This window comes from Cetorhinus maximus, chromosome 6, assembly GCF_964194155.1.
Source record: "Cetorhinus maximus chromosome 6, sCetMax3.hap1.1, whole genome shotgun sequence".
Classification (NCBI taxonomy): Eukaryota; Metazoa; Chordata; class Chondrichthyes; order Lamniformes; family Cetorhinidae; genus Cetorhinus; species Cetorhinus maximus.
Genome location: NC_135884.1, coordinates 65,910,179 through 65,982,267, shown reverse-complemented (window position 1 = coordinate 65,982,267; position 72,089 = coordinate 65,910,179). Strand labels below are relative to the sequence as shown.

The window sequence follows — 72,089 nt, the reverse complement described above, 5'->3', positions numbered from 1 at the left end:
AGACATGATGGTCATAATCATGAAAGACATTTCACGGTGAGAGACTTGACTTGTAAATAGTTATTCATTAAATAATTGGGAGGTTGTGATGTTTGTCAATTGTACTTTCAAGTAAAAGGGGAGGGATGTGGTAAAGTGGTGAAGATACAGAAAATTTGGATTTATTTTAAAATGCTAGCCAGGACCAGCAGCTAGGGTGCCAAAGCATACACGGACAATCGCAGCCTTACATGAGAGCTAAAAACTTGTACAAAGGGCTCAGCTGTAAATTTGCAATTAGGAAATGGGAGACACATGGGCTGGGACACGGGATAACTCAATTAAGAAATGGGGAAGGCCATTTCGCACCGTCTGATAGCCATCTTCAAAAAGGACAATGCTTAGTCTCTGCACTTCAATTACTGTACAAGGACACAATTATCAGCCCACCGAGGGGTTATTGTGCTGTGGCCTTTGTCTAACTAATACCATTAAGTTGTAACTGATAATAAAAGATATATAAACTCTGCTCATTTGAACCTCGGTGGAGAAGTGCCTGGATTGCCCAGCGTTTGCTCCCCGCATGCGGAATAAAGGAACCACTTGAATATTGCATCTGGACTCCGAGTGTTGAAATTTTGTACCAGAGTATTCCTCGGACCTTTCAATTGGCGCTGCGAGCAGGGTACAAAGGACGCAGGACACCGACCGGGGAACCAGGACGAGTCACAGTGTGAGTACATTTTTATTCATACTAAATCCAATTCCGTCCCGACCCAGGAAGTGTCAGCCGCCCCGCGTATCCGAAACCTAGGCTCCAGGCAATAATAGTTCAAGGGGTGGTAAGGGTGGGGTAGAAACGCTTGTATTATAGATTGTTATAATTGCATCCGGTATTAGTCGCAAGTAACGAGTTCGGTCAGAAAGGACCCAGGTAACAACCGTACCGCTGACGACAACTATACCTCGACCGTCTTACCCAAAGATGGCCAGTAGTGGCAAACTCGAGTAGGGACTAGAGGGATCCCTGACACAGCATTTAGCTGACAAAATAAGAAATTGATAGGCAAAATGATAAAGAACAATTGGAACTCATTGACTCACCCACTGATCAGAGAAAATCGTGGGATAATCCGAAAAAAGACAAAGATGATAAAGCATGGATCCTAATGTTAAGACAACACGTAGAGTTAAGTAAGAAAGTAAACAGAATGTTGACCAATAAATCCCAAAATGAAGAGCTAGTACAGGCAAAAAATCTCATGTCAGTTTCGCCAGCTTTAACACAGCCACCAGCAGCTCCACAATACGCAGATAATGTAGTTTGAAACGGGCTGGTGGAACAGACAGCAGGATATGAGGAACAACAGAAAGCGGGTTGGGAATCACCACCCCCATATCCCGTGGCCCCAATTAAGATAGAGTATGTGCCCCTGGTGCCCGGACAACCAGGCAGACCAGGCACAGCAGCAAGCCGATTTCCGAGCCTTTAGAGCAGAAATAGCACAAGTCTTAGGGCAAGCCCCAATTAATTGGAATATAGTGACTGGAGTAAAACAAGAAAAGGGCGAGGGTGCCCATGAATATGGCAATCGGAAGTTTGAGGCATATTGAGGCTGTGCCGAACCGAGGTGATGTACGGTTTATGCAATTGTACAAGGATGGCCTTAGCCCGGCCCACCAGGCAATCCTAGACATTGGGCTAGTAGACAAGAACACATATGATGAGCTAGAAAGATGGGTCACTGGGGTAGATAACCACATAGGGAAAACTAAGATAAAAGTGTCAGCAGTGGAGGTTACAGACCCCACTGAAACGGTGACCACTGTGACAGCCGTCCCTAAACCCGAGGTATGCTTTAATTGTATAAACCCGAACATAAAATATTTACAGTTTTAGATGTAGCCAATAGATTTTGGTTGATACCACTGGACCAGGAATCCCAAGATAAATTTGCTTTCACAGTGGGAGGGAGACAGTATACATGGACGAGGCTCCCACAGGGATTCCACAACAGCCTGAACATCTTCCATCGGGTCACGAGTGAGAAGTTGAGTCAGTGCGACGTAGTCTTACAACAGTACAATCTTACAATATGCAGATGATATCCTAATAGTGTCAGAATCAGAAAGGGGCCACATCAGAGCTCTCCTAATAGTCTTAAGGACACTGAAAAATGCTGGATTTAAGATAAACCCCTTTATGAATTGATGACCGGGAGGGCTATGCGCTTGCCAGAGGGCATAGCCACCAGACACGAGGATGTGGGACCCATCAGAAATAAAATTAAAAACTATATTAAGCAATTGGGTGGACAGCTAAAGGAATTACAACAGGAAGTGAAGGACCAACAGGCTATCAGGGATTTAGCAACGAGGACAAAAGGGGGGGGCCCCATCACCACCGGCTGAGGTCGGAGACATGGTGTTTGTTCAAATCACCCCTAACCAACCAGGCTTTGCCCCAAAATGGACTGGACCGTACAAAATTATTTTGACCAGCGATTCATGTACCTGCATTGATATGAAGGGAAAAGGTAGGTGGAAACACTGGTCGCAGCTGAAAAGGTATGATGTAAGTAAGAAAGACAGAATTACTAGGCAGTGGGGGGGAAATGGGTAATGAGCAATCCATACAGTGTTAGCCAAGTGGTTTAGGATTCATTCCCGATCTGGAGGACTGGCCATCTGAAAGACAAAGGGAGAGGGTCACCGTGGGCTGTGCACAAGGAGGGGTGAAAAGGAGAAAACTGCCTCTTATATACGACCTAACCCCTGGTGATCACCAGCAGTATGCTTCATTACAGAAATAACAATAACTGGGTAACCTCCACGCCAAGATGGAAAAAAGTTGGGTGTCAATAATCATTAACAGGGCCCTGGCTATCGCAGCCACTGTCATACAGAAATTAAACCGTGAAGCAGCGGCCGGTAGGGGCTTATACTACAAGAATGTTAGCGACAGATATTGCGTGAAAGGAGGTGTGAATGTCACAATGAAAAGGTCAATGCTCTTCAAGTGTGGCACCAGGCTTATGCAACTATCCGTTGGAATGATTGATGGAGAAAGCCCAGGGCAGAGCTCGCATATGGGAATGGAACTCCGATGGAAAAATGAGGGCCCAATATGCTTCCAGATCAGCGATGCTTCGGACGGACCCTGGACATGTGCGAAGGGGGCACAGGTCCAGATACAATGTGTGAGAGATTTTTTGCAATTTACCTTCACACCCCGGGACAACAACAACTGGGGTCACTGTCCCGGGGAGGAGGACTTGGGAATGACAGATACCTGGCATTGGATCTTGAGGCCCAAACATGCAGAGCTGACTACAACGGCGGACCCCTGGACTGACACCACCCCGCTATCACAGGACACAACAACACCACAGAGACTATCTTGCCCAGACATGACCCCTGGGCCACAGAATGGACTGGTACTGTATACGGACGGTGAACTGTTGTATGATAATGTTAAACATGAAATTGTACCGGTAATTGTGAACCTGGCAGGTATACAACAGCCTGAGCATTGCAGTAACCAAGCGCCCCTACGAAAACTATACAAATTACTGAGTAAGGCTGTGATTAGTCAGGCAGCCGACGCCACGGGCGCCACTAGATTCAGGGGACCTGCTGCTTTCCACCGCCAGAAGAGAGGGTTAGTTAACAATGTACTGACAGGGGTGAACACAGGGAATTCCCTGGTAAACTCTCTCGGCATTCAAGGAATCAACTCCGAGGTCACGAATCTTAAAGGGCTCATGAGGCAGCTGCTCATAAGAGCAGCGAAGGGCGGTGAAACAGCAGTGGCCCTAGGGGGCAGCAGTGTGTCATTTCTATTGGAAAGCGTACATGTTATAGAGACCCATGCTAAAACCACCAACCAATTAATAGAAAGGGAGGAACGACAAGAGGACAGCACCCAAAAAAAAAAGCCAGCTGTGCCACACTTACGGCCAGTGGATGATCGGGCAATTAAGATACAATTTGGCCCAGATCTAAAGGGTAGAGGTACCAGGCTGGATCAACAGTACCCGGTTGCGGGCGATGGCCAAGAACCCAGGCATCATTGGTACATTGAAAGGAATGACCAGGGTGTATCCGGTGATTCAGAAGTGTACCACAAACCAAATGAACGTGATAGGCATTGTACTAGCAATCCCCTCAGTCACAGCAGACATGGGCCCGCACCCTCAGTACCAACATTGGGTTAATCCGAGACAATGACTCCCTCCGGTACTACCCCATAGACATGCATGCCATACACAAGAATGAGGGCATACATGGGGTATCACTGAGCGGGTGCAGGAGGGAAGGTAGCCTCATGATTTGCCCCCATTCGAATGCGGATACAACCGAACAGAGGGTTGTATGTTAGAAATTACCCACAGAGAAAACCATCACACCCACTCAGGATACAAGGGAAAGTGGGAATACTGTACGACAACTACTGAGCAGTCATACATGTACGGGAGCCTACATTGCAACGTCACCACCCCCAACTTCTGCTTTAAACCCCGGCTCCCAGTTACTATTGGACACACACGAATGGTGTACATCTAACAAAGGGGTCAGGTCTCAGTCAACACCTCCGACACACTCCACGATACCCTGGAACAGTCTAAGGAACCTAAGCAGGCCCCAATTCCCCACCTTCCCGAAAATCTGACAAAGATTAAAGGTGAATTACGAAAGGTGATGAAACAGCATTACGTGTTATAGGCGGTGTTTAAAAGGCTAATCAATGATATGGAAGAGCAATTAAGAGATCTGACATGGTGGGAGCAAGTGTGGGACTAGGGGCTGAATGTGCATATACAGCCCTGGATAAGGATAATCTCTCATATACTCGTCGCAGTGCAGCTAGTGTTAGCATTGGCGTGGGGAATTGCAGCATGTTGCACCTGTAAGAAGAAAGCCCTTAGACATAGGACAAAAGTAATGTTAAAGGAGCAACAACGGCTGCTGGGACAGGACACAATATTAATGTAGTAGAGTCCCAGCCTGCTGTCTTGGTGGCCGCGCACCACCGGAGAGACAAGAGTCTCGGACATTAGGAAGCTTAAAAACTTGGGGAGAGGTCCGCGTGATGCCATGGCCCGTAGGACTTGCGTGGATCGGTACCACCGGAGCCATGACAGAACCATCAGATGCAGATTAATTGGCTAGCTTAACCTAACGGTTACGCACCCAAAAGAGGGGACTGAAGATGCAGAAAATTTGGATTTATTTTAAAGTGCTAGCCAGGACCAGCAGCTAGGGCACCAAAGCATACACAGATAATCGCAGCCTTACATGAGAGCTAAAAACTTGTACAAAGGGCTCAGCTGTAAATTTGCAATTAGGAAATGGGAGACACATGGGCTGGGACACGGGATAACTCAATTAAGAAATGGGGAAGGCCATTTCGCCCTGTCTGATAGCCATCTTCAAAAAGGACAATGCTTAGTCTCTGCACTTCAATTACTGTACAAGGACACAATTATCAGCCCACCGAGGGGTTATTGTGCTGTGGCCTTTGTCTAACTAATACCATTAAGTTGTAACTGATAATAAAAGATATATAAACTCTGCTCATTTGAACCTCGGTGGAGAAGCGCCTGGATTGCCCAGCGTTTGCTCCCCACATGCGGAATAAAGGAACTACTTGAATATTGCATCTGGACTCTGAGTGTTGAAATTTTGTACCAGAGTATTCCTCGGACCTTTCAGTAGAGTGCTATGTACCTTTTACAGAATGTAGTTAATTGACCATGGGACTGTATTGACCAATTGCTACACAGCATGGGCTACTTGGGTAACTGGGGAGTCTAGAGCTGGAAATGATTGAAGAAGCACACATGGTTCTAGTGCTCTGTTCTTAGTTCCAATAAACCACCAGTGTTTGTTCAGTTAATTGGTCTCTCTGCCTATATGGTTTCAAGCACCAACTAATGTGTTAATATCAAGAGCACAGCTAACCTTTGCCAGACAAAGCAAACCTGATAACCAAAAACATAAAACATATTTCCGGCAATACTATACTCACCCTCATTTTGACTTCTCTGACCTGCTGTCACACTCAATCTCACCCTGTGCATTAGCTCTCCAACCATACCAACACCTCCTCTCATTACTTAGGTTGCCACCAACTCAAAAGCTACTGTCACCGATGAGGTTCTTTCCAGCCACTGGTTCATTCTTGCCCCCATGCCCACCTCCAAACCCAATCACACTTGGGGAAAGGAGGCATATTCTAGTTCCCTCCCCAGCCTCGCCTAATCTTCTAGCTCCCGACATGCTAACCATTAACTTTTGACCCCACCCATCTGCATTACTCTCTCTTCACATGTCAGCACTGGCTTGACAGGAGTCCACAATCCCTGCTTTCTGTCCAGAGATCCATAGAACCATAGAAAAGTTATGGCCCAGACAAAGACCATTCAGCTCATTGTTTCTGTGCCAGCCAAAAAAAGAGAAAAGAAACTAGCCGCTCATTTTAATCCCACTTTACAGTGCCTGGTCTGTAGCCTTGCAGGTTACAGCGCTTCAGATGCAGATCCAAGTACCTTTTAAATGAGTTGAGTGTTTCAGTCTCAACTATCAATGAGGCAGTGACTTCCAGATGTCCACCACCCTCTGGGTGAAAAAGTTTTCCCTCATGTCCCCTCTAATCCTTCTACCAATCACCTTAAATCTATGCTCCCTGGTAATTGACCCCTCAGCTAGGGGAAACAGGTCTTTCCTGTCTATTCCATCTAGGCCGCTCATAATTTCGTACACCTCAATTAAGTCACCCCTCAGCCTCCTCTGTTCTAAGGGAAACAACCCTGGCCTATCCAATCTTTCCTCATAGCTGCAATTTTCAAGCCCTGGTAGCATTCTTGTAAATCTCCTCTGCACTCTCTCCAGAGAAATTATGTCCTTCCTGTAATGTGGTGACCAGAATTGTACAAAAAATTCAAGCTGTGGCCTAACCAGCGTCTTATACAGTTGCATCATTACATCCCTGGTTTTGTATTCTGTACCTTGTCCAATAAAGGAAAGCATTCCATATGTTTTCTTTATCACCTTATGCCACCTTCAGGGACCTGTGGACATGTACTCCATGGTCTCTCACTTCCTCAACCCCTCTCAAAGTCTCAGAGGCAAACGTCTCAGAGGCAAACATGTGGCCCGCTGTCAGTACTCAACAGCAGACTTATGGAAAGAAAGTTAACAGTTCTATGTGCTCTGCTTCATTAGTTTATACTGTTGTGTGCGTAGAGCATCCACAAACAGGGACTGAGTAATAGTCACACCAAACTTCAAAACACAAAGAAAAGTGAGTGTGAAGTTAGGACAGTACTTTTAATCATACAACAAAAATTGGCTGTCTTTATTTTGGATAATCTGATTTCAATGCAATTATTTTCTCCTTGAAAGTTGGGTAATTTTACATTACATTTACATTAGTAAATACCGGCAATTCTATGAAAACTGCCATAAGAAATATTGGAATTTCAGTGAGTTCAGGCAGTGCCTAATATGGTATTGAGTCATAGAGTTCATGAACCTGCTGTCGTTCTCTGAATTAGCTATTGATGTACAAAAGTCAAACTGAATTGTGGCTGGTAACTCATATTTTAAATACTTGTAACCCTTGCAAAATGATTAATTTTTGGAATCAAAGACAGAATCAGAGTGGACTGCAAAATGCATGTAAAAAATTGGTAAACATCAAAATTTCTGACCAGGATAGGACAAACCTTGAATTTTGTGTCCCAGGAAAGAAACCTGGGCCGGAGTGTCCAACTTTAGGGTGTAAATCTGCCAGTATTCAATCAGATGTACATCTACATCTCACCTGATTCATTTTTCTGTCAGTAGCAAGGGAAACCAGGCAGCCAATTGGATGGTGTCAAATTTTACGCTCCCCTGAGGTTGAAATTCCAGCCACTCATGTCTTTAGTGCTCAGGCACCCCCCCCCCCGACCCCCGCAGAATTTTCTAGATGCACCACCATTGTGAAATTGGTGGAATATCAAAACCGACTTCCAAGCTGGCGCAGCTGGTGGCGAGCCTGGCATGGCATGTCTGGAGCCTTGTGGGTGTATTGCCCATCGTCATCTGCCCATTAATTGTTATTAAAGTGTCATTAATTGAAAAATCTTAAGCAGTACGCCCAGAATGCTGTGATATTTGTGGCTGGCAGGAGAGACTCTCACCTGTAGCAGTTTGAACTTGGAAAATTGCCTCTACTGGTTACACTTGCGCTTTAACTTTACAACAAGCTCATGCCCTGCTGCCCTCTCAGTGGAATGGCTTATTTTCACCTCATAGATAATACTCTGTGTTTCATTTTCCACCGAAAAGTGGACCAAACTGCCAAATGCGATTCACAAAACACCGGTGAAAGTTCTGGGATCCTTTGCACCGAAAACTAAATTGATATGTTCAGTCACCCTCAAGTACTGATCTTCATCATAGGAAAATGGTCAGGGCTATTTTTGAATTTTTATTTGTGTTGCCAATTTTTTGTGGTTCTGACAGCTTTTCTAAAGCTGGTCACCGGTTTTTACAAGTCTACGAGCTTGACATGCCTGCAGCAACTTTCCCCCAGTCAACCATTTTGAGATCAGTGCCTCTGTTGACCAGCTTAATAATTGTATTGACTCCAGCTTTATAACCCTATTTTCCACCAGATCTAATATGTTCTCTCACTCTGCCCACTTCCTGTGCTAGAGTTAGCTTTGATCATAGGTTCATGTGCTAGTCTAACGGTCCAGCAGCCGATCTCATGCGATGGTTTGTTGTGGTATCTTCTTGCCCTCTCTCCTATTGCTCTGGGATTTTACTGGAGAACAGAAGCAGCCCCACCCGCCCTCCCTCATCTTCTTCATCTTGCCACCTAATGTGAAGAGCTCATAGATTCCTCTGCCTCTGGGGACTTTCCTAATCTTTTTATACTTCAGTGCTTCAGTTAGTTCCTGAACATGTCAGCAATCTTGGTTCATAAAAAGGAGAATCATACAGTGATGAGTAATCCTGAACTGTTAATGTTGCCACACAATTGACTGTTGTCAGCTTTACATACTTCTGATACGCTGGCTCAAGACAACCTGGGAGCAGACATTTTGTGCAAGGTCACAAGATATCCATATGGGGGAGGGGGAATCATAGAGGATAGCTATGGGAAAAAAAATTGCCCCTAGCAATTCATCATGATGGCAAGGAGTGACTGCAGAAGAAGCACAATAATGTGAGATTGAGGAATTTAGAGTAATTCAGTGAAACACGTTTACCCTTCAATCGCCACTAGACAATGAAGAAAGCTAGCGTGGGGATTAGTGTACAATCTTTCTTTAAATGTGAAGTTATTTGCATTCACATTGGTCAAGTAAAGTTTTGCTTTTCAAAGGACCTTGAAAAGTTTCTTTGGAGAAAATGGCTGATTCCTGTAGAGCCTGAAATGGACCATTTTCTAACGCTTGCAAGATCCTCCTGACCTGTAAATGACAGCACCCATACCCGAGTGTCAACATCCTGGGGGCCACCACTGACTTACCTGGACCTGTCATTCTAACAGAACACCTCAACAAGGGGTTCTCTGCAACACGTGGCTCCTCCCAACCTCTCAAAACCTGTCCAAAATCTACAGAGCCTCGGTCAGAGGTGTGATGGTGTTCATCAATAACCAAAAAAAGAAAAGACATGCACCTAAATGCATGACTTCAAGACATCCCAAAACGCTTTATAGCCAATAAAACACTTTCTGAAGTATAGTCATTATTGTAATGTATGAAACGCAGCAATGAATTTGTGCACTGCAAGGTCCCATTAAGTGCAATGACCCGATAAACTCTTTTAGTGATATTTTGTTGAAGGATACAATTGGCCAGAACTCCCCTGCTCTTCTTCAAAAGAGTGACATGGGAGTTTTTACATCCACCTGAGAAGGCAGACAGGGCTTCGAACAGTTTTATGTATCATCTGAAAGGTGTTATCCCGACAGTGCATTCGTCTCTCAGTACAGGCGCTGGAACGTCAGCCTAGTTTATGAAATCAAGTCTCTGGAGTGGGGCTCGAACTCACAGATCTCTGACCTGGAGACGAGAGAGCTGCCCACTGACCCTGCACAGCTGGCACCATTCAGGAGTGGGCAGTTCACCACAACAATAAATGTGTCCTTGCCAGTGTTGGTCACATCCCAGAACTTGTTTGAACAGCTTGCTGCCAACTTTAGGCTCACAGATGGAGAACCAGATGGCAGCCAGCACTTCAGGCCCAAAATTAGTCAACTTCCTGTGCTATTGTTCACAGAGGGTGGAATTCTCCGTGCCCATGGTGGCGGGTGTGTATGGTGGCGTGAGCGGACAATATGGCAAAAATCGGTTTCACGACGTCATGATATCAGTTTGCAAGCGGCTGCTCTGCTCGTCAATGGCGGGCCGTGTTTCCCACTGTTGGATATCGGGAACCTTGTTGTAATACAGCAGCATATCATTATAAGGCCAGCTCGCTGGAATCATCCCCCCATGATGGATCATCCGAGCACATCAGTGTGATTGCATGCTGACGTGTTTCACTACTGTACATAAGCGACGTGCACTTAGCAAGCTGCACTTCACTCAGGACTTTGAGGTTTGTTTGCCTACCTTGCTTCGGGCAGCACACGCAGTCATCAGTGCCAGGCTTCACAGGCAGCACCACATCACTATTAGGGGGCTCATCGGCAGGTCTCTACTTACTGTAAGTGGGGAGTGGATTTTCAATGGCTGCAGGGCTAGGATTTGCTTAGGGAACGGGGGGGAAGTGGCCTTAGGCACGGGAAGAGGCTGCAGGGACGAGGGCTGTACTGGGGAAGGGGGGTATCCCAGGATGTGTGGGGGAACAAGTTGATCTGCGCAAATGGCCTCAAGATGGTGAGGGATGAGGAGTCAGTCTCCAGAGGAGATGAGGCCAGATGGAGATGTGAGGGTGTGTGTGTGAGACAGCAAGTGGTGATGTCCTTTGAGCTGGCAGTGAGTGAGGTGCCAATGAATATGTGATGGGCTTGAGTGTGTGAGTTTAGTGTGATGTAATGGTTGCCTTACCCTGGCAGCACAGAAGGTTCATTCATCCTCTTTCTGCACTGGATGGCCAACCTCTTCTGTGCAGCAGTGGCATTGGCACTGACTACCTCTGCCACTACCTACCAAACCAGAGTGGTGAGATTTCTGGACCTCCTGTGGCTGGAGCGAGGGTTGAGGACATCGCGGCGGGCCTCCACAGCATCCAAGAGGCATTCCAGGGACACACCACTGAATCGGGGGACTGCAGTCTACTTGCCTTTCGGGGCCACTTCTTCCATGCAGCAGTCCTGGGCTGGGAGCACTGAGAGGTTTGCGTGCGGCTGCACTTTAAATAGAGCATCTGGCATGATGAAGCGGCGAGGTGATGGTGTGGCGGGTGAATGACAGCCCGCCCGCCATGGGAATGGTGTGTTTCCCGGGAATGCATAATTAATGAGGCAGGATTGGGACGATACGACGTGAAAAGCCACCATTGCGGCTGGCGGGTAAGATCTGGGATGATTCTGCCCAGCGGATCACAGAATACGTTTTTCTCAGGGTGCATTAAGATCCTAGAGTTATCAATGTGATGCCTTGTCTGCTGGCAGAGACCTAGGGTGGAATTGTCCCAGGTTTGCACTAAGTGTGGTAGCAGGCGGGAATGCCATATCGTCCCAAACCCACCGCACTAATTATGCATTCCTAGGAAACATGCCCGTTCTCATTCTCCTGCCAAGCCATCACCTCGCCACTTCATCACATTAGCCGCTACATTTAAAGTCCAGCTGCGCGCACACACCTCTCAGCACTTCCAGCCCACGACTACTGCGTGGAAGACATGGCTGCAAAAGGCAAGAAGACTGCAGTCCCCCGGTTTAATTATGTGCTCCTTGAGCGCCTCTTGGATGCAGTGGAGGCTCACCGTGATGTCCTCTATCCCCGCTCTGGCCGCAGGATGGGCAGCAGCATTACTAATCCGGCTTGGGAAGCATTGGCAGCAGTGGTCAGCGCCAACACCCTGCAAAAGGGGATAGCCACCCTATGCAGAAATAGGATGAATGATCTCCTCTGTTCTGCCAGGGTAAGACACTCTTCTCATCACTCTCAACTCTCACACTCACAAACCCATCACACACCCACAGGGCCCTCACTCACTGCCAGTACAAGGGGCATCACTGTTCACTCTCTCACACACACCATGGGACCACTCACCACTCACACATGCCAGGCATACTTATCATCTGGCCTGGCAGGCATCCTGTTTACACTCTCTCCATCTCTATCCATGCAGGACAAGCTGCTACACAACAAGAAGGAGAGGCCGCAGACTGGTGGAGGAATGCCTGAAATCAAGGTCCTCATGGACTTTGAAAACAGAGCCATCCAGCTGGCCGGTGATGACCCGGACCGGTCCTGTGCTGACGGTGAGGTCGGCGCTGCTATACCAAGTGAGGATCCAGCAGTGCAACATCCATCAGACAACCATGCTGTGAATGATGTGACCTCTTTCACAGGCCACGACCATGCATTAATTATCTCCCCTTGCTTTCGCAGGCACATTTGGGAAGCAGCCGATGGTGTCCATGACCCAGAGCCTCCAAGCAAACTCCAAAGAAACTTCTGAAGAGGAATCTGAAGGCACCCTCCTCGCATCACAGCGCTCACCCACACCCTCCACCAGCGCAGAGGCACACACCTCGGTGGGGCCTAGCTTTAGAGTAGCCTCGATAATCTGGTGAGCACATTGCACTGTCTGATCCGCAGCAGGTGGTGGCAGGAAATTCCCAGGTGTCCGGCACTCGGAGGACTGCTGGAGGGCAGAAATCTGCTGAGTCCAAGTCAGATGAGGAGCATCTGGACTCGGTCATACCTCAGTTGCTGGAGCTGCAAAGGCAAGCTTAAGAACATCAAGAAGGGATGTCTGCTACACTCCTCAGATTACAAGGCATGATGGAGGAGTCCATCTGCCTTCGGACTGAGGTGATAGCGCCGGCGTGCCAATACACTGAGGTCAACACTGGTAAAATGGCGGCTGCCATGGAGACCTTGGTCCAAGATTTTGCTCCTGCACTGCTGCGCGGGCTGAACTCCATCACTGATGACAAAGTTGGCCTCCAACAGTGTGTATGCGGGATAGCTCAATCTCACTGCAGGTACCCCTTCTCCTCAAGGTGTCAGCCAGGGACCCTTGGGCACCCATAGGGAGGATGATCAGCAGGTGTACCCCCTCTGGGGCCATCCATCCTGGTGACTCCGGGAGTGTCTGGCTCATTCGAATCTCCTCTTCCTGTGACCTCAGCAGCTCCAGCTCCACAGGCTGAGGAGGGTGCCACTGCCACACAGCAGGACCCCGAAAACAGGTCGCGGCCCTCCAAGTCTCAGCCCTCCAAAGGATGCCCACCAAGGTCATCACAGACAGGGCATAGCAGTCAGCAGGCTGCCTCCAACTCTGCTGTGGATGTCCAGGGAGCACCAAGACATAGCGGCAGGGTTAGGAAGGTTAAGAAGATATAGTTGCACAGCCTGGACATGGGTGTTAATTGCTTGTACATAATGTTCACTACTGTAAATAAACTCCTAAGAATGTCTCCCTGCCAATGGCTCCTTGTTCTGATGAGCAGTGCTCGTGTCACTCAGATGTGAAGCCTTGGTTCCTGCACAAGGTAAAGGCAGATGCTTCAGTCCAGGGCCTCTCCCCTGTGCCTTGTGCAGCCATCAGGTCAAAGTGATGGTCCAGCTTCATACTCCCTGGACACATTACTGATACCTGCATCTCAATGGTGCTGGTCATTGCTGCCAGAATGTCGTGGGCAGGTGTCACAGAGTTCCATCATTCTCTCTGTGTGCTCTCAGCACCTTTAAGGTGGGGCTGACCCCCCATCTCATCAGCATCTGTGACCAGTGACGCTGTGCTCCTGAAGGGCTCAGGTGCTGAAGGCGGACAAAGGATCAGATGCTTTTAAGGTTTCATGGCTGCATCTCCATGATATGGCCCTGATCACAGAGCATAAGTAAGCTGCCCTCAGCCAGACAGGAGTCAGACATTCTCAGAGGCTATATGAAGATCTATAGAGTGTCCTCACTGCATATCATTGTCATCCTCCTGCAATTGAGGGACTATTAGGGTCTCCACTGCATCTTCATGACAGGGGTATTCTCACAGAGGGTATGTGCGCTGCCATAAGCCAGACTGGAGTCAAAAGTTCACAGGTGTGATGTTGGGATCTATGGGGTCACCTCACTGTATGTTGTCATCATCCTCCACAAATCTAGCAGCTATGAGGTCTCCTGAGCGCACCTGCCTCGTCCGGCCAGTGCCGGGGCCTCATCGCCGACATTATTGCCTTCGATGGAAACCTCCAGCTCCTCCTCAGCCAGCTCCTCCTCAGCCAGCTCCTCCTCAGCCAGCTCCTCCTCAGCCAGCTCCTCCTCAGCCAGCTCCTCCTCAGCCAGCTCCTCCTCAGCCAGCTCCTCTCCCCGTTGCAGCGTCAGGTTGTAAAGGGCGCAGCAGACAACAACAATGCGTGACACCCTCTGTGACTATATTGCAGGGCTCCACCAGACCGGTCCAGACACTGGAACCTCATCTTCAGCATCCCGATGGTCTGCTCCACCAAGTTGTGGGTTGCAGCATGAGCCTCATTATAGCATCGCTCTGCTGCAGCATGAGCCTCATTATAGCATCGCTCTGCTGCAGCATGAGCCTCATTATAGCGTCGCTCTGCTGCAGCATGAGGCCACCGCAGGGATGTCATCAGCCACACCCTCTGCAGGTAGCCCTTGTCCCCAAGAAGCCATCCCTGCAGCCTCTGTGGATCCTGGAAGACATCAGGGATCTGTGATCAACTGAGAATGTAGGAGTCATGGACACTCCCCTGGGAACCGTGCCCAGACCTGCAGGATGTGTTTGTAGTGGTCGCACACCAGCTGCTTGTTCAGCGAATGGAATCCCTTGCTGTTGATGTAGTCCACCGAGTGTTGTGATGGAGGTCTGAGCGTCATGTGAGTGCAGTCAACGGCACCCTGCACCTGTGGGAAACCTGAGATCTGGGCAAATCCAATTGCTCTTGCATCCTGGCTTTCCTGGTCCCGGACAAAATGCACAAAGCTGTGTGCCCTCACGAAGATGGCATCCTTGACCTCATGGATACACTTGTGGGTGGAGGCTTGTGATATCCTACAGAGGTCACCCGTGGAGCCCTGAAAGGAGCCACTGGCATAGAAATTGAGCGCCGTGGTCACTTTCATGGCCACTGTCAGTGGATGACCTCCATTTCCCCATGGCACCAAATCTTGTAGCAGGTGGCAGATGTGACTGAACACTTCCCTAGACATACGCAATCTTCAGCGACACTGGTTGTCGATCATCTGCAGAAATGAAAGGCGACATCTATAGACCCTGGGTCTAGCTAGGTGCTGACCAATGCTGCTCACTGTGGCTCTTCAGTGGTGTATACGGGAGCCCCAGCTGCCCCTTCTTCCTGAGGGTGCTACTCCTCCCTCTGCCCAGCCAGGCACCTCAGTCGCTTTCTTCTCTGTCGTCTTCGCTCTCTGTGCGCCACAAGGCACATAGCTGGTTCTCCAGGCTCTATGCTCCTGATGTACTCTTCCTGCAGGATGAAAGAGAGAGACGCGTGAGTTAGCTTGGGTGTTCTAAGAACTTCTCTTGGTTAAGTCTGAAGGCCCCTTAATGCAACCTGGAGAGTGCTGGCCACCACTTGGATGGCCAGAGTTTAGTGCGCTGCATGGCTGCCTGAAACCTCAGCTATCTCTGCCCCACCCACCTCTGCCCCACTCCACCTGACCGATTGGCTGCAGTTTTACCCATTGGACTGCATGCTGTGCTCTCAGCTCAGGCACAGGCATTCTCCTAACCCACACTGCAAGGCTGCACTGTTAGCTTGAACCATGAGGGAGACTGGTCCAAACCGGGATGCTGACATTGTAAGGGGCTGTGAGCACCCCCACCAGTGACCACTCCATGGCCAGCTTTAGCAAGGAGATTGTACAACGTGTCCAGTCGCCCATCTGTTCTGCAGTCCACTAAAACGCTCATTAGTTTGCAGTCTGTGCCCGAGGGGTGAAAAGCTCTGGAGCATTTGGTAACACTTTCACACCTCTGCGTTGCTTGAGTGGGCAAATAAGCTAGAGGCCCAACTCCAATTATATCAGTGTGGCTGCACCTGAACCAGTTGCAGAGGAATGATCACTTTATACAAAGGTATCCCGAATGTGTGGCCACTTCCCTCCCTCCCGCCTCGCATGTGCTTGCACTACCTTCAATCGCAGTGCAGCCCTTGGCCCCCCCACCTCCAACATGCCTCAACCTTGAAGTCCAGCAGGTGACCCTCGCGAGTGCTACACAACGTTACTGTGCGTTTAGTGCCGAGTTCCCTTCAAAGTGCAGCCCGCCAAGTGCACGCCTTAGTAATGCTGTTGTGAAACACGTCGGCAATTGCGCCAACTTGAGCAGATGATCCAGCGAGTGGGGATGGTTCCACCGGGCTGGCCTTATAATGATATGCAGATGTGCTACAATGGGGTTCCTGGCGCCTGATGGTGGGAAACGCGGCCCGCCATCGATGGGCTGAGCGGACGATTGCAAACTGGTTTCACAACGTTGTGATGATTTCTGGCCTTCTCGCCATATTGTCCGCTCACGCCATCGAACATGTCCAACGCCAACAGGCACGGAAAATTCTGCCCATAGAAAGATTTATAGCAAAGAAGGAGGCCATTCAGTCCATCATGCTTATGCCGATCAAAAAGAGTGATCTAGTCTAATCCTACTTTCCAGCTCTTGGTCTCTAGCCCTGTAGGTTACAGAACCTCAAGTGCATATCCAAGTGTTTCTTTAAGTGTGATGAGGGTTTCTGCCTCTATCACTCTTTCAGGCAGTGAGTTCCAGAGCCCCACCACAGTCTGGGTGAAGAAAATACTCCTAAGCCCCCTTGAACCCTTTTATCGATTGCTTTAAATCTATGCTTGCTGATTACTGACCTCTTTGCTAAAGGAAATAGATCTTTCCCATCCACTCTTTTTGGCCCTTCAGGATTTTATACCTCACAATGAAAGTTCCCCTTAGCTCACTCTGTTCCAAAGAAAACAACCCCAGTCTATTGAATCTCCCCCCATTGCTAAAATTCATCATTCCTGGCAGCATCTCTTCTGTACTCTCTCGAGTGTGATCATATCCTTCCTGTAACATGGTGACCAGAACTGTATGTAGTACTTTAGCTGTGGTCTAACAGTGTTTTATTCAGTCCTAACATAACCTCCCTGCTCTTATATCCTATGCCTCATCCAAGGAAAGTATCCTATGTGCCTTCCTGACCATGTGACCTATCAGTCTTGCTACTTTAGGGAATCTGTGGACATCCACTTCAAGAACATTCAGTTCCTCTACGCTTCTGAGTAACTTACCATTTATTGTGTTTTCGTTGCCTTGTTTGTCCTCCCCAAATACATCACCTCACACTTTTCTGTCCACCAGTCCACAGTCCTGCAGGAGTTTCTCAGGGTAATGTCCTAGGCCCAACCATCTTAGCTGCCTCATCACAAAAGACCTTCCCTCCAACATAAGGTTAGACATGAGGATGTTCACTTATAATTGCACAATGTTCAGTACCTTTCACAATACCTCAGATATGAAGCAGTCCGTATCCGCATGCAGCAAGGTTTGGACAACATTCAGGCTTAGGCTGATAAGCAGCGAGTAACATTCACGTCATACAAGTGTCAGGCAATTTCCATCTCCAAAAAGAGAGAATCTAACCACCCCCTTGACATTCAACAACGTTATCATCCCTGAAGACCTCACCATCAACGTCCTGGGCATTAACGTTGGCCAGAAATTAACTGCCTAGCCATATAAATACTGTAGCTACAGTAATAGGTCAGAGGGACTCAGCTCCTGACTCCCCAAAGCCTGTCCGCCATCTACTAAGCACAAGTCAGGAGTGTGATGGAACACTCTCCACTTGCCTGGATGAGTGCAGCTCCCACAACACTCAAGAAGCTTGACACTATCCAAAGCAAAACAACCTGCTTGATTGGCACCACATCCACCACCTTAGACATTCTTAGAGATTGGCACTCTCCACCATTGGTGCAGAGTAGCAGCAGTGTGAACCAGAAACAGGATGCACTGCAGCAACTCAGCAAGGCTCCTTTGACAGCATCTTCCAAACCTGCAAACTTTACCACTTAGAAGGACAAGAGGAGCAGTGTCTTCTGCAGTATTGAGTTCTTGGTATCCAATGTAAGCCTCCCTTCATTGCCTTTTCCTATCCTGTATGCTCTTTGACATCCAGGGGATCTAGATTTGTAAATCCCACTCTTTAACTTGGTGGGAACATATTTGTTCTGAATCTTCTCCATCTCCCCCATGAATGCCTCCCACTATTCTGACACTGATTTACCTTCAAGTAGCTGTCTCCATTCTGTTTTTGCCAAATCACACCTCAGCTTAGTAAAAATGGCCTTCTCCCAATTTAAAACTTTTACTCCTGGTCTATCTTTACCCTTTTTCACAATGGCATTAAATCTAACTGAATTACAATTACTGCCACTATCCCACTGAAACCCCTTCCATCAGTCCAGATTTATTTTGTCGGGCTTGCTACTTCCTGGCTATATATTTTAAGAATTCTGCACCTTTTACAATGAATTTATCCCAGTTAATATTAGGGTAGTTGAAATCTCTTCCTATTGCCACCCTTAGGTTTCTGCACTTTGCCTACACATTTGTTTTTCTATTTGAGGGTGTATGGTACCCTCCCAGCAACATGATTCCCCTCTTTTTGTTCCTCAGTTTAATTCATATGGCTTCTTTAAATGATTCTTCTAGCAGACCAACCCTCCTCACAAGTCTGATTGTTTCTTTAACTCATGTTGCGACTCCCCCTATATTTTTAAATCCCCTTCTCCACCCCATCTGAAAACCAGGGATGTTGAGCTGAAATTCCATGCCTTCTTTAAGCCACCTTTTAGTAGTAGTTATGTAAGCATACTTCTAAGTATCTGTCTATGCTCTCAACTCAAATGCCTTATTCACTGACTCCTGGCATTGATGGATTTGTCACTAATAACTGAACAACTCTTTTGTTGTCTCTCTTCTTCCCTTGATTCCACGACCTTCCATGCTTGCTTACTCATTTTTTGGCCTTCTAATTCCAGTTTCGCTTCTCTTCTTTCTGGATCCACGCTCAAGCTCCCAATCCAGCACCCCCCAACCAAGTTAGCTTTAAACCCTCCCTGATATACCAGCAAACCTCCCTGCCAAGTCATTAGTCCTGACCCCTTTAAGGTGCAAGCCATCCGGCTTGTACAGGTCCCATTTCCCCTAAAACTGGACCCAATGCCTCAGGAATCCAAAGCCCTGTCTCACCCTGTCTCCAGCCATGCATTCAGCGACACTATCCTCCTATTTCTGTACTCACTATTGCATGGCATTGGGATTAATCTGGAGGTTACCAGCTTTGTGGTTGGACTTTTAAATTCCTTCCCTAGCTCCCTGAAATCTGCCTTCAGGACTGCATCCCTCTTAATATGTCATTGGTACCAATATAAACCATGACCTCTGGCTGTTCCCTCAGAAGTGAGCAGCTCCAGGTATGACCATCTGGCAGATAATCTCTATAATGAAGAATCCTATCAAGATGCCATTCAGATGTATGGAAGAATAGCTTCTCCAGATAAGCAATGTGTGACATTTAAGACATATAACATTTTATTGAAACTGGGTATATGAAAAACAAAATCTGGAACACAGCAGTAACATCTGAAAATATTTTCATAAATTGAAATTGATCCCTTTCAACAAATATCCCAATACATAAAATACAACAGTTATACAATCAGGATTCATTACAATTAAAGTTCCAGGCATTAAAAAGGGATGCATCCTGAGCACTTCATTTGAAGTTTGTTTAGAAAAAACTCACCACAGTGTAGTTTAGGTATGAGAACGTAAAACCAATTTGTCCCATTCACACTGCCTTTCCTCAACCTTGCAATTACAGCAATGTGTTCAAGGTTATATAGCACGATTACTTCTTTCTTCAAAAGCTCGTGAGATTTATACAGTTTTGCAGTGTTGTTATTCGGCTTCAAAAGCTATTGGGAAAAGTTGCCTTTAGCCATTGCTTCTAAACTCATTCACTCTCAAAGCCCCTGCAGTGCAGCACAGCTCAAAACTCTCTCTCCTAGTAACAACAGTGATTTGGAAAGACAAAATTTCTAACTATACTGTGATAAAAACAGAAAATGCTGAGAGTACTTAGCAGGTCTGTGGAGAGAGAAAGAATCAATGTTTCAGTTCAATGATCTTCCATTAAAACTAGAAAAAATTAGAGATTTAAAACAGGTTTAAAATAAGTGGCAGAGGGGGGAAGTTGGGATAGAACAGAAGGGAAGGTCTATGATAATGATGGTGCAAAGCAAAAAGGAGTAAAGGAACAGAAGAACTGCTGAGAGAAGGTGTATTTGGAAAAGCAGAACCATTACCAACAGCTGCTATCCCAAAACCAAAAAAAACCAAAACAAAATGGGGGCAGAGGTTATAATCTGAAATTGTTGAACTCGATGTTGAGTCCAGAAGGCTGTAAAGTGCCTAATTGAAAGATGAGGTTCTGTCTTTCAAACTTACACTGAGTTTCATTGGAATAGTGTAGGAGGCCGAAGACAGAGAGGTCAGGATGGGGATGGAAGAATTGATCTGGGTGTCCCTAAGCCTGTGTGTTTCTCTCTGTTTTTCACTTGGTCTGTGTCTCTCTCTCTCTTTCTTCTGGACTGTGTGTGTCACTATCTTTCTCTCGGACTGTGTGGGCAGAATTTTCTGCCTACCGGGTGGGCAAGCCCGACCCAATCTCCGGCAGGTGGGGAGCCGATCCCCGCCGGAGAAGCGGGCCCCACCACCATTTTAAGTGGGCGGGCCTCAATGTCACACGAGATGGGACATATTAATAAATTTCATTAAAACTTTATTCAACTTTTTAAATCCCTACATGAAACCTCATCCCGCCCATGGATGAGGTTTCATGTTTGTTCCAGTTCCTGCTGGGGATCCTGGCCGACCCACCAACCTTAAGGTTGGACGGGCAGGTCCTTTAATTGTTTTAATGATCCTGTCAATGGCCTCAATTGGCCATTGACAGATCGGCGGGTGCGCAGCTGATCTTGCTGAGCCCCCGCCTTCCTGAAAATTTAAATGGGGCGGGATGACGTCAGGGTCATCCTGCGTCATTTTGTGCGACAGCGAGCGGGCCCCGCCTCCTGCTTGCCGACGGCAAAATTCAACCCCGTGTCTCTGTCTCTCAACCTGTGTCTATCTGTCTTTCCCTTGGTCTGCGTCTCTCTCTCATTCTGTGTCTCTCTCTCTCTGTCTCGCTCTGTGTCTCTCTCTCTTAGTCTGTGTGTCTCTCTCTCTTTCTCATTCTGTGTGTTTCTCTCTCCTTCTTGGTCTGTGTGTCTCTCTCTTGGATTATGTCTCTCTCTCGTTCTCTCAGTCTGTGTCTCTCTCCCTTTCTCTTGGTCTGTATCTTTCCCTCGGTCTGTGTCTCTCTGTCTTTCTCTTGCTCTCTGTGCCTCTATCTCTTTCTCTCAGCGTGTGTGTCTCTCTCTTTCTCAGTCTGTGTTTCTCTCTCTCCTTCTTGGTCTGTGTCTCTCTCTCCCTTTCTCTCTCACGGTGTCTCTCTCTCTTTCTCTCGGTCTGTGTCTCTCTCCCTTTCTCTTGGTCTGTGTGTCTCTATCTCTTTCTCTCGGACTGAGTGTTTCTGTCTTGCTCTGCGGTGGCTCTGTCTTTCTCTTGGTCTGTGTGTCTTTCCGTCTTTCTCTCTTGCTCTGCATTTCTGTCTTTCCTTCCCTCACTCCCCTTTCCTTTGGAAGTTCTTGTGAATTTTATTCTTCTCAACATGATGATTGGATATGTAGAATGTGAAAATTACAGTATCAATGATCAGAAAAGTTCAATGAAATATATTCTGCACTGTTATCATCTTCCTTTTCTAAAATTTAAATGCCCCTTTTCTGGTGAGGTTGACAGCAGATTCTTCCCCTCCAAGTCATGGAATTAATGGCCCATTTTCTCTCTTTGCCACAGAATGACCTTTAGACTTATTTGTGATATTCTGTGGGCTATTTCCTTTCCCTCAGGATGTGAGCACAAATGCAGGGAGTCTCCATGTCATACACTCATGAGGCACCATCAGCGATTCAGAGGCTGAAACTCATCCTGCTGCCCTGCACATAGGTCCAGTCCATGACCATATAATGTAGCATCACAGTCCTGATCCTGCTCAGTTTTCCAGTATTTTGTGTTTTTATTTCAGGTTTCCAGCATCCGCAGTATTTTGCTTTTACCTGGGTGTAGAACCTCCTGAGGATCAGTTATACTTCCTCCAGTGACTTAGAAGGGGTTATCTTGCAAAGCAAGGTGATTTAATCTGGAAAGGCAGCTGGTGCAGGAGGATACTGGAGCCAATCTTTAGAGTCTTACATTTATTTACAGAGTTAAATGTTACAAGCATACACCTCCAAACTCAAACAGCCCACAGTTTCTCTTTTTTATATGTTCAATGAAACCCTGATTAATGCCCTCCACCTGCATATATTTAAACACAATTAGTATACAATTAACACAAGGTTTCTATTGCATAGTCTCAATAGGCTGGAATTAGTGTTTAAGCACGACTGAGATTCCACACTGGAGTGGCGTTGGAGCCTTACAAAATTAGCCCTATTCTGTAATGAGAGTGAAGAGTTACTGGGGAGATTCTTCCCCACCCCCATCCAGACAAAGTGGATGGGATTATCCAGTCCTGCCAGCCACAGAACCGGAAATTCCTGCCTGATATCAATGGACCTGCTGCTAGTCCGCAGTGGGCAGGACCGGAAAATCCCAGCCAGTGATTCACTAAGGGGCACAGATCCATAGATGCTTCCAGTCCTTCATCATCTTACTTAAGTGGGACTTAAGCTTGACTCCACCTTAGCAGCTATTCACACACTCCCAGCAGAAGTCATTGAACCAATGCAGGAGCCTTAGCTACTTCTATCATCTTCCTTAAGCAACTGTGGTACCCATTCTACTACTAGGACTGAGATCAGCAAAGATCACTGATTGAACTAGGAGCCATCCTGGTCTAGGGCTCACCGGATGGGGAATTCAACCACTCAGCTAGAGACTTGGAGATTGGTCCATTGTCTTATTGATCTAATGATTGATTATTGATCGGAATAACTGACGTGGTTTTGGCAGAGTTAACTCACCAACAATGTGCTGAGTTTGACCTGGGATTTAGGCAAGTTAGTGGTGAGGCTGTGCGTCTTGTCTGTCGTGTGGACACACTTCAGGGAGGAACAGGAATTTCTGATTGACACGGTTACAGAATGCTGCAGCAGCAGCACTTTGCCGGATAGTCTGGGGCATACACTCTATTCTCAGAACCACACGTAAAGTAAACGTATTCTTCTTCCTTCCACTTGTAGCGCACTTGAGTGATGGGAATGAACTCAACCGTCTGACGCTGCCAAGAAGAGAGAAAGGTGCATTTTAGTCAAATTTCCAGAGTTTCTTGATTGGAGCCTGAGACTGGTTATTTCAGACATGACCGGAGGCTAAATTGGTGCCTTTCACATAGTAAAATGTCCTAAAGTGCTTCACAGAAGCATTATCAAACAAAATTTGACATATAAGGAGATTCTAGGGCATATAGCCAAAAGCTTGGTCAAATAGGTTTTAAGGAGCACTTTATGAGGAGGGGAAAGAGGTAGCGAGGCAGAGAGGTTTAGGATGGGAATGCCAGGGCTCAGGGCCCAGGCAGTTGAAGGTGCAGCCACCAGTGGTGAAGTCCTTAAAGTCAGGATGCTGAAGAATTTGATGAATAGATACTTCAGGGGGTTGTAGGCCTGGAGGAGACTATAGAGATAGGGAAGAGAGAGGCCATGGAGGGATTTGAAAACAAGGATGAGAATTTTAAAATCAAGGCATTGCTCAGCTGGGAACTAATGTAGGTCAGTGAGCACAGGGGGAAAGAGATTTAGTGTGAGTGGGAAGCAGAGCTTTGAATAAATTTAAGTTTATGGAGGGTAGGATGTGAAGATGGGAGACCAGCCAGCTGCACATTGGAATAGTCAAGTCTAGAGGTGACAAAGGATGCTTGAGGGTTTCAGCAGCAGATGCAGGGCAAAGTTACGGAGGTGCAAGTAGGCGGGCTTAGCGATGGTTTAGACATGGTCAGAAGCTCATCTCAGGGCCAGGTGCGGATCAGCTTGGAAAATAACGCAATTAGATGGCGTGTCAGCCTTCCAGTGCTGGAGGGAGGTGTCAGCTGTGGCTCAGTTCATAGCACCCTCGCCTTTGAATCAGAGGGTTCTGGGTTCATGTCCCACTCCCGGAAACCAAGAACTGTGATTGTACTCGAAAGAGTTGCAATCTGTGACTGTTGATAACTCGAAAGAGATTCCAGTGCTGGAATTTTTGAAAGGAGAGCAGGGGAGGGTTGGGTGGGAGCCGAGAACCCGCAGCCTCCAATTAACTTGCTGTTAAGCTCATTGAAGAGCTTGTTAACAGGCTGGAAAAGGACAGAATCAAATTTTCAAAGTTAATAAGGGCTTGAGCAGAGCAGCTTAAGTACCTGATGAGTAAGCGTCTGGGTACTCATGTGGCCTGTGAGGCTGATGGCCCTCTGCCCCCCCGCCTGCTCCATTCCTCTAGGTAACAGTAAGGCCAGCAATCACTACCCTTTGCCTTCCAGGACTAGTTGCCACCTCCTCCCTGTCCTAGCGTCCATAATTGGATGCCAAACTCACTTCCAGACCAATTAAGGCCTTCCCTTTAAAAATCGTCTTGCATCACTGATGTGACGCGGGGTCAGGACCCAAACAAAAACACCTTCACATCTGCAAGAGGAGGTATTCACATGGGGTTACTGCAGGTTGCATGCAGTTTGTAACTCACCTGTTGGATTATGTTGGAGGTTCTCAACAACTGGGCCTCATGTTCCCGGATGGCCTTCTGGGAGGCCTGGTTGACTTGATGGTCTGGAAATGCAACTATAGGATAGACCTAGGATGACAAAACAAAAGGACAGAAATGCAAAGGCCACTTTAATCCAGAATGTCAAGCCAATAGTTCAAAACCAGAGTGCCCAATTCACTACCTGTATTATTCAGTTGATTTTCTTGCTCCATGCTGACACAACTCCTTCTTAAAATTACTGATGTTAGCAGTATAACATTGAACGACATTGTCAAAAGTCTTGCAAGTGTTTAAACTATATTTTATTGCCCAGCAGAGGATGTTGGTGAAAGGAGGGAAAGAACAAAGGCAGGAAAGAATTTGTATTTGCATAGCACCTTTCACTTCCTTCAGGAATTCCCAAAGTACCTACACTGCCCCCACCCCCCCAAGTAAAGAAGTATAGCCACTGTTGTAACTTAGGGAAATGCAGCAGCTAATTTGCAGACACACATAAAGGTCCCAAACCAGCAATGAGATAAATGACCAGATAATCTGTTTGAGCGACATTGGCAGATAAATATTGGTTAGCAGGGCACGAGGTGAGATACCCTTCTGTTCGTGGGATGGTACCGCTGGATCTTTCATGGCCATCCAAGAGGGCAGAGGGAGCCTCAATTTAATGCCTCATCTAAAAGATGGCAACTCCGACAGTGCAGCGCTCCCATAGTACTTACATGCACTAGCCTAGATTATGTGCTCAGGTTTTTGGAGAGTTCAGCCAAGGTTGAAAGACCATTAGTTGCATTCGGCTGAAACTGTTGGAAACAATAGTGCAATGGACTGAGGAGGACAACAAATCTTCATCTATGGGTTGTTATTTGAAAGGCAAAATACACATTTGGCATTTTCAGGCATCCTGCATGCCGAGTCTGGAGGGGATGGTGGGGGGTAGGGGAAGGGGTGAAATCCTCTTTGCCCAAATAAAGCAGGAAAGACATTCTTCACATTCTTTCTCAATGTCTCTGAGCTACTATTAATGCAGGCAAGAATATACAATTTTGTATATTCCAATTCCTACAATAGATTGACTAATATTTACTTGTTGCCACTAAAACAATCATGGTCTGCTTACAATAATGATGTTTCTCAAGCCACTGATGAGTTGCAACCACTATAAATCTTCAACAGTCCCCATCTCCAGTCACAGAGTACACACGTGTGCTACAAAATGGTTGAATGTCAGCTGGGAAGATCCCAGTTTACCCATAATACCTCGCATATTTTCAGGTCCCTATTGGCATCTTTCTTCAAAAATGCAGCACAGACATAGGTTCAACAAAAAAAATGCAATTTGTAGTTATATATTCCCCGCACCCTTCCACATCCTCAGGGTGTCCTGACATGCTTCAAAGCCAATGAATTACCATTGAAATGTTATCCAACCTTTGAACAGTATACAGTACCCAATTGTGGAATGAAGCGATATTAGATTCCCATTGAGTGTTCTGTGCACGATTTTTCTCTCTCTCTCTTTCTCCTCCACTTCTCTGTCAGATGTTTCCTAAATATTCTGTGTAGCACCATAGGTACAGGCAATGGGGGAAAGGGGATGACAGAGACTTGTCCTTCCCCATGCAAGTTTTTGGCATGCATTAAATCTCCCTGTTTACCCCCCCTCAGAATTCTGGATTCCCCTTAATTGCCCTCTACCCTTTATATGTAGTGCCCCACCTGGTTGGGTAAAGGGTTAAAAAGGAATTACTTATACAAGGAACACAGAAGATTAGCTTTCAGGTACAGCACGCAATTAGGAAGGCAAATGGTGAGTTGGCCTTTATTGCAAGGGAATTGGAGTACAAGAATAAGGAAGTCTTGCTACAATTATACAGAGCTTTGGTGAGACCACACCTGGAGCACTGTGCACAGTTTTGGTCTCCATATTTAAGGAAAGATATACTTGCATTGGAGGCAGTACAGTGAAGGTTTGCTAGATTGGTCCCCGGGATCTGGGGATTGCCCTATGATGAGAGGCTGACTAAATTGGGCCTATATTCTCTGGTGTTTAGAAGAATGAGTGGTGACTGTAGTGGTGGGGTCTGGTATGTACAGGGTTAATGTAGGACTGAGTTACAGTACTGTCCACATAGTGATGTAAGAAGGCACATGACTCAGAGCCAGGGTCAGTCTAGAGATGGACAGAGATATGTAAAGACCTAGGACGGAGTCAGCTCCATACCTGTACCCTCTACCGTATATGTGTAAATATATATGAGTTGTTAATGAAAACTTGCTGTTAATATACTCAAGACTATGAAGCCTACTTCATGGTGTCAAAGCAGGATTCTTTAGTGATCTCATTGTAACATTCAAGACTCTGAAGGGGTTTTGACAGTAGTCACTGAAAGGTTGTTTCCCTTAAACATTCACTCCCTCCACCACCGATGCACAGTATCAGCAGTGTGTACTATATACAAGATGCACTGCAGCAACTCACCAAGGCTCCTTTGACAGCACCTTCCAAATCCATGACCACTACCACCTATAAGGAAAAGGGCAGCAGACACATGGGAACACCACCACCTGCAAATTCTCTTCCAAACCACACACTGTCCTGACTTGGAAATATATCGTCGTTCCTTCACTGTTGCTGGGTCAAAATCCTGGAACTCCCTTCTTAACAACACTGTGGGTGTACCTACACAACATGGACTGTAGCAGTTCAAGAAGGCAGCTTACCACCACCTTCTCAAGGGCAATTAGAGGTGGGCAACAAATGTTGGTCATGTCAGTGGTGCACACATTGCATGAAAGATTTTTTAAAAATCCTTTCCCGACTAATTATCTGCTCCCCCCTTTGAAATGTCTCAACTGATTCTGGACCCATAGCCTTCCAGGACAGTCATGTTCCACAAAATCTATGTGAAGACATTCCTTCAGAGTATTTTTCACTGACTTAATCATTCCCACCCAGAGCTCCAGTAACTCCAAGTCCTCCAACTAGGCCCCAATCCCCGTGACTCCAGGGTCTTCAACATGATCCTTACCTGTGATTTTGGGCCCCCTGATCATGGGACCAATCAAGTGCCCAGACCCTACATTGTCTCACCACCCTCCACACCCATTACCCGTGAGCTGGTGCGATACTGGCAGAAGCCCGATGTTCTCTATTCTTTGCCAGCTGGCTGGCACGTCTGGCTGCCTCCATTACAATGCAACTGGGCCCCAATATCAGGGGTGCCTTGACCCTCATCATTCAGGCATAAGGATTGACCCCTGAGACCCACGCCAAACATTTAAGCTCCTATGCGGACTTTATAGTCATCAAGGGCAGGCAGCTCAGTGTTAGTCACCCAATTCCAGCATCAAGTACTCCAAGATCAGGTTTAGCACAGTTGGATACAGGCTCTGAAGTGCAGTTCCTATTCCCGCAGTGCCCTTTCCCCATCTCCTTTACCGAGCCATCCCTGTGGTCTCCCTATACCTAATTAGGTAATCTCACTCAGCAATGCTGGCCCAATCCCACCAGCAACTGGATTAAAATTGTGTGGTGATCCTGTAATTATGTAGAGCTTTTAGATAAAATTCTCTTTCTTACCCTGGGCTGTTGATCAGTGTAGATGTTCTGGCCAGTAATTTTGCTATAAATTTCTAGGGGAAGTCCACTTTGTCGATCAGCAATTCCTTCAACAATGTTATTTTGCCTGATTGAGGGAGAAAAGATAATTTAATTTCTTTCAGTGTAGTGTAGTGTAGCAGTAAGTTAGACTTGGCAATCCCCTTTGAAATGGAGCTCACTTCAGTCTATTCTGTAAGCAACAGTAAAATATCCCTTCCAAGCGAGCTGGTATTGTAATGGAACACTGCTACTGCAAACATTGATCTCTTATATTGCACACTATCCACAGCAGGCACATCAGGAAGTCAAGCTGTTTCTGGGCCTCTGTCAGTGTTGCTTAACCCAAGGCCTCAGGCTTTTGGCTCTCCCCTTGGTAAAAGGATGGCAATGCCATTGTGTGTGGATACTGGGTTGGAACAAAACTGAACAGAAAATATTCCTTACACAGGATCACTCCATTTGTCTTTATTCCTATTTAGTTCACTACCTTAACAACCGTGGATCAAGTTATGTGGTCAAAGTATGACTGCTGTTGGCTGTGAGGCCCGAGGCCTATTCAATGTCCCATATGCACTGAGCATATGGCATTATGAGGTATTCTCAACACTTCAAGCCTGTACACATATTGGGCAGCATATTACAGCGGGATGGTGGGGGATGGTGGTGGAGGGCTCACCCTCCAACATCCTAGAAGTAAAGTTGGTGTGGAGTGGAGCCTGTTCACTCCACACCAGCCCGTCCTGCAGCCATAACATGCTGCGAGAGGGCTAAATAGGCCATCAGCAGGAGGAAGTCCCGGCCTGGGGAGCTGCTGGCCAATTGAATTGGCCGTCCAGGCAGCACCAACAGCGTGGCCGGGACTGGAAGCAGGCCCAAGAAGAAGGCCCATGGATCTGGGAGCAAGGTAAGTCCCGGGTCTTGGGCAGGGAGGGTTTGGGCAGTATCAGGGTGTGAGTGGTGGGATTTACAAAGCAAACAGGTAGGAAGAAAGTGGGGTACTATCTTAGGTGGGGGGGGGTGCTGCTCCCCGCACTCCACCCCCCCCGCCCCTCGATGCGGAAAGGGAAGCCCCTGAGGATAGTACCCATTCTTCCTTCCCAATCTTATACAACGCTTTTTTAAAGCAACACTCCTGCCTGACTGCCCTTGCCAACCCTATTATAGCATGGGAAGTGTATTTTCGGGGTCAGTAGGTTTGTTAACAAGCTCAATTGACCCTTGAATATCTATTTAAATATGACAGGCGGGTTGCCGATTTCAGTGCCCACCCCCCCAGTATGATGGAAGTGGGCGGGAAGGTGGTGGGGTGGGCACCCGCCCTATTTCACGTAACCCCTCCACCCGCCGAAAACACGTCTGGCAGGGACCTGTAAAATGCACTTGTTCATCCTGCTTTCTACCCTTAATGTCACCGTTAGCACATTTCTTAGCTAATATCAACACCTCTTTGTCCTTTTGTCTATGACATCTTTGGCAATCTCTTCTTTGCCTCCACCTATCACTGGCCCCCTATCCAGTTCTACCTGTTCCACCCCCCTCAACCAGCTTATATTTCACCTCATTTCTATATTTCCTCAGTTCTAATGAAGAGTCATATGGACTGTATTCCTCTCTGCAAATGCTGTCAGACCTGCTGAGTTTTTCCAGCTGTTTTTATTTCTGTTTCAGATTTCCAGCATCCGCAGTATTTTGCTTTTAACCTGTAAAATGCAGCCCATTATATGCAAAGCTCCTTAACAGCACGGATTAAAACCCCTTAATGTGATCTGAAGAAGCAGATACTTAGTGTTCATTTAAATGGAATGGACTTTTCAAGGGTGGGCTTTTGGAAAATGCCATCCTCTATCGTTGGGTGGACCTCTCCTTCAAGCAGGGCCACGCCTTGTCGCAAGACCTCCTGCAGCAGAGCCTTCAACCCCTCATCAGTAAAAGAGACCATCTTCCTCCAACATAAAAGTCCAGCTTTATCATCAGCCCAGAGCTCTTGAACCCCCACCCAACCTCGGAAGGCTTCATCATATCAGAGGGATCGAACACCAATGAGCCCATCTCATACTCCTTGTTTCCTTCACAATCTACACTTCCCTGTCCACATCCGATCTCTCTACCATCAATCCGTCCCTGAAGGAAAAATATTCCTAGCTCCCGAAAGCCAAAGATCTCTCTACTTGGTCCTCCATGTTCCAGCTCCATCAATCTATTGAACAACTTCCTTGCTTCTGCTTTCACCAGCCTTTACACCAAACCTTCCAGCAGACCTTTGCACCAAGCAAGTACACTTGTAATTATTTCCACAATGGCCTTGCTACATGTTGCAGAGCTGCATACTTATGCTGCAGGTCTGTCCGCTGTTAAATTTGATTTGACCATCTCAACCAAAATCTCTTTACTTAAATATTCTTTCCATTCCAGAATCTTTTTGAGTGAAAGGGAAACTTAATCTTCTGTTCTACATGATAATCTGCCTCCTACTGCCTTTCAATGACAAGTTCACGCAAGCTTATCATTTTCTTAATCTCTGCTTGACTGCCTTATTTCCCATTGCTAGTACCTGTGTTCGGCATGAGGTTTTTCCCAGAAAAATAAAATAGCCTAAGTTCGGAGCGTGGCAAAGCCTTTCTGCAATAAATGGAGATTGGCTCCAATTTCAGGAGTGCTATGACTGCAATATTTTTGAGTATTGCTGAAGAAAGAGACATGTCAAAGCCTTTCGTCTTGCACTCATCAGGACACTTTGCAAGAATACCAATTAAGGGGAAAAAAAATTTATACTGTATGTGAAGAGAGTGCTGATTTGTTGGCAAGTGGATTCTGATTGGTAGAGGCGTTGCCATGGAGAATGCCCCAGTGATAGTAACTGACAGTTAACTGCCACGCATTGTTTGAAATTTAAACAGACCAGCTTGGCCATGATTGGTCAAGGTATTGCCCTGAGGTATGAGTCAGCGAATGGCTGTCATTTATTTTGTTTACCTGAAACAGGTGCAATGTGTGTTTACCTGAAACAGGTGCAATGTGTGTACATGCTCCTTATGTCTGCAAACAGGGCCCCATGTAATCATATTTGTGGCTTCCAGTACACACAAATGTGGGGAGCCACACTACGAACCCGACTGACAATCTTAAATTGGTTGTTAGCGTAATCCTTAATACACTGAGGTTTATTTAGCAAATGTTGTCCAATTGCGGAATCACATCTAACGTTGGACACTGTGTTTTGAGTTTTGCAAGCACGGGCTGTTTGGATATGGGCTGTACCCTGCCCGTTGTGAACAGTGGCTGGGACATGCTGTTTGATACGATCCGCCAGTCTTTGGGACGTACGGCCTACACACCGAGCATCACACTGGCATTGAAATTCATATACCACATTACTCATTTATGTGATGGGCAGAACGTCTTTTTGGCTTGACAGCAGCATCCTGTTAGTGGCGAATACCACTCATGTTGCTACTGTACTACCAAACGACTATTTGTAACATTCTTATTTCTTTCATCAGCCATCCTTGTGACCTATCAGAGTGAGATCTGCCAATTAAAGGTCATTGACGTATATTATGGATACGTATCCATGGAAACTGCAATGAGACTGCTATCTTACATTATAGGCGGAATAAGCAATACATTCCCAAAGTCTTGATGTCCTCCCTTTAACTAAATGGGATCTGAACAAGCGCTCTCAGGGGAAACAGACCTCTAGGGTAGCATTCTTATATAAAATTTCCACACCATTCATCATTGCTGTTTAATAGCACTCTAGTATTCTTTGAAGGCATTAAGCTTACCACTTGACTGTCAGCTGGATGAACAGCATTAGTTGTCCCCTTCCTTTGCACCTTTGGCAAGGTTTTGAACCTCGGCCACAACACATACCACAGCTGTGGACCAACAAGAAACTGAAGTAAGGTAAATGTCATTATATTTTCTATTCAACCAACCCTACTCCTAAGCTTGTTGTTCACCTCATTATAGGTGCTGCATGTTGCACAGTCTCACCTTAAGATGCCAAAGCCATGGTAGCCTTGGTGCTCTAAAGATAGTTTAAAAAAAATTAAAATCCAGGATACTTTGTATCCTGGATTTAAGAGTCCTTTCTAGTGTTCTATAAATCACATGGCTGACTCAACTTTAGAATGTTGCACTGGTAACAAGAGATATCCATATGCTCCTGCTTCATAACACACAGGAAACTGTTCCTTTCCAATTTGACTCCCAGCCTTAAGGGGGCACTTAACCTTTCTGGGGTAAGGTGCAAAAGGCACCAGTGGCCTCCTGATATCTCATTCAAGTAAGTGGCCATTATTTATGTGTGAACCTAGACCGTCAGCGCTAGCAGCTTTCCTCAAGGTGGTAGGCATCACAGTAGAACTTCATGTCCTGTATCTATACTTTGTCAACTTCACAGCTGGATCACTGGATAATGATCCAGAGCTGGAGACTTGGCCAGTTTGCCTCCCTCTGGCCCAGAGGCACCAAGGCCAGTTGTAACACCCTAATTGTTTCCCTAGATGAGATTAACTAACAGAACGTAGGAATCAAGCCCAGGATGTTCTCATTGATCATAATAGCAGCACCAATACAGACCATCCACTTGCATTCAAAAACCCTTCATGAAAGGTTTTGATAGAGTAAAAAAGGAGAAACTGTTTCCACTGATAGGTGTGTCACTAACCAGTGGATACAGATTTAAGATAATTGGCCAAGAAAAAAAAATAGTGGGGAGTGAGCTTTATGATTTGGAATGCAGTGCCTCAAAGGGTGATGGAAGAAGATTCAATAGTAACTTCCAAAGGGAATTGGATTAATAGTTGAAAAAGAGTATACAGGGCTATGGGGAAAGAGCAGGGGAGTGAGACCAATTACAGCTCTTTCAAAGGGCTGGCACAGGACTCAAGGGCAGACTGTCCTCCATTTGATTGGTCAGATTCTATGATTAAAAGAATAATGTTCTTGATTAAAACACATTGAGATTCCCGGTGTGATTCAGCTTCAAGCTCTCCCAACTTAACACCTCAGAAACCAAATTAGACCCCTCTTCCAACTCCCAAAGCACTAAAGAAACTAACATAACTACTTTCTAGCTCAGTGATATTCTTTTAAGTACTAAGAACTCAAATTAATGAGTGTACCGTATGTCAGCCCCAATTGTCTGGAAGATTCCAGAATGAGGTTCAGATAATTAGAACCAAGTGAATGCAGCCAATCACACTCTGATTAATTCTCAAATTCATTCACAGCCATTATATCCCTCATGCTGTTATTAAAAGTTCTCGGTGTTTAATAGTTTTTCACACTTCTTTGAGTAGAAGAAAAGAGAGCTATAATCCCATTATAAAGAACACACTATCTCTGCCGAAGGGCCATGGAGGCTCGAAACGTTGACTGATTTCTTCTCCGCCGATGCTGCCAGACTTGCTGAGTTTTTCCAGGTAATTCTGTTTTTGTTTTGTTTTGGATTTCCAGCATCCGCAGTAGCTTTTAGCTTTTTGTTTTTAACACTATCTGGTGTGCCATTGAATTGAAAAGACCCTAGCATCTGCACAAGTCTATGTTGAGCTAGTTGAATGTGCTTGTAGTGGGTACGATAATTGCTTCCAGTATTCCCAAGCCATTGAAGTGGTGGGAAAATGAGGAGGTTCCCAGTCTCAATTTCCAAACACACATACCTGACCCCTACCTCCAAACACACATTCTTCCCAAACTGGGGTCTCAGATCTTACTGGGCCTCATGGATTCTGCATACTATCCTGATCATGCTTTCTTACCGCTGAAGCCCAGTGCCATTACAGCGGATGCATGCGTCGTCACTAAGCTGGTATCCTCGACCATTACACCCAAAGCATTTCACCTGTGTTTACAAAACAGCAGTATTACTTTATATCTTAAGTGTGTATATATATATATGTACATGTACACATATAAAAACACATACACACACACACAGACACACACACCTCATGGGTGGCAATTCACTGGCTGGTGAAAGATAGTTCTAATGTTCGTCACACAATGAATTGGAAATTGTACAGATGATATGCGATTCAGATGGTGAATTTTACAGGTAAAGAATAAAGAAACTTGCATTCATATGTAAGTAGCTTGAGTTCAAGCATTATGCTGCTGGTGTAAAGGGTTTGGTTTATTTTAAATTCACAAAATTGGGAACACAAATGACTTAATGAGCCATATTCAACAGTCAATCACACATTCAACTGCAGAAAGCAGTAACCACTGTGGAGTAGTTACCACAATCTAATTTTCATGCATTACCCGGTTGAGAGACTAATCATTCATATCAGTTTGAGTCAACCTCTGCTCCAGAAACAGAGTCATTAATCTGTTGCCTCCACAGGCTTCAAACATAAGTATTCACCTTTGAGTCAGAATGGTGTGGAGTCAAGACTCCAGAGACTTAAGCACAAAATCTAGATTGACACTCTAATGCAGTACTGAGAGTGCTGCACTGTCAGAGATACCGTATTCCATATGAGATGTTAAGCTTGCCTCTTCAGCTGGATGTAAAACTTGTATTGGTACTAGAAGGAATAGGAAAATTTTCCCTGTTGTCTTGGCCAATATTTATGCCTCAATAATGATCTCTAATACAGGTTATCTGGTCATTATTTACTGTTAGGACTGCCAATGGTAACTTCACTTCAAAAGTACTTTATTGGCTGTAGAGCCTATTGGGATATTCTGAGGTCATGAAAGGCTATATAAATGCAAGTTCTTTCTTTATAAGAAAGTCCCAAATGATAAAAAGCAAATTGGCCCATCAGACCCACTCCTTCCACAGACCATTCAAAAACCCAACTTATTATCCACAACTTCTCTCTATCCCTATATGCCCTACCCCACATACAAAGTTAAGCCAAGCAAGATTCTGGAGCATTTTGACATCCTTCCTTAGCTGTTCTTGACTAGTTGGTCTCCTCGGTCTGAAACTTGGCCTCAGCCACCCGGGAACCATTTTGAGAATCTCCTATCTGTACTTTTCCCCCTAGCTTTCAATCATGTTCCCAAATAAATATTCACTTTAAAAATTTAGGTCGTAACATTGGGCTCCATATTAATGCTAGTACCAGCACTGCACAAGCTCGCAGATTAGAAACTAGCAGTCAAACCACTTCTGGTGCGTCTCACACAGCACTCCATGCTTGTAAGGGTCCAAATGTGGGCTTGCTCCAGAAAGCCGCAGAGTGGGCAGACTGCAGATGACCTTGCAGGACAATGTCAAGCAGCCCTGGGCCTTGAAGGTCCAGCTGCAGACTGCATCACCTCAGCATAGATGGCAACAGCCTGGGTTGGCTAGCTGAAAGGCAACAGCAAGGGCACTGGCAGCATGGCACCATGGGGCCACTGCTTATCTCCCAGGACAGCACCTCTGCGAACATGAGGAAGCATTTTTGTTGTAAACACAGCAAGTTGCTATGGTCTGGAATGCACTGCCTGAAAGGATGGTGGAAGCAGATTTAGTAGTAACCTTGAAAGGGAATTGGATAAATACTTGTAGTGAAAACACTTACATGGCTTTGGGGAAAGAGCAGGGGAATGAGATTAGTTGGATAGTTCCATCAAAGAGCCGATCTAGCACAATGGGTCCTGTAACCTCCTTCTGTGGGATAAAATTCTATGATATGAAAACCCCTCATAGAAAGGAGATGCACAAGTGTAAATTCAGCAAGGCTGTGATCCCAGCACAGAATGTTGCTCAATGGGAATATGTGTTGCATATAGGCTTTTCATACCTTAGGTTAATCTGCAACCTGCACTTCTATTGAGTGAGGCTCCACACTTGGGAAAGCAACCCTGCTAAATTCACCCTTTGGTCTTCAAAAGTAACCTTCAGGCAAAACTACTGCAAAACCAAATGAGAAGCTCTCCAGTTCACTACTTACCCTTCCTGTTGCAGTGCATTTGATACATGCTTTAGCGCCCAATGCCATGCATTCGCTACACCCCTGACAGAGGAAGAAAAACACAATTACACAAGATTAACTTTGATTCTGTCCTCATCAGCTCATCTTCAAACCAGCATTCTTGTTCTATTAAAGCAAAGAGCTGCACAGAAAACTCACAGGGCTGGATGTTAACTTCATGCTGTAATGTTTCTCAATCAAATTCAATAAATTCCTGTTGGGACACCCAGTTATTGTGCATGGTATAACTGTGACAAAAACATACTCTCTCTCTCTCTCTAAGTAAAAACGAGCTTCAGAAAACACTCTGTCGCACAGACAGCACTCTTTCAAGTTACACAACAATACGAGATTGGCAGTACATTATATGCTGACTTCCTTCTTGTTCTGCATTTCAAAGTTTGGGCAAGATTTTCTTGTTGAAAAAACAATAGGAAGACTGACTTTTAAAGGGGCTGTGTACTTGAAGCAGAATTTGGCAGATTTAAAAAACTGTAATCTTCTGTATTGCAGTTCCATTCAACATGGACCTTCCAAAGCCAGGAGGTGATCATGATTTTGATTAACATGTTTCAATGTAAAGCACAGAATAAAAAACAATCATCAACAAGTGAGATTATGGCTTAATTTATTACACAGTTCATTTTATTCCTTCATTTTCAGAAACATTCACACTCTAACAGTTTAAAACACATTCGACACAAGCAGAAACAAGCTCACTTGATTGTTCCAATTTCCCTCAATGACTAAAAATATCAACAAGGGAGATGGGACATATCTATCCGGTGGAGCTCAGAGTGCATACATTCTGAGGATGTCTACTTGGTGTGAATGATGGACAATCAGACCCCTTAATAACCATCGCCGTGGTAGGTTGGACCTTCTGGACATCGTAAGAGGAATTTTAACCCCCAAACTCCATGGGCGGGATTTTCCTTCCCTGCCCGCCACCGGGATCTTGCCGAAAGTCAATGGACTTTTGGCTGGGCCGCCAAATCTCCTGTGGCAGGTCCCGCCACGATGGGCTAGAAAATCCCAGCCCTTGTCTAACTTAGCTGTTTGCCATTTATATATTTGACACTGCTTCCAAAATTAGCTCCATGTTGGTCTAACACATCAATGGTGATCACATCCAATTTGGCTGATTCCTAGGGTTTTTTTTAGATAGAATCCTGTACAGTGGGTGTAGTGAAATTCGCAATGCATTCTTTATAAAGGGAGTTTATGGTTTGACTGCAGCTGGCACAGAGGAAACTTTCCCTTATGTGAGGACTTACCTTTACGGATGAAGTGTGTGGCACTGGGACTTTCCTGATATCATTCTGAAACATTGGAGGCCTCTCCACTATTATATCCCAGGGGAGGGGAGCAATTCCATAGGCATTGCTGTCAACAAACTGACCTAAAACAGCAAGAGACCATCATAACCTTCAGAAACCATCGACTGGTACAAACATCAGAAAAAACAAAATCTTTCTCAAACAAGCGAACAATATTGGATATGACTGAGCTCTAGGAACAATATCACACTACGTGCTATGAGGAATGCTGCAATACTTTGTCCCTAAATTCAGACAAATGCATCATTAGATCTGCCAACTAAATCCAAATCATCTGTGGAGGCCAAGGATGTCAAAGATGGAGGTGAGATAGTCATGGAGAAGATCAACAGAACCTTCCTTGTAAGAGAGTTAGAGATGGTGCTTCAGTGTAAGGAAGCAGCAGTCTTTCCAAGTGTAGATGTTGAAAGTTAAGGGACTAGTAGTGGGAAAGGATATGAGTAGAAGAATGGAGGTCAAGAAGCGTTGGGAGGAACCTTGTCTGAGTCAATCATAGAGTCTTGAGGCCACATTTGATGACAAGATCGATGGGCTGGCCAGGATCATGGGGAAGCAGAATGGACTTTAAAAAATTGTGCCAATTGGAAACTCAAAGAAGCTGAAAAAGGTGAATTACATCAAGAACAAAAACAGAAATACCTGGAAAAACTCAGCAGGTCTGACAGCATCTGGGGAGAGGAACACAGTTGATGTTTCGAGTCCGTATGACCCTTCATCAGAAGTTCTGATGAAGAGTCATTCGGACTCGAAACGTTAACTGTGTTCCTCTCTGCAGATGCTGTCAGACCTGCTGAGTTTTTCCAGGTATTTCTGTTTTTGTTCTAGATTTCCAGTATCTGCAGTATTTTGCTTTTATTTGAATTACATCAATACTGACTGATCCAAAGAATCAATTGTTGTGGCACCAAGGGTTTCACAGTAAAAATATATCCAATAGTGTGCCTTCAAAGTGTATCAGTTACCTGGTGCCCGTTTCCTGTGGAGGCCCTACATATTTTAATTAAAATTGTTTCATAACTTACATGCTCACCTTTATAAGGCACCATCTTCCACTCAGTTGATCTGGATTCAGTGAAGCTTTCTAGGCGATACTGAAGTAAAACGAACCTTGTTTAGCAATGCTTCAGGACCCATAAATGATTTATAGTCATAATATTTTATTAAAAGTTACATTTCTAGCATATGACTTAGCAATATAGGACAGAATTTATGCCCCCACCAACCCTGCACCTCCCCAGCAGCGGGCTGGGAGGCAGTGGGGCCATCTAATCAGGGGGGGAACGTTTGGGCTGGAGAGCCCATCGCCTTCCCAACTCCCCCTGACTAAGTCAGGGGCAGGGAAGGTTGGGGTTGCCCTTCCTGCTCCTGGGCCATTGAAGCACTTAAGTGGCCACTTAAGGCCTCATCCCATTGCTGTTGGTATTCTACCAGCGATAGAGGGGCCCACGCCATGTCAGCAGGCCACTGAGTAAAAGCTGCTGGCTTGGCTGCATGTTGAAGTGGGTCGGGCCCCCCAGTTGGGCACCCTGTCCTGCCGGTAGCAAGAGCTGTCCCTGGGAAAGACCCAGCACCACGTCCCCCAACCCCTGCACTGAGCACCCCACCTCCGCACTGCCGCCCTGCCCTGCACAAGGATCCCCTTCCCTCCCTCTCGCCGGGGCCCGCCTGACTGGCCCAGTGAAGCTGCCCCACATACCCCTCCTCCTGGGCTTCCATTGCTGCTCCTGGTTCCAGGTCTACAGCAATCCCGACAATGACCACCACCCCTGGTGGCACCGCTGGGTCTGAAGAGTAGTCGGCCTCTGAGAAGGCCCTGAGAATCCTGATGCCAGGCAGGTAAATGTATGATTGGGATTTAATCTCATTGGGGCTCCCAGAAATAGCCGGAGTGGGGTTGCCACTGGCTCTCAGGCCAGTGAACTGGGCCACTTCCATGGCCATTAAATTTAGCCCATAGAGCTCAGTTTGGTTTCGCTAGTATTGGGCTATTGGCTTATTGGAGGCGCAGATCTGGTTTGCTGCCCCATTCACTCCAACCCCCAACCCAATCATTTTAAGCTGCTGATTTTCAAATTCCTGCACAGTCTCGCCCCACTCTATCTGGATCACCTTTCCCACTTTCTACCTCACGTTCCTCTGAAGCTGACTTACCGCACCTGTTTCACTCCCTCCACCATACAGACTAGTGCTCAGTTACTGTGCCCTGCTTTTTGTAACTAGAGTGTGCACTCTCTCTCACCTCTCCTTCCAAGCTCTTGTTCTCCCTCTGCCCCACTTCAGAATGATCAAGTAGCACTGCAACAGATTGCAGTTAATAGAGTGATCTGAGGTTTTCTTTGACTTAGGAGCCATTCTTTGGTGCCACATTCAAATGCAAAGCAACAAAATTAAGAGCAGTGATGCTCTTCTACCTTGACTATGCCACAGAAAGTGGTGGTGGTAAAAGAAATCCAGTATTAAAATCCCATTGAACAGAAGCTCCATTTGGCAGAGGGTGCTTTTCTTCATGAAAATTGGACACAAGTTTTCATATTGTTATATTTGTCTATTTGACAGATCACTTACGTATAGTATAAGGGTCTGGCACATATAGAGTTAATATAGGACTGAGTACAGTACTGCCCACACAGTGATGTAAGAGAACACATCACCCACACCTAGGGGGTCAGTGTAGAGCTGTGTGTACAAGCAAGCGTGGAGTCAGCTCCGAGCTTGAACCCTTTACGTATGCACATATTTGTGTAGTTAATAAATGCATACAGTTAACCTACTTAAGACTACGAAGACTTCATTAAGACCTACCGAACGCCCTACAACAGTATGCAGTGTAAATCCTATGGGCAATATCCCAAACTCTAACATATGGCCAAACTTTGAATTGAGTCCGTTAAACACTACAGTTTAATTCCTACCACACAACATGCCTATTAGAAAGCGGAGAGCTGCTTTGCACAACAAGCAAAATTGGTCCTGATTAAATAAGATGCTGGTAATAATTTGTAAACTTTCTGATAAAAGAATGATCCTGGAGCTATTTGCTTACACAAAATTAGGCACCAACCTTCCCAGACAAGGGCAAATCAAGTGCCAGCCATCCAATATGCAATTATGAAAACACTTGATCAGTGTCACTGAATGGGAACTAAGAAAGACAACAAGACCTTGGTTGTCCAATCATAATGCAAATTTGAATGCATTTATTTGAAATGGGTTGACGCTAACATTACAATCAGTAAAACAAAGGTCTGTATCATTAGCAATGATATACTATAGACTATTTTTCATCAGCACAAAGAACAAACTGAGATTGAAAGAAAAACTTGCATTTATATTTATAACACTTTTCACAATCGCTAGATGTCTCAAAGTACTTTACAGCCAATAAGGGTTAAATATTGACCAAGACATTGGGGATAACTCCCCTGCTCTTCCTCAAATTAAAACTGACAGCTTTTACATCCATGCACTTGCGCATGCGCCCCCCCCTCCCCCACCCTTAGGCTCTCAGTTATGCCACCCACTACCTCCCCACCCCATGAGGTCCATAAGCACCTAACACCCCCCTTCCATCTCACACCCCATCAGCATCCCCCCTCCCCTACCAGTCATGCAGTCCACCATGCCAAAGTAAGGGTAATTTTTTTCCCCCGAGAGTTGGTCACCCTGGATGGGGCTTCATTTTTAATACCTCATCCAAAACTTGGCACCTTTGACAGTGCAACATTCCTTCAGTACTGCATTGGAGTATCAGCTTTGATTTTTGCACTCAAGTCCTGGAGGGGGACTTGAGCCTAGAGGTACAAAGGTGAGAGTGGTACCAACTGAGCCATGGCTGATGCAGAAAACCTATTGGAAAACTTCAAAACGAACTCATCTGAAGCACTGAGATGTTTCTTGGAGATGTGATAAGACAGTATTTTAATGCAAGTTTTTCCTTTCTTCAAAAAGGGTATCACTTACTCTGTAGGTGTTATATGCTCGTAAATCTTGAAAGACCATCTCTTTAGCAGGCCTGGTGCTGTAGCAACACACGCTGGATGCAAACTGAATGAATGCTTCTCTAGCCATGTCTTCAGTGACGGTGGGAATACTGGGGAAGAGGGAACAAGAAGGAGGAATGAAGAGAAACAGAAAGATGTTATGATCTTTCTATGGAAGTTGGTAAATCTCAGGTTCCTCCAGGAGGACAGATCAGCAAGGAAACTTGACAGTTTTTCTCTCTCTGTTTAGGAGCTGTTTATTAGGCTGGTTTAATTGTAATTCATTTATGTTTTTTTGAATGGGATATTTGAGCCAATTGGATGCAAGTGTGACACACACTTTGCACATTTGGCACTTTCAAGCGTGATTGACGTGTTCAACACGTACCCTATGTTTAAATAGAGACAGGGTGCAAAATATAAATAATTAGCAAACAATTAATCACGATACAAACATAGCCATACCAAAACCCAGGCTGGAATTTTCCAGCCCCCCCACCGGCCCCCGCGGCGGGTTCCCCTGTGGCAGGTTCCCCTGTGGCAGGGCCGGTGAGCCGTTGAAATCTCCATTCACATTGGCGGGACCGGAAGATCCCGTCGGTGTGAGGGTCTGGAAAATTCCAGCTCCAAATTCAGAATTAGCAAAGATTAAAAAAACGGGCCTGAGGGATTTAAGCCCGTTGTAAAGTCAACTGAAAAAGTTTTAATTGCTGGGCTCTAAACAACCACTCGTAACTCTGGTGTCAGCGGTAGCACTGTTGCCTCGAGTCAGAAGAAGGAAGTCCCAATCCAGAGACTGAAGCAAAGAATCCAGGCCGACACTCCAGTGTCACACTGAAGGAGTGCTGCTTTGCCGAAGGTGCCATCTTTCAGAGGCAATCTGAAACCGAGGCCCCACCTACCCTCTCAGCTGGATGTAAAAGAGAAATCCCATGGCACTATTTGAAGAAGAGCAGGGATGCTGCTGACCTGGCCAACATTTATTCCTCAGCCAATGGGGCTACAGACATTTCCTCTTTGTGGGATCTCGCTGTGCATAAGCTGGCAGCTGTGTTTGCTGACATAACAACAGTGACTAGACTTCAAAAGTAATTCAGAGGCTGTACAATGACCCGAGGAAGTGAAAGGTGCTTTTTCTTCCACCTTGCCAAGCTGCTGCTGGTGAAGACAGTTTTCATGCAGTAATCCATGCACCATTTCAGCTCTGCTCCTGACATCAGAAAGGAGCCAAAGTGGTTCATTCTGATCTCTACTAGCAGGCCTACAAGCCTGCTAATGAAAGCCCAGGGGGTGACAGAGAACCCTGGGCGTTTCCCCATGCTCTCATTGGCTGGCTCACCTGCTCGGTGAATCAGACAGCGGTTTGAGTTCCTTTGACTTCCCTGTAAATGCGCGGACAGGTCTCAGGTTGCTCACTGCACTTTGCTGCTGTTTTCTTTCATCGGGTACCCCAGGAGCTGCCCTTCAGGCTTCAGGAGCCCTGCAAGCCCTCGGGGTGCAGGGCTAAAAATGGGATTCCAGTGGTGCAGGGTTAACTGTGCCTAGCCGGATTCAGGATCTCACCTCCATGCTTTCTGTGGAGAAGGCTCATACTTTGGTACTCCTTCTGCTATATTAATAGGCGGGAGAACATAGCTTCCCTCTGTAAATGAAAAGCAGACTATTAGGTTGTCAGTTGTAGAACCTAAGCATTCATCTTGAAGTCCCCCCCACCACCCACTGCTGCCAATTACCTCCTCACCTCACCCCACGCACTGGCAGCTTAGTTGGTTGAGACAGTGAGTGCTGAGCCACACAGATTGGGAAAATCCCAAATTTGAATGCTACTCTGTGCTCACCACAGTCGGGGCACTAAAATTAGATTCCGATAGATGTACCAAGAGGGTATAAAGAAGGTGACAGATTTCCCCATTCCTGATAGATGTCCAGTTACTCCTGTGGGAAGTGTGCACATTTAGAAGCAGAAAGGTTTGGCTTTAGCTGTGTTGCCTGCCACAGTCAAAGAGTCTGCTGGTGCTCAGCGTCAGGTCACTCCTGAGGAATGGCCACTTGGGCAAAGAACAAAGTACTGCAGTGAGAAGTCACTGGGTTCAGGAGAGGAGGATGGGAGAAATTTGAAGGAGCATTACTCTACTTTGATCCTACCCATTTTATTGTAGGCGAAAATGAATGTCACATTGATGCCCCAGTTTCATTGTGTATGTAGCCACAGTCTATCAGCTTGGCTCAGAAGTCCCTCCACTCAGAGTGGCCACACAATCTCGGCTGACATTCCAGTGCAGTATTAAGGGAGTGCTGCATTGTCAGAGATGTCGTACAGCAGATGCAACACAGGGGGAGGTTCTGTCTGCCTATTCCATTGCCCTGGGTGACAGTAAAAGATCTCATGGCACTATTCGAAGAGGAGCAGGGGCTTCTCGTAGTGTCCTGGCCAACATTCTACTCTCAACCCTACACCAGCACACAGTCTGTCCATTCCTCCCATTGCTGGGTGCAGGGTCTTGAGGAGTGCAAAATTAGCCACATGATAGAAATGTAAAGTCTTTCTTCCCCTGCTCATAGCAGACGGGCAGGACAACTGTCAATCCTTCAGCTGGCTATATAGCTGCCTCAGCTACTGTTAGCAGTTTCTGGGCCTTAACCCACAACCTCAGCATCAGTGGAAGGTGAATTTCAATTGGCACTAATAGGAAAGTTGCAAATGGGGTGTTGGGATCCTACCCCACTCCTTGAGCGAAGCCTCTGTTTAATTGAGGATGATGTTTGCAGTTGTGCGTAAGCTGCTACATTCAGATTTAGCTAACAAGCCCTCTGAACTTATGCCTCTTACCGCCACCTGCTGCGATTCCTTCATACCCAACCACGTCATCCAGCATATCAACCGGCGGTGCTGATGCCCATTCCTCATCCGGTGGGGCCTCTGGGAAAGCTGCAAAGGAAGTGGCATTTGCTTTCACTGATTATCTGATTGAATTGCTCACACTGTAGCAACCGCCTTCATGAAGCAAACTTGACTAGTCATTAAAGGGATGCACTAACCCTTATAAATTCACTACTGTCTTTCACCATCACTGTATGTTTCATATAATTCACAGAAACAGGCCATTCAGCCCAACTTGTCCATCCATTTGTTATGCTCCACATGCACCTCCTCTCAACACTCTTCACCTAATCCTATCAGCATGTTCCTTTCTCCCTTGTGTCTGATCCACTTGTGGGTCTATTAACAGATGCTGCAACATCAGTGATGTGCTTTTAAGCTGCTTAAAAATAGCCAAGGGGATTTTTTAAAACAACTTTTCCTGCACTGGCTCAAGGCCTGACTTTACTTTGAAGTGTGATGTGCGGCCCTGGGACTCTGGATGGGATTTTCCCGGGCACATGGAGGCGGCTCCGGAGGCAGATGCAGAGAGGGCGAGGGTGGGGTAGGGTGTGTGGAAATTCAGAACAACACGTGTCGGGTTAGCTCTCCGATGTGTTCCCACCTCCGTGCTACTTTGATGGAGGTGGGCTCCCAGCAGCAGTGGGTACCTGCCTGTCTGTACGGGTACACTTCCAGTCCTGCAGTTCTTAGGGGTTGGAGAATTGTGCCAATGACTTCATATCCCCATCCCTGACCCACAGTCCTCAGGAGAAAGCCCCACAATGGGAGAGAGCCGGATGGTGGAATTACCCCTCCGCTTTAATATCCAGAGCACGGTTTTCATGGAGAAATCTCCTACCATGCTGTTTAACGCAGGAGATTGCAATGGGATCTGTTTCCTCACCAAGTAACAACTCAACAGCTGTCTGCACCAGAAAGGTGACCACAGTAAGGGGAAGCTCTTCTCTCTGCTTATCCTTTCTACATCCAGGGAGTGCTGTTCCTCTTGGGTCTTGTAGCATCGAAATCCCCTCCAACTGGGAAATTTATGGAACATAATTTCAAACCCATGGACATGTTCTGACCTCATGATTGGAACTCTAAATTTCAGAAAGATAAGCTGCAGTCAGCAGTACAAGGCTGGGCAGCAAGGGGTTAATTCGGATACTTAATGAAAACACAGTGACTCATCAAAAGGGTTTGGACATTGACTAATGCGATCAAGAAGTCTGTTTACCCAATACAATGGCACAAAGGACATATCATCAATACAATATGCTCAAGGAATTATTCAACCACCACAGACAATAGTACTGGAATAGGGTCATTAACTTTGGAGCCAGGTGCTGTTACTGTGCCATCTCAAACAGCAGGAGAGTTGCTCATACAATGAGAACTGATAATATTCGTCTGAATACATCTTCCATGGAAAACCCTGTGTTGCTTCAGCCAGCAGCAGCTGATGATATTTGCCTGGACTTTGCGTCGAATCAACTAAATGGACATTGGAACAACAGAAATATGTTTTGACATGCCCGAGTTAAATTATTATAAAAGCAGAGCACATCTAAGTATCTGGGCTGCAGCTGGAAGGAGGGTTGAGTCTGGTCACCTTGACTCAGGCCTACAGTCAACACCGTACACACCAGCCGTGTTGGGGATTGTAAGTGTTTTCGGCCATATCATGGTGATACTGGCCTCAGGGTTTTGAGCTGCAGTTGGAAGAAGGGTTGAGTTTAATCACCTTGACTCAGGCCTACAGTCAACACCTGACGGACCAGTGATATTGGACTGAAGGTTTTGTAAAGGTTTGAGATGAAAACTTGGTGTTTTTTGCAGGTACCTTGTAACTTGTTTCAGCCGTATCTTGGTGATATTGGCCTGAGGTTTTCTTTCTTAAGGTTTCAGGATAGCACGTGGTGTTTTGCCTGTGTTTTTGTAAGTTTTAACCGAGTCATTGTGACTTTGTGTCGAGCATTGGGTTGTTTTAAATTTTGGGTTTTGTATTGTGGGGTTGTGGGTGATTCAATAAAGTAATTGTGAATTATCAGAAGAAACTTGTCTCGCTGGTCATTCTGTTCAAGCCATACACTTGTAAGTCTGGTGTCACGAACTTGAGTGTAGGGAGGGTCTCTGAGGGAAAAGGGGAACCCCTACAATCTTTGTTCTCATTTAACTACATTTGTTTACAGGTTAAGCCAGATGTACTGGGAAGGCTCAGAATATAGCTGGGTGTGGGTTTCCCCAAAGACTTCACTTGCTGATCTGAGCATTTGTCTTGAGCAACATTCAGCTTCCTTATTCTTGCCTTTAATGACCATAAGAGCTCCCTCCACATCTTAGTAATTCCTCTCTGTTTTTTCAAAAGCAAACTCCAGTCAGAAAAAGTCCTTCACAAAACGAGACCATCCTCTCAGACAAAGCCAGCCAACTGGATGCAATATATGAAAATGTTCTGAGGCCAGACGCTGTGGCTTAGAAACAGGCTTTGAATGTGCAGCTGTAGTTTATTCTGTGTAAAATATATGTACCATGGGTCAGATAGCGTTAGAAAATTACCACCTCATTTGCAACTACAACTGCAAATTAGCTTTACAGTAAGAGACTCAGGCAATGTAATGAGACAAATCTACAAGTCTGCCTTGCTTCAGCTCCTTCTGCATTGCTGTCATCCTCACTTGGTTTCACTAGGATGGAGGCCACATTACTTTAAAGCAGAACAACATGTGACCAAATTAGAATTCCCATTCCCTTCCCCCAACCAGCTTCATAAAACTGATTAAAGGTGATGAAAGATCAAACATATCAGGAAAGGGTCGACAGGCTGGGTCTCTTTTCTCCTGAAGAAGGCTGAGGAGTGACCTAATAGAAGTCTTTAAAATTATGGAAGGTTTAGATAGAGTGGATGTGGAGAGAGTGGGAGGAATTTTCTGGCCCTGTCGCAGAAGGGGTGGGGCAGGAAAATGTGGCAAGCCATTCAAAAGTCCATTGGTTTTGGCCGCACTGGAAAATTCCAGCCAATGTTTTCTCTGGTGGAGGAGAGCGTACCAGAAGCCATCAATTTGAAATAGTCACCAAGAAAATTCAGAAGAAACTCCTTTACCCAAAGAGTGGTAAAAATGTGCAACTCGCTGACGCAGGGAGTGGTTGAAGCAAGTAGATGCATTTAAGGGGAAGCTAGGCATATGAGGGAGAAGGGAATGGAGGGTTACAATGGATTTAGATAAGAAAAGATCGGAAGAGATTCAAGTGGGGCATAAACACTGGCATGGACCAGTTGGGCTATATGGCCTGTTTCTGTGTCATAATTCCTAAGGATGTGCGGCTAAAAGCGCTGATGAAGCTGATTAAGGCAATCCCTTTGTAGGGTACCACTTCCATAACTCAGAACTGTTTAGCAGTGTATTTCTGAACTTGGTTAGCCACACTCCTGTCTCTGAGTGAGGAGGTCACTTGCATTCCTTTCCTATCTTCTTTTTCCCCAGATAATATTGGCTCCTTGCAGGGTTCACCAGTGCCAGTCACTCACCAGGAACTCTCCTAGGCAACCATTAATTTGTGCCTTGGACAGTGAGCCAGCCAGCTATGCAAATGCGAGGGAAGGGAAAGGTCTGAGTACTACACCTGAGCTTGATCCAGCCATCATTCAACCTACACTGGGGCACTGGTTAGCCATCAGGAGAGCGAGGCTTGGCCAGTTTGTCTCTCTCTCCCACATCCTGAAAACCAGAGGGAGCTACATTTGCCAATCTCTTTCATTTGAGTACAGGGGTCAGCTCTTCTCTTACACCAAATGAAGAAATTCCCATCAAAAACTCGGTGCTCCTCCAGCTCTGGCATCTTGCACATCCTCAATTTCCTTCCCAAACACACCACCCTACTCTCCCCACCCCACCCCACCATGGGTGGGTGTGCCGTCAGGGGTCTTAGCTCTTGAATTCTCTCACAAAACCTTTCCACCTCTCTACCTTTCTCTTCTCCTTCAACTTATCGCTTTGACCAAACTTTTGGTCGTCTGTTCTAATATCTCCTTATGTAACTCGGTGTCAAATTTTGTTTGATAATACTCCTGTGAAGTGCATTGGGATGCTGTACAACGTTAAAGGAGCTATATAATTACAAGTTGTTGTTGGGGTAGGTTAGGCACTAGGTAAAGCTCCCTCTGCATTGCCCCAATATACCTTAATTCCCCCAAGAAGACAACATTTTTATTTGTCACAGCTTTGTGACCATCCTTTGTAGGTGATGCTCCACCAGAATGGGTTTATAATCGTTCAGGTTCCACACTAAACTGGTTAAAAATAATGTGGAAATATTTCACTAAACCTTTCCAATGGATTTCCTTGTATCCCATCTTGAAGAATATATTGAAGAGTCAATAGCACGATCAGGGATTCTCAGCAGAGAGTGACATTCACAGCAAATTACCCGCGATCGCCCTAGATGTGCTTCCTATGAGCGTCACCTCACACAAGTAGTGGCCCTTTAATACTTTAAGTTAATTCAGACTTAGGCTTTACCTGCAGCTGTAGATGCTGGTAAAGACTCGGGGGACGTAGATCCATAGTGATCGTGAGGTCCAGTGTCACTGAAACAAAAAAACAGGAATTGATCAGTGTGAATTGAAGGCTACTGTACTCATCCCCATCATGTGTATAATCAGCTTGGTTTGGACATACTGGGGATGCCCAAATCAAACCATGTCCTTTTTTGCCAAGTACATTCCACTATCTATCGTAACAGAATTGTTAGCATAGGGATCTTAAAGGAAGAAAAAGGTACTTGCATTTCTATAGCGCCTTTCATAAGCATAGGATGTTCAAAAGCACTTTACTGCTGTAATGTAGGAAACGCTGCAGTGAATTTGCACACGGTAAGATCCCATAAATAGAAATTAAATAATCAATCAGATAGTATGTTTAGGTGGTGTTGGTTGAAGGATAAATATTGGGCAGGGCACTGGGGTGACCTGTTGTGTTCTTCTTCAAATACTGTATTTAAGGGGAACCTAGATAAGCATATAGAGGACAAAGGAAGAGAAGGACCTATTAAGGGGTTAGATGAAGAATGGGGGGAGGAAGTTTGGATCAAGCATAAACATTGACATGGGCCAGTTGAGCCAAGTGGCATGTTTCTGCGTTGTGTGTACCTTGCAGTGCCACAGGATCTTTTGCCATGTGCTGTAGGTACACCCACAGTCCTGTTGGGAAGGGAGTTCCAGGATTTTGATCCAGCGACAGTGAAGGAACGGCAAAAATTTCCAAGTCAGGATGGTTTGTGCAGCGGGAAGTTGAAAAAGCTATGAGGGGCAAAGAGGGATTATGAGAAAAGATCAGAGATAACAGAAAAGAGAACTCAAAAATCTTTTAGGGGCAAGAAAGGAAATCCTCCTGCGGAGGCAGAGACAATGACTGCAGTGCTGAATGGGTACTGTGTATCTGGAGCACAAAACACTGGTCTGGCCTCAGGCGGAGTACTGCATCCAGTTCTGGGCACCACACTTTAGGAAGCGTGTGAAGGCATTAGACAGTGTACAGGGAAGGTTCACCAGAATGGTTCCAGGGATGAGGAACTTCAGTTAATTTGATAGACTGGAGAAGTTGGGACTGTTCTCCTTGGGGAAAGTGAAGATTGAGAGGAGATCTGATGAAGGTATTCAAAACCATGAAGGGTCCGGACAGAGTAGATATGGAACAAGTACAGGAGAAATGAGGACAATTATTTTCATACAGGGGGCTGTAATGATATGGAACAGACAACCTGGCCTTTCAAAAGGCCTGTACTTGAAGAGAACTAATTTGCAGCGCTATGGGGAAAAGGCTGGGGCGTGGGACTAAATTCTACAGCTGTCTCAAATAGCAGGCACAGGCACAATGAACTGAACAGAAGAATCTGTGATTCTTGTCCTATCTGTATACCCATGTTGTATTGGGAAAGGTTTGGTGTTTGTTACGTTATGAAGCAGATTTGCAGCTGTTTATGTGGTGAGGCATATCCTTTTTTTAAATCACTTGGCCCCAGGCTTATTTTGGGCAACCAGGGGAAGTAGTTAAGTTTCCGTATGCATATAAATCAGAGACAAAGCGAGAGACAGGAAAAGTGAGATCCACATGAGCAGATTCAGACACATACACATGCAGAGAAACAAAGACAGAATAGAATGGAAAAGGCACATAGCCATAAATGCACACAGTCAGTCACACACACACATACATACACACACACACACACACACGGATGGACAGACAATTTAGCATTTCGAAAGCTTTGAGAAAATGTCAATGCACACTAATCCTATAACTTAGTGCGTCGGGAACAAAAACAAAAATAAAAATAAAAATACCTGGAAAAACTCAGCAGGTCTGACAGCATCTGCGGAGAGGAACACAGCTAACGTTTTGAGTCCGTATGACTCTTCAACAGAAGATTTGGTAAAAGTGTTTAAGGTTGGAGAACATGGAGTCAAGACAGGTTTTACTTCAGAATACAGGGTTCAGCAAGAAATGATTCGGGTTTAAAATTAAGAATAGTAAAAAGAGAACGAGAAAGTCAGGAAAAACTGTTAAAGGTGTGAACAGACAAGCAAAGGTGGTGAGAAGAAAATAAGAATTTCATTTATATGATGTTTTTCATGATTTCAGGGTGGCTCAAAGCTGTGGGGACTATAAAGCTTGGTAGAGGATAAACTGTAAAACCTGAAAGAAGCAGTTGTGTGGAGGGGCCGACTAGCACAAGCACTATGGTTGACAGGGCCCTCAGCCATGTCCAACCCATCTCCCGTGCCTCTGCCCTCACACCTTCCCCTCCCTTCCAGAACCATGAGAGGGTCTCCTTGTCCTCACTTTTCACCCCACCAGCCTCTGCATTCAAAGGATCATCCTCCACCATTTCCACCAACTCCAGCATGATGCCATCACCAAACACATCTTTCCCTCTCCCTCCCCGTCAGCATTCCATAAGGACCATTCCCTCCAGGACACCCCGGTCCACTCCTCCATCGCCCCAGCACCTCAACCCCCTCCCACGGCACCCTCCCATGCAACTGCAGAAGGTGCAACACCTGCCCCTTTACCTCCTCCCTCCTCACCGTCCAAGGGCCCAAACACTCCTTTCAGGTGAAGCAGAGTTTCACTTGCACCTCCTTCAATTTGGTCTACTGCATTCGCTGATCCCAATGCCGTCTCCTCTACATTGGAGAGACCAAATGCAGACTGGGTGACCGCTTTGCGGAACACCTTCGGTCTGTCTGCAAGCATGACCCAGACCTTCCTGTCGCTTGCCATTTCAACACCCCACCCTGCTCTCATGCCCAAATGTCCATCCTTGGCCTGCTGCAATGTTCCAGTGAAGCCCAACGCAAACTGGAGGAACAGCACCTCATCTTCCAATTAGGCACTTTACAGCCTTCCGGACTTAACATTGAGTTCAACAATTTTAGACCATGAACTCTCTCCTCCAACTCACTTTCTTTTTAATCCCCTTTCTTCCACATTCATTTTTATTTTTTAATCCACTTATTTTATTTTTATTCTTATTCTTTTATTTGTAGTTTTATCCCCTTTTTTATCCCATTTTCTTTTCTTTTTTTCATTCAGTTCTGAATACTGTTGAGGAAAATAGTATCTTTGGGGAGTATAGCCAGGCCCAAATCCACGGCACCATGCTGGCTCAGCTGTGCAACAGAGGAGGAGGAAGAAGGCCAGAAAAGCAATAGTGATAGGGGACTTGATAGTTATGGGAACAGATGGGCGTTTCTGCAGCCACAGACATGATTGGATGGTATGTTGCCTCTTACCTGCCAGGGTCAAGGATGCTACTATGCGGCTGCAAGTGGGGAGGGTAAACAGCCAGAGGTCACTGTTCATACTGGTACCAACAACATCGGTAGAAAGAGGGATAAGGTCCTGCAGGTAGATTTTAAGCAGCTAGAAAGGAAATTAAAAAGTAGGACCTCAAAGATGGTAATCTTGGAATTACTCCTGATACCACACACTAGTGAGTACAGGACTGATTGTGTATTTGAACCAACGGCTGGACAGATGGTACATAAGGGAGGGCTTTAGATTCCTGGGCCATTGGGACCAGCTCTGGGGAAGATGGGTACAAGCTGAACAGATTGCACCTCAACAGGGCTAGGGCCAATATCATAGTGGGCAGGTTTGCTAGTGCTGTTAGGGAGGGTTAGACTACCTTGGCAGAGAGATGGAAACCTGAACGTAGATTCAGAAGGACCAGAAACAAAGTTGGAAATGGACGACATTAAATTAGTAAACGAGCAAACAAGGGCTGGAAAATAGACAACAAAGGAGTTTGGCAGTGCTTAATGTTATATACCTCATTGCAAGGAGTCTAGTGAATAAGGCAGATGAGCTGAGGCACAGACAGAAACTTGGAAGTAGAGTGTAGCCATTACAGAAGCATGGCTTAAAAAAAGGCATGGATGACAGCTCAACATTCCTGTTACAGGATTTTCAGATGGGATAGAGAGGGAGATAAAAGGTTGGGGGTGGTCGCAATATTGATTAAGGAAACAATTATAGCTATGAGGAGGGATAATATGCCAGAAGGATCATCAAATGAGACCATGTAGGTTGAACTGAGGATCAATAAAGGGGCAATTACACTACAGGTGGTATATACTATAGACCTCCAAATAGCCAGAGAGAAATAAAAGAGCAAATATAGAGGCAAATTGCTGAAAGGTGAAAAACAAAAAGACAATAATAGTAGGGTATTTCAACTACTCTCATGTTAATGGGGATAAAATCAGTGCTAAAGGTACAGAGGGCACAGAATTCTTCAAATGTATTAAGGAGAACTTTGTTAGCTAGTGCATAGCAAGTCCAAAAGGGAAGGGGCAGTTCTGGACTTAGTTTTAGGGAATGAAGCTGGGCAGCTGGAAGGGGTATGAATGAGAGAGCATTCTGATGGCAGGGATCATAATTCAGCAAAATTTAGCTTGGTTGTGGAAAAGCCTAACCTTGCTGGTGGGCAAATTATTGAAAAAGGTTTTAATGGACATTATAAATCGTCATTTAGAAAGGCATGGATTAATGAAAGACAGTCAGCATGGATTTGTTAAGGGAAGGATGTGTCTGAAAAACTTGATTGAATTTTTTGAGGAGGTAACAAGGAGGGTCAACGAGAATGGCTCATTTTATGCAGCCGACATGGATTTTAGCAAGGCTTTTGACATGGTCCCACATGGCAGGCTGATCAGAAAATTAAAAGCTCCTGGGATCCATGGGCAAGCTGGATCCAAAACTGGCTCAGTGGCAGCAAGGAAAGAGCTATGGTCAGTGGGTGTTTTTGTGACTGGAAGGTTGTTTCAATAATTTAGACTTAAATGTAGGGAGCATGATTAAGACGTTTGCAGATGATACAAAAATTGGTCGCATTGTTGAAAACGAGGATGAAACTGCAGCACGGTGTGCAGAAAAGAGGCCAAAAAATTCAGGCTGGGATTTTCCGGCCCCGTAACAGCAGGACCTGCCACGGGAGATTCAGCAGCCCAGCCAAAAGTCCACGTGACTGGGTGATCCCGATGGTGGGCAGGGTCGGAAAATCCCATCCTCAATCTGGAGAAGTGTGAGATAATGTATTTGGGGAGGCCAAACAAGGCAAGGGAATACACGATAAACAACTGGATTCTGAAAACTGAGGAGGAAGAGAGGGACCTTGGTGTGCATGTGCACAGACCCCTGAAGGTAACAATGCTGATAGATAAATTGGTTAAGAAGGCAGAGGGGATACTTTCCTCTATTAACCAAGGAACGGAATATAAGAACAGAAAGGTTACACTAGAACTGTACAAAACGCTAGTGAGGCCGCAGCTAGAGTGCTGCATGTAGTCCTGGCTACTGCATTACAGGAAGAATTTGATTGCACTAGAGAGGATATAGAGGAGCAAAGAACTTTAGGAAAGATTGAATAAGCTGAGTTGTTTTCTTTGGCACAGAGGAACCTGAGCTCCTCAATTTATCATGTCCATTAAAGCTTTTTTCAATAATTTGAGTTGCACAAAATTATGAGAGGCCTAGATAGAATGGACAGGGAGGACCTATTAAGAGTGGATAGGAAGGATCTGTTTCCCTTAACAGAAAAGACAATAACCAAAGCAGATAGATTTGAAGTGATTGGCAAAAAGACTGGAGGAGAGTTGAGGAGCACTTATTTCGCCCAGAAGATGGTGGGTGTCCACCTCACTGCCTGAAAGGGTAGTAGAGGCAGAAACCCTCATCACATTTAGAAATACTGTAAGGAACATATCTTTTTATTTCTGTTGGACAGTTGCAAAGGACATATCTTTTTATTTTCTGTTGGATTGTGGATATTAAAATTACAATGGCTACAGGTTGAAAGACATGTCCACTGGAACAGGATGAGAGATATATAAAATGTTGCAATCCTGGAACAGAGTGTGCCATAAAAGATAGGATGGTGCCGGAAAGGAGTCCTGGACCAAGGGAACTGCATGGCAACAGCATTTTAATTGGCTCCTGACCAGGCGACAAGGTTTTGAGTGAGAAGCAATGCAGCTGAATAGCTCCTAGCCTGAAAGGAACAAGACCTAAAACCTCTTTCTCCTGCATGTGGAATATTCCAGTAATTCCACAATAATAGCTAGCTGGCTTTTTCTTCTCAAATCTCTATAACCTGCTCTCTCTCTGAAAACCCCTGTCAAGAGGCAAAGGAAAAAATCACTGTTAGACACATTGAAAGGCAAGTGCTCAACCAGTGAACTAAATACTGAAAGTGCTGGAAGACCACCTCGTGTCATCAACAAAGAACTGAAAGGAATTTGGAAGACATCGATCAAAATCAATCCATCGAGTCCTGTACTCTGGAATTGGTGCTATTGAACTGTTTTATCCCACCCTTAAAATCCATGTTTTGTGCATCTTATGTGCCTTGTGTGTGTGTGTGTGTGTGTGTGTAGGGATTTAAGAAGAGGGTAGAGTTTAGGTTATAGTGTTAGAAATTAGCAGTTCATATTTCTTTCTTTTGCCACTGGTTAACAACAGTTTGTTCAATAAACAGTTATTTACTGATTAAGTTTACAAACCTGGTGCTCGTATTCTGTTAATCTAAATTAAACAGTTAAGTAGAATTGGGGCAATCTGGCGATTTGATCAAACTTTTCACAGCTGTCGCGGCTCTGGGAACAGTGAGGCTTGATATTACAGCGCACTGTCCCCAGCGAGTCGTGACAATACTGGGATATGCACTTAAAGTGCTGTAAACTACAGGGTTATGACCAAGAGCTAAAAAGTGGGATTAAACTGGATCGCTCATTTTCGTTTGACACAGAAATTACATGCCAATTGGACTCCTTCTGTGCTGAAAATTTCCTATGTTGAAAGATGACTCACAGACAATGAAGAACTCTTGACATGTAGACACTGTTGTAATGTAGCACAGCAAACTCCCACAAACAGCCATGTAATAATGACCAGCTGTTCAGTTTTGGTTTAAATGTTGCCCCGGGCACTGGGAAAAACTCCCCTGTTCTTTGAATAATGTCATGGAATCTTTTACATCCAACAGAGAGGGTAGACGGGCCTTCAGTTTAACGCCTCACCCAAACGACAGCATCTCCAACAGAGCAGCACTTTCTCAGTGCTCGAGATTCTAAAGTACAACCTGAACCCATGAGCTTCTGACTCAGAGGTGAGAGTGTTACCAGTGCAACACAGCTGCCATGATTAATTAATATCAGCAGAGAAAAAGTATTGGAGAAACTTAAAGGATTAAAAGCTGACAAATCCCCTATATCCTAGGGTTCTAAAAGGTAGCTGCAGTGAATGCACTAATTATGATTTTCTAAAATTCCCTAGATTCTAGAATACTTCCAGCAGATTGGAAGCAAATGTCACACCGTTATTCGAGAAAGGAGGGAGAGAGCATTCGGGGAACTACAGGCCAGTTAGGCTGACATCAGACATGGGGAAAATGTCAAAATCCAATATTAAGGAACTCAGAAAATCATAACACGATCAGACAGAGTCAACATGGTTTCTGAAAGGGAAATCATGTTTGACAAATTTATTAGAGCTTTTTGAGGATGTAACTAGTCGGGTAGATAAAGGGGAGCCAGTAGATGTCATATACTTATTTCCAAAAGGCATCTGAAAAGGTGCCACACTATAGGTTAAAATGCAAGATAAGAGCTCATGGAATTGGGGGTAATATATTACCATGGATGGAGGATTGGCTAACAGACAGGAAACAGAGAATAGGAACACATGGGACATTTTCAAGCAGGCAGGCTGCAACTAGTGTAGTGCCACAAGGATATGTGCTGGGGCCTCAGCTATTTACAATCTATATTAATGACTTAGGCAAAGAGACAGAGAGTAATGTATCCATATTTTATGACAATCCAAAGCTAGGTGGGAATGTAAGCTGTGTGGAGGACACAAAGAGGCTACAAAGAGATATAGACAGGTTAAATGAGTGGGCAACAAAGTGGCAGATGGAGTATGATGTCGTTAAGTGTGAGTATATTCACTTTGGTAGTAGGAACAGAAAAGCAGAATATCTTTCTAAAAGGCGTGAAATTTCTAAATGTTGATGTTCAGAGAGACTTGGAGATGAGAAATGGAGATGAGGCAGAAGATTAGCCATGATTGTACTGATTACTGGAGCAGGCTGAAGGGGCTGTATGGTCTATTCCTGCTTCTATTTCTTATTACTTTACATAGGATTACTTAGGATACTCAGGATATATGGTGCAGAAACAGGTTAATTGGCCCAAACAGTTGGATTGTTGGTGTTTATGTTCCACTAAAGCCTCCACCATCTTTTCTCTCTGAGACTTGTACAAGGAGCACAGAAAGTTAGCATGCAGGTACAGCAAGAAATTAGGAAGACAAATGGCACACTGACCTTTATTGTAAGGCAATAGACTGCAAGAATAACAAAGTTTTTCTACAATTATATAGGGCTTTAGTGAGCCCACATCTGGAGTACTGTAAGCAGTTTTATTCTCCGTATTTAAGGAAAGATATAATTGTCTTGGAGATGGTACAGTGAAGGTTCACTAGGTTGGTTCCAGGGATGAGAGGGTTGACCTATGATGAGAGGCTGAGTAAATTGGATTTATATTCTCTGGATTTTGGAAGAATGAGAGCTAATCTCATTGGAACATTCAATGTTCTGAAGGGGATTGACAGGGTAGACACTAAGAGGTTGTTTCCTCTGCCTAGTGAATCTAAATCATGGGGTAGGGGGGGATGGGTTGGGGGGAGGTGCACTCTCTCAGATTAAGAAGTTGATCACTTCAGACTGTGCTGAGGAGAAATTTCTGCAGTTGTGGGAATGTGAATCTTTTGAATTCTCTACCCCAGAGAATTGTGGAAGCTCCATTTTTGAGTAAATTCAAGGCTAAGGTAGACAGATTTTTAGCATATTAGGGATAAAACAGGCACGGAAATGGAGATGAGGCAGAAGATTAGCCATGATTGTACTGATTACTGGAGCAGGCTGAAGGGGCTGTATGGTCTATTCCTGCTCCTATTTCTTATTACTTTACATAGGATTACTTAGGATACTCAGGATATATGGTGCAGAAACAGGTTAATTGGCCCAAACAGTTGGATTGTTGGTGTTTATGTTCCACTAAAGCCTCCACCATCTTTTCTCATCTAAATCTATTATTGTAACCATCTACTCCCTTCTTCCTCAAATGCTTGTCTAGCTTCCCTTTAAATACATGAAAACTATTCGCTTCAGCCACCCTCTGTGGTAGCATATTCTTACCATTCTTTGGATAGATAGGGTTGCCAACCCTCCAGGATTGGCCTGGAGTCTCCAGGAATTGAAGATCAATCTCCAGGACATTACTGTGTGCAACCCTGGAGAAAAATCACTGGGACATTAAAAAGATTGGGTTTTTTGTCATTTTCTTTGAACATTTGTCTTTACCAGATATAAAAATATTGAAAATGGGGAAAAAAAGGCTGTTTGGCTGACAGTCAAGCATCATCAAATTGGGCAATGAGTCTTTTTGCTTTCCAATTGACGTAGGGAGGCAGTATGTCACAAGGATGGATATTTTGGCCGACTAACGGCTGGAATGTGGGGCAAGTTATGTGATGAAATCTCCAGGAATACATTTACTCACAGTTGACAACTCTAGGTAAAGAAGTTTCTTCTGAATTCCCTATTGGATCACTTGGGGTGACTATCTTATATTGATGGCCTCTAGTTACGCCCTTACTCACAAGAGGAAACATTCTCTCTGTACCCACTCTATCAAAACCTTTCACAATTTTAACGACCTCTATTAGGACACTCCCTCAGCTTCCTTTTTTCAAGAGAGAGGAGATCAAGCCTCTCAATTGTTAAAAACAAAAAACTACTGCGGATGCTGAAAATCCAAAACTAAAACAGAATTACCTGGAAAAACTCAGCAGGTCTGGCAGCATCAGCGGAGAAGAAAAGAGTTGACGTTTCGAGTCCTCATGACCCTTCAGCAGAACTCAGTTCAGTTCTGCTGAAGGGTCATGAGGACTCGAAATGTCAACTCTTTTCTTCTCCGCCGATGCTGCCAGACCTGCTGAGTTCTATCAATTGTTATGTCTTTTGTTGACAAGATTGGAAAAGTTCTGGTTAACAAACGGGATATGGTTATTGGATTTGGAAACGGATTTAGATTTAGGTCTGAAATGTTGTTCTGAGACCCCACCAACACAAGCGGAGTAAAAACCTCGGCATGTTCTGGTGGCCAATCCTGGCTGGAGGTATTCCCATTGGATTTATTACAGGGCCTCATGCCTCCAACTGCCCAACCTCACAATCCCACAGTTGACCACTGAACACATCTACACTCGAGAGTGCCGCGCCGTCCCACACCAACTGCAAAGCAAAGACACCCTACTATCCAACTGGGTGATTCTTGACTGCCAGTCAAACAATCTATCCTCGCCCCAGTACTTTTACAGTCAATAAGGGAGTGTTTAAAGAAAACCAGAAAAACACAATTTTTTTTCTTCAAGTTTTCATGTCGCGCCCTGAGGTGCTTCAAATGCAATCAAAGAACATCTGTATGGTTCCAATTTTAGTTTTTACATGAATTTTCCTGCCCAGTTGCTCACAGCAGTTTCCTACTCTAATTGGTGCAGACTTCACATCAATCCTGCTCCACTCTCCTGCATGTCGGCGCTAGCTGACCCCTGATCGCCCTGCTCGGACACACCATGGGTCCCACAACAAAGTCAAGCCTGTAACCCCTGCTGCTGCTGCTACCTGTTGCCTCTGGCCCCGTCAAAAGCCGGGGATCCTTGAATGGGGCGGAGAGCCCCCACCAGCCCCAGTAAAACCCTCGGGGAAGGAGGTCGGAGTCCGGTCGCTGCAATGTGCAATCGCCGCTTGACTGGACTAGCAACACAAACATTTACAAGAGGCCAGCTTGACTGTGGACCCTAAGCCGTCAGCACAAGGGGAGGACTGAAACTGCACCGAGAAAAAGTTGCTTAAGATTTGATTTGATTTTTTTTTACCTGAGAAGAGCTTGCTTTTCCATAGTTTGGGATGGAAGTCAGTGCTGGGCAGGTCACTGTGCCAGGTCAGGGCTCTTCTCCCCTGGTGACTCTCTGCTTCACTCTGTGGCCTCCAGGCTCAGTTAGTTTCGTTTCCTCCTTTCACCAGCACTCCTCCAGGTCTTCGCTAGATCCCCTCCTTCCTTTCCCTGAAGCAGCCTTTCAGAATCGGAATTATTCATTCAAGGGAGGCTCAGAGAGTAGCTAATGCACTGCCTCTATCTGAGCCGGAACAGAACGCCGGAAGTAAATTTATTTATCATTAAACGCACATCACAGGCACTGCAATTCAAACCTTTAGCTTCTTAATGTTTAACAGTTCAAACCCAGCCTTTTCCATTGTGTTACCCACCGGTTAAACACACACGGTCTTGGCTCCCTTGGACACCACTCCAAAGCCCCCTCACCCAAGTGTCAGCCCAAGCTATTAGAGGCATTGCACCTGCAGCCTGACCCAGCACCCAGCAGATCACCACACGCGGGCAGAGGTTCACATGTGAACAGGAGGAGACCATTTTGCCCCTTGAGCCAGTTCCGCCATTCAGTGAGATGAAGGCTGACCTGAGGGGGACCTACTGCCTGCACCCAGCATAGTGCACTGAAAATGGTGGGTAATGACTTACTGCCCGCTTCCTGTAGTTTCCAGGCCAGTGCTGCTCCCCCTTTTGGGGGTATCACGAGGCATACAGAGTGCCCGCTTGAGCCAGGCAAGAGACCCCTTTCAAAAGTCACTCGGGGTCCTATGACGTACCACTTACCATTTTATGACAGCAGTGGGGCATAGCCTGTGTTATGCACATTCCACCCATTATAAACTGAAGAGGAGCTGTCAGGTAAATAAACCTGTGTGGGATTTTTTGAGGGGGAGTGGTGCCAAGAGGAGCAGGAATGGACCTTTGACCACCACAGAACCATCCTGGGCTCTTGACAATAAAGGTCCCCCTGATCCTGAGATCTAATCTCTCACCCCCACCAACAGACCTCCCCTCTTGCAGCCTGGAGGCGGCCTTAATATCATGGCAACACCGAGGCTGGCAGTCTGGAGGCTAGCATTCTGTCCCAGTTGCTTGCCATTCCAACAGCAGGCCAAATACCAACGAAGCCCTGTCGCCTGAATGGGTCAAGCCCCTCCCTGCAGGGACAATCGGAGGGAGGGGGGACTGTGGCTTTTAGTGGGAGAGAGAAATCTGCACCACACTCCAGACAGGAGTCAATAGATGGCAATCAGAAGCTAAAATCAGTAAGACCGCCTCTTTCCACCTTCATAGCATCACTTGACTTCTCCCCTGTCTCAGCTTCTCTGCTGCTGGAACCCTCATCCATGCCTTTGTTACCTTTAGACTCGACTATTCCAACACACTCCTGGCTGGTCTCCCACACTCTACCCTCTGTAAATTTGAGGTCATTCAAAACTCTACTGCCCTTGACTGAACTTGCAGCAAGTCCTGTTCCCCCATCACCCCTGTGCCCAATGGCCAACATTGGCTCCCAGTCCCGATCTTGATCTTAAAGTTCAAATCCTTGTTTTCAAATTCCCCCAAAGCCTTGCTCCTCCCAAACTCTGTAATCTCCTCCAGCCCCACAACCCTCCGAGATATCCATGCTTTTTTTCTGGTCTCTTGTGCATTCCCTGTTATAACTGTTCCAACACTCAGTTGCCTGAGCCCCAAGCTCTGGAATTCCCTCCCTACACCTCTCACCTCTGCACCTTGCTTATGTCCTTTTACTACAGTTCTTAAAGCAAACCTCTGACCAAGCTTTTGATCATCTGACTTACTACCCTCTTATATGGCTCGGTATCATTCTTGGTTTTATAATGCTCCTGTGAAGGACCTTGTGATGTTTCATTGCATTAAAGACACTATGGGGAGAATTTTCCCCCCATTGGGGGGGTTGTGCGGGGATGGGCGGGGGCGGGCACGAACCCCATCAGCGCCCCTGATCGGGTCCGCGCTGCCTTTTTATGTGGGCAGGCCAATTAAGCTGAGCGCTCCCTGTGCGGGTGGGGGCGGGGGGGTCCCCTGAGTCGGGAGTGCTCTCGTTCGTGCCTGTGTGCGAAGGAGCACAGAAATCTCCCTGAGGCACAGAGTTTAAAGTGTAAAAAGCTTAATAAAATGGCGGAAAATTTTTTATGACATGTCCCCTCATGTCAAATTGTCACATGAGCTGGGACATGTGCATTAACTTTGAAATTTTTTGTGAAAATTTAAAATCATTCATGAAACCTCATCCCACCCGTGGATGAGGTTCCATGTAAAATGCGAAGGCCGCCTGGACTCTTCGCCTGCCTGCCAACCTTAAGGCTGGACGGGCAGCCCATTAATTATTTGAATTGAAAGTTAAATGGCCTTAATGGGCCTTTGACAGTTCGGCGGGTGTGCAGCCGAGTTGGCTGCTCGCCCGTCGAACTGAAAATCTAAATGACGCGGGCTGGCGTTGTGACGCGCGCCCGACATCGCCCCCGTGTCATTCTATGCCTCGGCGAGCCGAAGATTCTCCCCTACAAGTTGTCGTGGTTGAGCAACAGGCCCGATTTCCCTCTCCCTCACCTGAAGCAAAGCCGGGAAGAAAATTGCAGATTTGACAGCGGCTAACTCATCGCAGACTAAGTGCTGGAACTCTTGGTTTGAAAGAAAAAACTTGCAATTATTTAGCACCTTTCACAATCTCAGGAAATCCCAAAGCATTTTACAGCCAGTTGAAGTGCGGTCACTTCACAGTTGAAGTAATGTCCCCATTAGCACATTTCTTAGTTAATATCACCAGCGTCAACACCTCTTTGTCCTTTTGTCTATGACATCTGTTGGTTATCTCCACCTATCACTGGCCCTCTATCCAGCTCTACCTGTCCCACCACCCCCCTTACACCAGCTTATATTTCACCTCTTTTCTATTTTTCCTTAGTTCTGATGAAAAGTCATATAGACTCGAAACATTAACTGTATCCCTCTCCGCAGATGCTTTCAGACCTGCTGAGTTTTTCCAGGTATTATTGTTTTTGTTCTGTCACTGTTGTAGTAAAAATGTGACAGGCAATTTCCACACAGCAAACCCCTACACAATGACCAGTTAAGCTGTTTTCTTTTAGATGTTGGCTGAAGGGTGAATATTGATTAAGGCACCGGGGCGAACTCCCTTGCTCTTCTACAAAGCAGCATTGTGGGATCTTTTACAACCACCTGAGAGGGCTCTCAGGGGCTTGGTTTAACACCTAAATTTAAGGGGCTGTTACTTGCTGGATAAATTGACAGAGCCATTGAGATGATTCATCCACTTCTTAATTTTACAGATTATGTTCAACAGGAAAGAGAAACATTGATGATGTAATGTGGAGGCAGAGGATAAAAATACTGTGTTTTTTTTTTTACAATCAGCAGTTTGCCAGCCACAAATCTACTTCTTTCATAAGAAGGCAAAAAAAAACCCCACTGAACCAAACAAGCTTTTTGCCATTTTGGGGGTTAAATTGCTAAACCCATCAGTTTTAAGTTGAAATGCAGAATCTTCAGGGTTAAAAACTTCTCTATCGAGAGCAGAGAGTAGTGGCGAACAGTTGTTATTCAGACAGGAAGTGTACAGTGATAACCCCGAGCGGCTTGTGTTTGGGCCACTCTCTGTTTGAAATGTATTAACGACCTGGATAAACAGGTGTAATTTCAAGGCTTGCAGATAATTCTAAACTTGCAAATGTAATAAAGAGTAATAGGACATAGCCTGGTGAAATGGGATGGCAGATGAAGTTTAATGCAGAGAAGTGTGAAGTGATGCATTTTGGAAAAAAAATGAGGATGCGCCATATAACTTTAAATAGTCCAATTTAAATTGTATACAGGAACAGAGAGACCTGGGAGTTCGCTTACACAAATCTTTGAAGTTGGCAGGGCAAGTTGAGAAAGCAAATTAAAAAGCATATGGGATGCTTTATAAATAGAAGCATTGAGTGCAAAGGCAAGAAAGTTATGGTAAACCTTTATAAAACAATGGTCAGCCCTCAGCTTAAGTGTCATGTCCAATTCTGGGCACCAAACTTCAAGAAGGGTGCCAATGCCTCAGTAAAGGTGTCGAGGAGATTTATTAGAGCTTTTTTATTTGTTCATGGGATGGGAAATAAATGGTAGCAAGGCATTGCCCATCCCTAGCTGCCCTTGAGAAGGTGGTGGTGAGCTGCCTTCTTGAACCGCTGCAGTCCATGTGGAGTAGGTACACCCACAGTGCTGTTAGGGAGGGAGTTCCAGGATTTTGACCCAGCAACAGTGAAGGAATGGTGAAGATGGTACTGAGGAAGAGGAACTTCAGTGATGTGGAGACACTGCAGGGGCCGGAATGGTTCTCCTTACAGCATAGAAGGTCAAGAGGAGATTTGATAGAGATGTTTAAAATTAGGGTAGACTGATAGAGTAGACAGGGAGAAATTTACACTGGCAGTAGTGTTGGTAATCAGAAGGCACAGGCTTAACATAACTGGCAAAAAATCCAGGCAATAATTAGATGATTTTAATACAATGAGTTATTATGATCTGGAATGCGCTGCCTGAAAGGAGGTTGGAACAGATTAAATAGGATTGTTCAAAATGGAATTGGATAAATAATTGAAGAGGAGAATTTTTCAAGGCAATGGACAAAGCACAGGGGAGCGGGAGTAATTGGATAGGTCTTTCAAAAAGTCTGCATGTGCAACGTGGGCCGAGAGGGCTCCACCTGGACTGTGTGGTTTAAAATAGTTTAAATTGTGCATTCTCTGATTAGTTGGGAATGCCTCAAATGATCTGGTCCCATTTCCCTCTGGATAAACTGTAAGGGTGTTAGCTTGTGGCAGTCCACTTGTTTACCTCTGTCACCATTTGCTGAATTGGAAATGGGGTTCAGGCTGAAGGTGCTAATGCCTGGAGATGGCCCTGGCAGATGGATGATTTGTGTAATGAATACTGGATATCCGGGGACAAGTTATAGTCCATAACTTTTTTGAGGCATTCTGATTTTTTGAATTGTGGAATAATAAGGAGGTGAGAATGTGTTAGGGACAGGGTGTGGATCAAAGTGCTTGGACAGCTTATATTTAGAATAATAGATACCTGATAGTATGCTACTGGCTGAAATACAATTTAAAATTCTCTTCCTTGTGTTTAAATTGCTCCATGGCCTCACCTTCTCCCTATTTCTGTAACCCCTACAGCCTTACAATTAGACATTTGTTCACTCCCCTCTTCCTTTAGCCCCCGCCTTTGGTGGCCATACCTGCTGCTGGTTACACCCCAAACACATTGGAATTCTCTTTCTGAACCTTTCCATCTCGCCATCTCCCTGACTTTTAAAATCCTCCATAGAATCCACCTCCTGGTCATCCCTCACAGTATCTTAGAAAATCACAGACTGATACTGCATAAAAGGAGGCCATTCAGCCCATTAATTCTGTGCAACCCGGGGGGTCTCTGGGACACTAGTCCAGTGACAATACCACAATGCCACTGCCTGCGATTGAATCTGTATACACCATCCTACTAGGCAGTACCTTTGTAATCTGTTTTTGTTACTCATGCCTCTATGAAGTGCCTTGGGACATTTTTCTACATTAAAGGTGCTATATAAACTCAAGGTTTTGAGGGACTCGGATGGTTCATATGTAGAATAATGGATACCTGGGAACGAGGTAGGTGTTTTGGATGGTTTACATGTACAATAATGGACATGAGTGTTGCTGAAAAAAGAGACGTCGAAGCTTTTCGTCTTGCACTCATCAGGAACTGTGCATTAATAATGGATATCCACGCGCGAGCTAACAGGCTGGAATCTAATGTAAAATTTGTTACAACGCCACAACAATATTGCACCAATCAACGCTGTTTGTGGAAAGTGAAAAAAATAAAGGCTGCATACAGTGACATCCCTGTTTGTGGCCACAATAAAGATGATTGCATAATTTCCCCACCAATCACCCCTGGAGACTGCGCTGTTGTGAGAGTCTGGGATTGACTACGCACGGTCTTTGTATCGTGTAACCCCCCTCAAGCCACTGCATTTTACTGGAGAAATCACTCTCATCACTGTTATTTCAGTCATTAGCTCTGTTTTCTCCAGTTTGTAGAGGGTGTTTTAAATACCAACCTCCAACTCATTGGATGACAGATTCTATTGCTCATGGGCATAGATTTTCACATTTTGACTCTCAAGAATACACACAGCACGAAGGTGTGAATATTACTCATTTTTCCTCTGCAATTAAGAGGATGTGGTGCACATATATATTTCTTGTCAATTACAGCTGTGCCCACTGACACACGGAGACCCCATCAGGGTTGTAAAGTGAGACTAGCTCCACCACATCCCTCTCAGCATCAGTGACATCAACTACATCCACCTCAATGATTGCTCCTGCCTGTTAAATTGGACCACAAGTCAATTAGGCAGTGGTCTGTATGTAATGGCCCTGTGGAAAAAGGAGATGGTGGTTCCTGTTCATTGGTTCTCTGAGCAGAATGCTAACATCATTTGGCAGTCTTTATCAGAGCTTTCAAACAAGCATCAAGGGGAAGCACTTTCCTGTCGGCGAGTGGGGGCAGAGCCCACTCGCCGATGTGTAAAATGACGCGCGGTGATGTCGGGCGGGTGTTCTGACATCACCGCGCGTCATTTAGATTGTCAGTTTGGCGGGCGGCAGCCGCATCAGCTGCGCGCCCGCCGAGCTGTCAAAGACCTAATAAGGCCATTAACAAAGTCTTTAAAGCTGTTAAGAACGCCGCTCGTTCAACCTTAAGGTTGACGGGTAGGCGAAGATCCCAGGCGGCCTTCGCATTTTTCATGAAACCTCATCCACGGGCAGGATGAGGTTTCATGAAGGGTTCATTAATTAAATAAAATTTTTTGAAAAAATTAATGGACATGTCCCAGCTCATATGACAGATTCACATGAGGGGACATGTCCTTAAAATTTTTTTTGACCTTTATTACATTCTTCAAGACTTAAACTAATCTCCCTCTGTGCCTCAGGGAGATTTCTGTGCTCTTTTGCGTGCATGCGTGAAAGAGTCAGGTCCCAACTCAGGGAAGCTCCCCCCGTCCGTACAGGGAGCGCCCAGCGCTTCCGGGTGTGCATCACGCTGGGCGGGCCTTAATTGGCCCGCCTACATAAAATGGCGGCGCGCAGGACAAATCCAACCCGGCCAATTATGCCCCATCAGTCTACTCTCCATTATCAGTAAAGTAATGGAAGGAGTCATCAACAATGCTATCAAACGGCACTTGCTTAGCAATAACCTGCTCACTGACTCCCGGTTTGTGTTCTGCCAGGGCCACTCAGCTCCTGACCTCATTACAGCCTTGGTTCAAACATGGACAAAAGAGCTGAACTCCTGAGGTGAGGTGAGAGTGACTGCCCTTGACATCAAGGCTATATTTGACAGAGTATGGCATCAAGGAGCCCTAGCAAAACTGGAGTCAATGGGAATCAGGGGGAAAACTCTCCACTGGTTGGAGTCATACCTAGCACAAAGGAAGATGGTTGTGGTTGTTGGAGGTCAGTCAGCTCAGCTCCAGGACATCACTGCAGGAGTTCCTCAGGGTGATGTGCTCGGTTCAACCATCTTCAGCTGCTTCATCGGTGACCTTCCTTCCACCATGAGGTCAGAAGTGGGGATGTTTGCTGATGATTGCACAATGTTCAGCACCATTCGCGACTTCTCAGATATTGAAGTAGTCCATGTCCAAATGCTGCAAGACCTGGACAATATCCAGGCTTGTGCTGAAAAGTGGCAAGTAACATTCGCGCCACACAAGTGTCAGGCAATGACCAGCTCCAACAAGAGAGAATCCAACCATCACCCCTTGATGTTTATAAAAACAAAAAGCTAAAAGCTACTGCGGATGCTGGAAATCCAAAACAAAAACAGAATTACCTGGAAAAACTCAGCAGGTCTGGCAGCATCGGTGGAGAAGAAATCAGTTAACGTTTCGAGTCTTCATGACCCTTCGGCAGAACTGAGTATAGTTAGGAGAAAGGTGAAATATAAGCACCCTTGATGTTTAATGGCATTACCATCACTGAATCCCCCAACTTCCTGAGGGTTACCATTGACCAGAAACTGAACTGGACCAGACATATAAATACTGTGGCTACAAAAGCAGGTCAGAGGCTAGGAATCCTGCGACGAGTAACTCACCTCCTGACTCCCCAAAGCCTGTCCACCATCTACAAGGCACAAGTCAGGAGTGTGATGGAATACTCCCCACTTGCCTGGATGAGTGCAGCTCCAACAACACTCAAGAATTTTGACACTGTCCAGGACAAAGCAGCCCATTTGATTGGCACCACATCAACAAACATTTACTCCCTCCACCACCGATGCACAGTAGCAGCAGTGTGTACCATCTACAAGATGTACTGCAGGAATTCACCAAGGCTCCTTCAACAGCACCTTCCAAACCCACGACCACTACCATCTAGAAGGACAAAGGCAGCAGATAGATGGGAACACCACAACCTGGAAGTTTCCCTCCAAGTCACTCACCATCCTGACTTGGAAATATATCGCCGTTCCTTCACTGTCGCTGGGTCAAAATCCTGGAACTCCCTTCCTAGCAGTGCTGTGGGTGTACCTACACCACATGGACTGCAGCAGTTCAAGAAGGCAGCCCACCACCACCTTCTCATGGGCAATTAGGGATAGGCAATTAGGAATACTGGCGCAGCCAGAGAAGCCCACATCCCATGAATGAATAAAAGAAATCTGTATTTTATCCTTTAGCTTGATTAAACGGAAGGGCACTAGGGCCAATTATAGCCATCCCAATAAGTGCATGTAACAGCGCAGACCAGTATATGTTCCATTTCTACATAGAACAAAAATAATCAAGGATGTGCTTTGGTAATAGAACAGGGTATAGTATATTGATATGAGTAATTTATCAAGGCCGTTCCTGAGCGCGAGTGGCCCATAATTCATTTCACCATGATATTGAATGAACTTTGAACCCACCTTGCTGATGACATAACCCTGCTGATGTGTCACTGGGAGGATAGAAGCAGGAGGAAGATACATTTAGCCTCTTGAGCCAATTCCACCATTCAATAAGATCATGGCTGATCTGTGCCCTAACTCTACAAACCTGCCTTTGCCCCATGTCCCTTGATACCTTTAACAAAAATCACCCTCATAATCTCCCTTCAACTGCTATCTGTGACAAAGGACCGTAACGTCCAAGCTCCACAGCGCCAGATTGGGAAGGTACCCCAAAGATGCGATGGGGAATCCCTCTTGGAAGTTCCCAAGTGAGGGTTTGCGTGGCAATTGCCCAGAAGTGCACACTTCCTCTGGGCGATTGCCCTGTGATGGGAACCATTCAGCATACTTTGGATGGTTCTGACAGGACTACACCGATAGTTACCCAGAAAAAGTTAGGAGAACGCAAACTCCTTCTAACTTCTGGATAGCAATTGTAAAGACTCCCAGACCAATCCCCCCTCGGGGCTCCTCCAACACCCTGACCCCCGAGAGGACTCCCCCACCTCTGACCGACCACTCCCATGACAGTATTCCCCACCACCCGACCCCCATGGGATTCCCCCCACCCGCACAGGACATTCACCTCCTGACCAGGCCGGTACCCCGCCCCCGCATGTCCGATCCCACCAACCCCCAAAATTCCAACCTGCCCCCACTACTCCGAATGTCCGACCCCTCTACCGTCCCAGATGTCTGAACCCCCACACAAACACCTCCCCAAATGTCCAAACCCCACCCACCCCCTCAAATGCCCAACACCCCTCCCACCCCCACCAAATGTCCAACCTCCCCGGCCCACTAAATACCCGACCCCCCCCCCCCACCCCCACCGATGTCTGAGCTCCCAACCCCCAATGTCCGACCTGCCACTCCTCCAATTTCTGGCCCCCCACCCCTCCGATGTCCGACACCCCCCACCCCTCCAATGCCTGACTCCCCACTCCCCCCCCCGATGTCTGACCACCCCCCCTCCCTAATATCCAACCCTCCAACCGCCTCCTGATGGCCGACCCCCCCCAAAACCTCATCCTCCGAATGTCAAACACCCCCACCCCCTCCTGATATCCGAAACCCTCCCCCCATCCCCACCGGACCTCCGAACACCTCCACCCTATTCACTTACCTTCTCTCTGGCCTGTCAATTTCAATCGCATCAATAAACTTGCCTGCTTTACGGCAGCTAGTACTGTAAAAATGGTGGCGTGTCCTCCTTCAATTCAATGGAGCTGGACTGCGACACTCGACTTTGGAGGCAGCTGTGCTGCCTGGGTCTCACCCGGCCTGAGTCAGAAGGTCGGGTGAGACAGGCATGGAAGAAATTTGACGTAGGTAAGTGGACACGGAGAGGCAATACAACTTGGATTGCCAATCTGAGGAAGTAACGGCCAAGAGAGTTCCAAACTTCTACCACACTTTGCATGTAGAAGTGTTTCCTAAGTTCACTCCTGTAAGTCTGACCCTAATATTCAGATGTACCCTGGTCCTGGACTCCACAACCAACAGAAATAGTCTTTTTTTTTGCTATTTATTCTATAAGATCCTATTAATATCTTGAAGACTTCAATGAAATCAGCCATTAGCCTTCCAAATTTCAAGGAATGCATCTCTAGTTTGTGTAATCTCGCCTCATAATTTAACCTTTGCAGTGTAGGGACCAGATTTTTGTGTCACTAAAGAGTCTGGGATGGGTGTGGGGATTGCCAAAAACGAGGCTGCGAGACTGGGATTTTGAAACTCCCCCTGGAAAAGTTGCCCACACAAACCTCCCATAGGTGCATTAGGTTTGGATTGAGATCCCACATGCATGTCCTATGATGTCAGGGTCGCCATTGACATCAGGCCTAGCAGTAATTTGTTTTTCATGTCTCACAGTATTTTCGTTGGGTCGCGCGGTTTTTGGAAGCCTTTGGGTGTTGGGTAAGAAGAGAGTTCGGGATCTTTGGGGGAAAGCCTGCTGAGGAGTCAGGACCATTCTGACAGGCAAGTGTTAAAACTTTTGACACTTTCAAATGTCATTATTAGATGCTGTGTTATAAGTTGGATGTATGTTTACTGCTGTGGTTGATCTTAGGAATCTGATCTGTAAAGGTAAGTTGATCATTACATTCATCAGCATTGTGTAAGCCTTGAAATGCATTAGAGTGCATTCCTCATTGGAAAAAGTGCTATTATGCATTCAAAACTGAAGAAAACAGTGCTTGGGAATGCTAGTGTAATGATCTGAAGTGATTTAAATGTCGACAATGCTTTAAATTTGAAAATAAATTGGTCTTCAGCTTTAACATAGAAAAACAACATGGACTACAGCGGTTCAAGAAGGCAGCTCACCACCACCTTCTCAAAGGCACTAGCGATGGGCAATAAATGCTGGCCCGGCCAGCAAAGACCACATCCCATGAATGAATTAAAAAAAACAAGGCACCTGCTCCTGGAATTCTTTGAATGATGGGCCGTCTGGCCCATCTTTTTAGAAAAAATAGCCACTTGTTATTTCAGTTTCAATGGGCTCAATGGCTTGGAGCTGTAATGGTTTGCTTTGACAGCTGAGCCCACTATGAATGCTTGGCTGAGTTTCAAAATCAGATGAACCACTTTGTTCAGCAAAGGGTTGTTCGCACAGTGATTGAAAATTTTAAGAAGTTATTGAAAGATTATCTGTCTTTGATGTGGATTCTGAATAGATGTTTGTTTTTAAAACTGATTGATCACTTGAGGGGGTTTAACTTTGTTTTCAGTGGTTCTGGTGCTTTTTTCAGTATGAGTGGCTGTGTGTTTGAGTGACTCCTCTGTTAGATTGTTAGAGGTTTAATATTTTTTCATGTCCATTTCTAAGACTTCAATTGCTATTACATGGCTCCTGAGGTCTGCCCATCGTT

At 45.7% G+C, this 72,089-nt stretch overlaps 1 protein-coding gene across 1 annotated transcript; it reads right to left on the bottom strand.

Annotated features, from left to right (window-relative positions):
* Nucleotides 1-19,702: 19,702 nt before the first annotated feature.
* LOC144681794 (protein SSUH2 homolog) lies at nucleotides 19,703-60,314 on the bottom strand. Its single transcript, XM_078543801.1, has 13 exons — nucleotides 60,179-60,314; nucleotides 49,196-49,263; nucleotides 44,643-44,741; nucleotides 43,376-43,454; nucleotides 41,793-41,922; nucleotides 38,863-38,923; nucleotides 37,770-37,894; nucleotides 36,472-36,534; nucleotides 34,339-34,421; nucleotides 32,359-32,451; nucleotides 28,553-28,658; nucleotides 24,955-25,062; nucleotides 19,703-23,521 (listed from the first exon to the last, which is right to left on the bottom strand). The coding sequence occupies exons 1-13, from the start codon at nucleotides 60,199-60,201 to the stop codon at nucleotides 23,378-23,380; spliced, it is 1,182 nt and encodes a 393-aa protein (XP_078399927.1). The 5' UTR covers nucleotides 60,202-60,314; the 3' UTR covers nucleotides 19,703-23,377.
* Nucleotides 60,315-72,089: the final 11,775 nt, after the last annotated feature.

Excerpts from the sequence above, each read along its gene's own strand:
- LOC144681794 (XM_078543801.1), bottom strand. The coding sequence starts at position 60,201 with ATGGAAAAGCAAGCTCTTCTCAG. Across the intron at positions 41,923-43,375 it reads TCTCCACAGAAAGCATGGAG|TATTCCCACCGTCACTGAAG; the intron begins GTGAGATCCTGA and ends CCTCTTCCCCAG. Across the intron at positions 34,422-36,471 it reads AATGCACTGCAACAGGAAGG|GTGAAATGCTTTGGGTGTAA; the intron begins GTAAGTAGTGAA and ends TTGTAAACACAG.